Source organism: Somniosus microcephalus, chromosome 4, assembly GCF_052327205.1.
Source record: "Somniosus microcephalus isolate GS21.2 chromosome 4, FLI_Smic_1.0, whole genome shotgun sequence".
NCBI lineage: Eukaryota > Metazoa > Chordata > Chondrichthyes > Squaliformes > Somniosidae > Somniosus > Somniosus microcephalus.
In genome coordinates this window covers 36667274-36739362 of record NC_140990.1, presented here as the reverse complement: position 1 = coordinate 36739362, position 72089 = coordinate 36667274, and the positions used below count along the sequence as shown (strand labels likewise).

The window sequence follows — 72089 nt, the reverse complement described above, 5'->3', positions numbered from 1 at the left end:
GGACACGCACCCTCTTTACCTGGTTCCCTCCAAGGAGGAATCTCGCCCACTTTACCTGGTTCCCCTCCAAGGACGACACTCACCCTCTTCACCTGGTTCATCTCCAAGGACGACATTTGTCCTCTTTACCTGGTTCCCCTCCAAGGAGGACACTCACCCTCGTTACCTGATTCCCCTCCAAGTAGGACACTTGCCCTCATTGCCTTGCTCCCCCCCAAGGAGCAAACACGTCCTCTTTACCTGGTTCCCCTCCAAGGAGGACACTCGCCCTCTTTCCCTGGTTCCCCTCCAAGGAGGACACGCGCCCTCTTTACCTGGTTCCACTCCAAGGACGACACTCGGCATCTTTACCTGGTTCCTCTCCAAGGAGGACACTCACCCTCTTTACCTGGTTCCCCTCCAAGGAGGACACTCGCTCTCTTTACCTGGTTCTCCTCCAAGGAGGACACTCGCCCTCTTTACATTGGTTCCTCTCTAAGGAGGTCACTCGCCCTCTTTACCTGGTTCTGCTCCAAGGAGGGCCCTCGCTCTCTTTACCTGGTTCCTCTCCAAGGAGGACACTCGACCTCTTTACCTGGTTCCTCTCCAAGGAAGACACTCGCGCTCTTTGCCTTTTTCCCCTCCAAGAAGAACACTCTCCCTCTTCGCTGGCTTCCCCCCCCAAGGAGGACATTCGCCCTATTTACCTAGTTCCCCTCCAAGGAGGACAGTTGCCCTCTTTACCTGGCTCCGCTCCAAGGAGGACACTCGCCCTCTTTACCTGGTTCCCATCCAAGGAGTACACTCGCCCGCTTTACCTGGTTCCCCTCCAACGAGGACACTCGCCCTCTTTACCTGGTTCCCCTCCAAGGAGGGCACTCGCCCATTTTACCTGTTTCCCCTCCAAGGAGGACACTCACTCTCCTTGCCTGGTTCCCCTCCAAGGAGGACACTCGCCCTCTTTACCTGGTTACTCACAAGGAGGACACTCACCCTCATTACTTGGTTCCCCTCCAAGGAGGACACTCACTCTTCTTTGCCTGGTTCCCGTCCAAGGAGGACACTCACCCTCTTTAACTGGTTCCCCTCCAAGGAGGACACACGCCCTCTTTGCCTGGTTCCCCTCCAAGGAGGACACTCGCCCTCTTTACCTGGTTCCTCTCCAAGGAGGGCACTCGCCCTCTTTACCTGGTTCCCCTCCAAGGAGGACACTCGCCCTCTTTGCCTGGTTCCCCTCCAATAAGGATACACACCTTTTTTTACCTGGTTCTCTCCAAGGAGGACACTCGCCCTCTTTAGCAGGTTTCCCTCCAAGGAGACACTCGCCCTCTTTACCTGGTTCCTCTCCAAGTAGGATTCTCGCTCTCTTTACCTGCAACCTCTGCAAGGAGGACACTCGCCCTCCTAACCTGGTTCCCCTCCAAGGAGGACAGTCGCCCTCTTTACCTGGTTCACCTCCAAGGAGAACACACATCCTCATTACCTGTTTCCCCTCCAAGGAGGACACTCACCCTCTTTACCTGGTTCCCCTCCAAGGAGGACACTCGCCCTCTTTACCTGGTTCCCTCCATGGAGGAATCTCGCCCACTTTACCTGGTTCCCCTCCAAGGACGACACTCACCCTCTTTACCTGGTTCATCTCCAAGGTCGACATTCGTCCTCTTTACCTGGTTCCTCTCCAAGGAGGATACTCGCCCTCTTGTTCCCCTCCAAGGAGGACACTCACCCTCGTTACCTGGTTCCCCTCCATGGAGGACACTCGTCCCCTTTGCCTGGTCCCCTCCAAGGAGGACACTCGTCATCTTTGCCTGGTTCCACTCCAAGGAGGACACTCACCCTCTTTACCTGGAACCCCTCCAAGGAAGACACTTGACCTCCTTGCATGGTTCCCCTCCAAGGAGGACACTCGCCCTCTTTGCCTGGTGCCCCTCCAAGGAGGACACTCGCCCTCTTTACCTGGTTCCCCTCCAAGGAGGACACTCGCCCTCTTTACCAGGTACCCCTCCAAGGAGGACACTTGCCCTCTTTACCTGGTTCCCCTTCAAGGAGGATAGTCGCTCTCTTTACCTGGTTTCTCTCCAAGGATGGCACTCGCCCTCTTTACCTGTTTCCCCTCCAAGGAGGAAACTCGCCCTCTTTACCTGGCTCCCCTCCAAGGAGGACACGCACCCTCTTTACCTGGTTCCCTCCAAGGAGGAATCTCGCCCACTTTACCTGGTTCCCCTCCAAGGACGACACTCACCCTCTTCACCTGGTTCATCTCCAAGGACGACATTTGTCCTCTTTACCTGGTTCCCCTCCAAGGAGGACACTCACCCTCGTTACCTGATTCCCCTCCAAGTAGGACACTTGCCCTCATTGCCTTGCTCCCCCCCAAGGAGCAAACACGTCCTCTTTACCTGGTTCCCCTCCAAGGAGTACACTCGCCCTCTTTACCTGGTTCCACTCCAACGAGGACACTCGCCCTCTTTACCTGGTTCCCCTCCAAGGAGGGCACTCGCCCATTTTACCTGTTTCCCCTCCAAGGAGGACACTCACTCTCCTTGCCTGGTTCCCCTCCAAGGAGGACACTCGCCCTCTTTACCTGGTTACTCACAAGGAGGACACTCACCCTCACTACTTGGTTCCCCTCCAAGGAGGACACTCACTCTTCTTTGCCTGGTTCCCCTCCAAGGAGGACACTCACCCTCTTTAACTGGTTCCCCTCCAAGGAGGACACACACCCTCTTTGCCTGGTTCCCCTCCAAGGAGGACACTCGCCCTCTTTACCTGTTTCCTCTCCAAGGAGGGCACTCGCCCTCTTTACCTGGTTCCCCTCCAAGGAGGACACTCGCCCTCTTTGCCTGGTTCCCCTCCAATAAGGATACACACCTTTTTTTACCTGGTTCTCTCCAAGGAGGACACTCGCCCTCTTTCGCAGGTTTCCCTCCAAGGAGACACTCGCCCTCTTTACCTGGTTCCTTTCCAAGTAGGATTCTCGCTCTCTTTACCTGCTACCTCTGCAAGGAGGACACTCGCCCTCCTAACCTGGTTCCCCTCCAAGGAGGACAGTCGCCCTCTTTACCTGGTTCACCTCCAAGGAGAACACACATCCTCATTACCTGTTTCCCCTCCAAGGAGGACACTCGCCCTCTTTACCTGGTTCCCCTCCAAGGAGGACACTCGCCCTCTTTACCTGGTTCCCATCCAAGGAGGACACTCGCCCTCTTTAACTGGTTCCTCTCCAAGGAGGACACTCGCCCTCTTTAACTGGTTCCGCTCCAAGGAGGACACTCGCCCTCTTTACCTGGTTCCTCTACAAGGAGGACACTCGCCCTCATTGCCTGGTTCCCCTCCAAGAAGGACACACATCCTCTTTACCTGGTTCCCATCCAAGGAGGACACTCGCCCTCTTTACCTGGTTCCCCTCCAAGGAGGACACTCACACTCTTTACCTGGTTCCCCTCCAAGGAGGACACTCGCCCTCATTGCCTGGTTCCCCTCCAAGGAGGACACTCGCCCTCTTTACCTGTTTCCCCTCCAAGGAGGACACTCGCCCTCTTTACCTGGTTCCCCTGCATGGAGGACACTCGCCCTCTTTACCTGGTTCTCCTCCAAGGAGGACACTCGCCCTATTTACCAGGTCCCTCTCCAAGGAAGACACTCGCCCTGTTTACATAGTTCCCCTCCAAGGAGGACACACGCCCTCTTTACCTGGTTCCTCTCCATGGAGGACACTCGCCCTCTTTTCCTGGTTCCTCTCCAAGGAGGACACTCGCCCTCTTTCGCAGGTTTCCCTCCAAGGAGACACTCGCCCTCTTTACCTGGTTCCTTTCCAAGTAGGATTCTCGCTCTCTTTACCTGCTACCTCTGCAAGGAGGACACTCGCCCTCCTAACCTGGTTCCCCTCCAAGGAGGACAGTCGCCCTCTTTACCTGGTTCACCTCCAAGGAGAACACACATCCTCATTACCTGTTTCCCCTCCAAGGAGGACACTCGCCCTCTTTACCTGGTTCCCCTCCAAGGAGGACACTCGCCCTCTTTACCTGGTTCCCATCCAAGGAGGACACTCGCCCTCTTTAACTGGTTCCTCTCCAAGGAGGACACTCGCCCTCTTTAACTGGTTCCGCTCCAAGGAGGACACTCGCCCTCTTTACCTGGTTCCTCTACAAGGAGGACACTCGCCCTCATTGCCTGGTTCCCCTCCAAGAAGGACACACATCCTCTTTACCTGGTTCCCATCCAAGGAGGACACTCGCCCTCTTTACCTGGTTCCCCTCCAAGGAGGACACTCACACTCTTTACCTGGTTCCCCTCCAAGGAGGACACTCGCCCTCATTGCCTGGTTCCCCTCCAAGGAGGACACTCGCCCTCTTTACCTGTTTCCCCTCCAAGGAGGACACTCGCCCTCTTTACCTGGTTCCCCTGCATGGAGGACACTCGCCCTCTTTACCTGGTTCTCCTCCAAGGAGGACACTCGCCCTATTTACCAGGTCCCTCTCCAAGGAAGACACTCGCCCTGTTTACATAGTTCCCCTCCAAGGAGGACACACGCCCTCTTTACCTGGTTCCTCTCCATGGAGGACACTCGCCCTCTTTTCCTGGTTCCTCTCCAAGGAGGACACTCGCCCTCTTTACCTGGTTCCTCTCCAAGGAGGACACTCGCACTCCTTGCCTTTTTCCTCTACAAGGAGGACACTCGCCCTCTTCGCCTGCTTCCGCCCCAAGGAGGACACTCGCCCTATTTACCTGGTTCCACTCCAAGGAGAACACTCACCCTCTTTACCTGGTTCCCGTCCAAGGAGTACACTCGCCCTCTTTACCTGGTTCCCCTCCAAGGAGGACACTCGCCCTCTTTAGCTGGTGCCCCTCCAAGGAGGACACTCGCCCTTTTTACCTGGTTCCACTCGATGGACGACACTCGCCATCTTTACCTGGTACCTCTCCAAGGAGGACACTCACCATCTTTACCTGGTTCCCCTCCAAGGAGGACATTCGCCCTCTTTATTTGGTTCTCCTCCAAGGAGGACACTCGCCCTCTTTACATTGGTTCCTCTCTAAGGAGGTCACTCGCCCACTGTTCATGGTTCCCCTCCAAGGAGCACACACGCCCTCTTTACCTGGTTCCTCTCCAAAGAGGACACTCGCCCTCTTTACCTGGTTCCTCTCCAAGGAGGACACTCGACCTCTTTACCTGGTTCCTCTCCAAGGAGGACACTCGCGCTCTTTGCCTTTTTCCCCTCCAAGAAGAACACTCTCCCTCTTCGACTGCTTCCCCCACGCAAGGAGGACACTAGCCCTATTTACCTAGTTCCCCTCCAAGGAGGACAGTCGCCCGCTTTACCTGGCTCCGCTCCAAGGAGGACACTCGCCCTCTTTACCTGTTTCCCCTCCAAGGAGTACGCTCGCCCTCTTTACCTGGTTCCCCTCCAACGAGGACACTTGCCCTCTTTATCTGGTTCCCCTCCAAGGAGGGCACTCGCCCATTTTACCTGGTTCCCCTCCAAAGAGGACACTCACTCTCTTTGCCTGGTTCCCCTCCAAGGAGGACACTCGCCCTCTTTACCTGGTTACTCACAAGGAGGACACTCACCCTCATTACTTGGTTCCCCTCCAAGGAGGACACTCACTCCTCTTTGACTGGTTCCCCTCCAAGGAGGACACTCACCTTCTTTAACTGCTTCCCCTCCAAGGAGGACACACACCCTCTTTGCCTGGTTCCCCTCCAAGGAGGACACTCGCCCCCTTTACCTGGTTACTCCCCAAGGAGGGCACTCGCCCTCTTTACCTGGTTCCCCTCCAAGGAGGACACTCGCCCTCTTTACATGCTTCCCCTCCAAGGAGGACACTCGCCCTCTTTGCCTGGTTCCCCTCCAAGGAGGACACTCGCCCTCTTTACCTGTTTCCCCTCCAAGGAGGACACTCGCCCTCTTTACCAGGTTCCCCTCCAAGGAGGACAGTTGCCCTCTTTACCTGGTTCCCCTTCAAGGAGGATAGTCGCCCTCTTTAACTGGTTCCTCTCCAAGGATGACACTCGCCCTCCTTACCTGTTTCCCCTCCAAGGAGGAAACTCGCCCTCTTTACCTGGAACCCCTCCAAGGAGGACACGCGCCCTCTTTACCTGGTTCCCTCCAAGGAGGAATCTCGCCCACTTTACCTGGTTCCCCTCCAAGGACGACACTCACCCTCTTTACCTGGTTCATCTCCAAGGACGACATTCGTCCTCTTTACCTGGTTCCTCTCCAAGGAGAATACTCGCCCTCTTTACCTGGTTCCCCTCCAAGGAGGACACTCACCCTCGTTACCTGATTCACCTCCAAGGAGGACACTTGACCTCATTGCCTTGTTCCCCTCCAAGGAGCAAACACGTCCTCTTTACCTGGTTCCCCTCCAAGGAGGACACTCGCCCTCTTTACCTGGTTCCCCTCCAAGGAGGACACTCGCCCTCTTTACCTGGTTCCCCTCCAAGGAGGACACTCGCCCTCTTTACCTGGTTCCCCTCCAAGGAGGACACTCGCCCTCTTTACCTGATTCCTCTCCAAGGAGGACACTCGCCCTCATTGCCTGGTTCCCCTCCAAGGAGGACACATGTCCTCTTTACTGGTTCCGCTCCAAGGATGACACTCACCCTCTTTACCTGGTTCTCCTCCAAGGAGGACACTAGTCCTCCTTGCCTGGTCCCCTCCAAGGAGGACACTCTTCCTCTTTGCCTGGTTCCTCTTCAAGGAGGACACTCACCCTCTTTACCTGGATCCCCTCCAAGGAAGACACTTGACCTCTTTGCATGGTTCCCCTCCAAGGAGGACACTCGCCCTCTTTGCCTGGTTCCCCTCCAAGGAGGACACTCGCCCTTTTACCTGGTTCCCCTCCAAGGAGGACACTCGCCCTCTTTATCAGGTTCCCCTCCAAGGAGGACACTTGCCCTCTTTACCTGGTTCCCCTTCAAGGAGGACAGTCGCCCTCTTTACCTGGTTCCTCTCCAAGGATGACACTCGCCCTCTTTATCTGTTTCCCCTCCAAGGAGGTCACTCGCCCTCTTTACCTGGTTCCCCTCCAAGGAGGACACCCGCCTTCTTTACCTGGTTCCCTCCATGGAGGAATCTCGCCCACTTTACCTGGTTCCCCTCCAAGGACGACACTCACCCTCTTTACCTGATTCATCGCCAAAGGCCGACATTCATCCTCTTTGCCTGGTTCCTCTCCAAGGAGAATACTCGCCCTCTTGTCCCCCTCCAAGGAGGACACTCACCCTCTTTACCTCGTTCCCCTCCAAGGAGGACACTAGTCCTCTTTGCCTGGTCCCCTCCAAGGAGGACACTCGTCCTCTTTGCCTGGTTCCTCTCCAAGGAGGACACTCACCCTCTTTAACTGGATCCCCTCCAAGGAAGACACTTGACCACTTTGCATGGTTCACCTCCAACGAGGACACTCACCCTCTTTACCTGGTTCCCCTCCAAGGAGGACACTCGCCCTCATTACCAGGTTCCCCTCCAAGGAGGATAGTCGCCCTCTTTACCTGGTTCCTCTCCAAGGATGACACTCGCGCTCTTTACCTGTTTCCCCTCCGAGGAGGAAACTCGCCCTCTTTACCTGGATCCCGACCAAGGAGGACACGCGCCCTCTGTACCTGGTTCCCTCCAAGGAGGAATCTCACCCACTTTACCTGGTTCCCCTCCAAGGAGGACACTCGCCTTCTTTACCTGGTTCCCTCCATGGAGGAATCTCGCCCACTTTACCTGGTTCCCCTCCAAGGACGACACTCACCCTCTTTACCTGATTCATCGCCAAGGTCGACATTCGTCCTCTTTACCTCGTTCCTCTCCAAGGAGGATACTCGCCCTCTTGTTCCCCTCCAAGGAGGACACTCACCCACTTTACCTCGTTCCCCTCCAAGGAGGACACTAGTCCTCTTTGCCTGGTCCCCTCCAAGGAGGACACTCGTCCTCTTTGCCTGGTTCCTCTCCAAGGAGGACACTCACCCTCTTTACCTGGATCCCCTCCAAGGAAGACACTTGACCACTTTGCATGGTTCCCCTCCAAGGAGGACACTCGCCCTCTTTGCCTGGTTCCCCTCCAAGGAGGACACTCGCCCTCTTTACCTGGTTCCCCTCCAAGGAGGACACTCGCCCTCTTTACCAGGTTCCCCTCCAAGGAGGACACTTGCCCTCTTTACCTGGTTCCCCTTCAAGGAGGATAGTCGCCCTCTTTACCTGGTTCCTCTCCAAGGATGACATTCGCGCTTTTTACCTGTTTCCCCTCCAAGGAGGAAACTCGCCCTCTTTACCAGGATCCCCTCCAAGGAGGACATGCGCCCTCTTTACCTGGTTCCCTCCAAGGAGGAATCTCGCCCACTTTACCTAGTTCCCCTCCAAGGACGACACTCACCCTCTTTACCTGGTTCATCTCCAAGGACGACATTCGTCCTCTTTACCTGGTTCCTCTCCAAGGAGGATACTCGCCCTATTTACCTGGTTCCCCTCCAAGAGGACACTCACCCTCGTTACCTGATTCCCCTCCAAGGAGGACATTTGCCCTCATTGCCTTGTTCCCCTCCAAGGAGCAAACACGTCCTCTTTACCTGGTTCCCCTCCAAGGAGGACACTCGCCCTCTTTACCTGGTTCCCCTCCAAGGAGGACACTCGCCCTCTTTACCTGGTTCCACTCCAAGGACGACACTCGCCATCTTTACCTCATTCCTCTCCAAGGAGGACACTCACCCTCTTTACCTGGTTTCCCTCCAACGAGGGCATTCGCCCTCTTTACATGATTCTCCTCCAAGGAGGACACTCACCCTCTTTACATTGGTTCCTCTCTAAGGAGGTCACTCGCCCACTGTTCATGGGTCCCCTCCAAGGAGCACACACGCTCTCTTTACCTGGTTCCTCTCCAAAGAGGACACTCGCCCTCTTTACCTGGTTCCGCTCCAAGGAGGGCCCTCGCCCTCTTTACCTGGTTCCTCTCCAAGGAGGACACTCGACCTCTTTACCTGGTTCCTCTCCAAGGAGGACACTCGCGCTCTTTGCCTTTTTCCCCTCCAAGAAGAACACTCTCCCTCTTCGCCTGCTTCCCCCCCCAAAGGAGGACACTCGCCCTATTTACCTAGTTCCCCTCCAAGGAGGACAGTCGCCCTCTTTACCTGGCGCCGCTCCAAGGAGGACACTCACCCTCTTTACCTGGTTCCCCTCCAAGGAGTACACTCGCCCTCTTTACCTGGTTCCCCTCCAACGAGGGCACGTGCCCTCTTTACCTGGTTCCCCTCCAAGGAGGACACTCGCCCTCTTTACCTGGTTACTCACAAGGAGGACACTCACCCTCATTACTTGGTTCCCCTCCAAGGAGGACACTCACTCCTCTTTGCCTGGTTCCTCTCCAAAGAGGACCCTCGCCCTCTTTTCCTGGTTCCTCTCCAAGGAGGACACTCGCCCTCTTTACCTGGTTCCTCTCCAAGGAGGACACTCGCCCTCTTTGCCTTTTTCCTCTACAAGGAGGACACTCGCCCTCTTCGCCTGCTTCCGCCCCAAGGAGGACACTCGCCCTATTTACCTGGTTCCACTCCAAGGAGAACACTCACCCTCTTTACCTCGTTCCGCTCCAAGGAGTACACTCGCCCTCTTTACCTGGTTTCCCTCCAAGGAGGACACTCACCCTCTTTACCTGGTTCCTCTACAAGGAGGACACTCGCCCTCATTGCCTGGCTCCCCTCCAAGAAGGACACACATCCTCTTTACCTGGTTCCCCTCCAAGGAGGACACTCGCCCTCTTTAGCTGGTTCCCCTCCAAGGAGCAAACACGTCCTCTTTACCTGGTTCCCCTCCAAGGAGGACACTCGCCCTCTTTTCCTGGTTCCCCTCCAAGGAGGACACTCGCCCTCCTTACCTGGTTCCCCTCCAAGGAGGACACTCGCCCTTTTTACCTGGTTCCCCTCCAAGGAGGACACTCGCCCTTTTTACCTGCTTCCCCTCCAAGTAGGACACTCGCCCTCTTTACCTTGTTCCTCTCCAAGGAGGACACTCGCCCTCTTTACCTGGTTCCTCTCCAAGGAGGACACCCGCCCTCATTGCCTGGTTCCCCTCCAAGGAGGACACATGTCCTCTTTACTGGTTCCGCACCAAGGATGACACTCACCCTCTTTACCTGGTTCTCCTCCAAGGAGGACACTAGTCCTCCTTGCCTGGTCCCCTGCAAGCAGGACACTCTTCCTCTTTGCCTGGTTCCTCTTCAAGGAGGACACTCACCCTCTTTACCTGGATCCCCTCCAAGGAAGACACTTGACCTCTTTGCATGGTTCCCCTCCAAGGAGGACACTCGCCCTCTTTGCCTGGTTCCCCTCCAAGGAGGCACTCGCCCTTTTATCTGGTTCCCCTCCAAGGAGAACACTCGCCCTCTTTACCAGGTTCCCCTCCAAGGAGGACACTTGCCCTCTTTACCTGGTTCCCCTTCAAGGAGGACAGTCGCCCTCTTTACCTGGTTACTCCCCAAGGATGACACTCGCCCTCTTTGCCTGGTTCCCCTCCAAGGAGGACACTCGCCCTCTTTACCTGGTTCCCCTCCAAGGAGGACACTCGCACTCTTTACCAGGTTCCCCTCCAAGGAGGACACTTGCCCTATTTACCTGGTTCCCCTTCAAGGAGGATAGTCGCCCTCTTTACCTGGTTCCTCTCCAAGGATGACACTCGCGCTCTTTACCTGTTTCCCCTCCAAGGAGGAAACTCGCCCTCTTTACCTGGATCCCCTCCAAGGAGGACACGCGCCCTCTTTACCTGGTTCCCTCCAAGGAGGAATCTCGCCCACTTTACCTGGTTCCCCTCCAAGGAGGACACTCACCTTCTTTACCTGGTTCCCTCCATGGAGGATTCTCGCCCACTTTACCTGGTTCCCCTCCAAGGACGACACTCACCCTCTTTACCTGATTCATCGCCAAGGTCGACATTCGTCCTCTTTACCTGGTTCCTCTCCAAGGAGGATACTCGCCCTCTTGTTCCCCTCCAAGGAGGACACTCACCCTCTTTACCTCGTTCCCCTCCAAGGAGGACACTAGTCCTCTTTGCCTGGTCCCCTCCAAGGAGGACACTCGTCCTCTTTGCCTGGTTCCTCTCCAAGGAGGACACTCACCCTCTTTACGTGGATCCCCTCCAAGGAAGACACTTGACCACTTTGCATGGTTCCCCTCCAAGGAGGACACTCGCCCTCTTTGCCTGGTTCCCCTCCAAGGAGGACACTCGCCCTCTTTACCTGGTTCCCCTCCAAGGAGGACACTCGCCCTCTTTACCAGGTTCCCCTCCAAGGAGGACACTTGCCCTCTTTACCTGGTTCCCCTTCAAGGAGGATAGTCGCCGTCTTTACCTGGTTCCTCTCCAAGGATGACATTCGCGCTCTTTACCTGTTGCCCCTCCAAGGAGGAAACTGGCCCTCTTTACCTGGATCACCTCCAAGGAGGACACGCGCCCTCTTTACCTCGTTCCCTCCAAGGAGGAATCTCGCCCACTTTACCTAGTTCCCCTCCAAGGACGACACTCACCCTCTTTACCTGGTTCATCTCCAAGGACGACATTCGTCCTCTTTACGTGGTTCCTCTCCAAGGAGGATACTCGCCCTCTTTACCTGGTTCCCCTCCAGGAGGACACTCACCCTCGTTACCTGATTCCCCTCCAAGGAGGACCCTCGCCCTCTTTTCCTGGTTCCCCTCCAAGGAGGACCCTCGCCCTCTTTTCCTGGTTCCTCTCCAAGGAGGACACTCGCCCTCTTTACCTGGTTCCTCTCCAAGGAGGACACTCACCCTCTTCGCCTGCTTCCGCCCCAAGGAGTACACTCGCCCTCTTTACCTGGTTCCCCTCCAAGGAGGACACTCGCCCTCTTTACCTGGTGCCCCTCCAAGGAGGACACTCGCCCTTTTTACCTGGTTCCCCTCCAAGCAGGACACTCACTCTCTTTGCGTGGTTCCCCTCCAAGGAGGACACTCACTCTCTTTGCCTGGTGCCCCACCAAGGAGGACACTCGCCCTCTTTACCTGGTTAATCACAAGGAGGACACTAACCCTCTTTACCTGGTTCCCCTCCAAGGAGGACACTCGCCCTCTTTACCTGGTTCCTCTCCAAGGAGGACACTTGCCCTCATTGCCTGGTTCCCCTCCAAGGAGGACACTCCCCCTCATTACCTGTTTCCCCTCCAAGGAGGACACTCGCCCTCTTTACCTGTTTCCCCTCCAAGGAGGACACTCGCCCTCATTGCCTGGTTCCACTCCAAGGAGGACACTCACTCTCTTTACCTGATTCTCCTCCAAGGAGGACACTCGCCCTCCTTACATGGTTCTCCTCCAAGGAGGAGACTCGCCCTCTTGAGCAGGTCCCTCTCCAAGGTGGACACACGCTCTCTTTACCTGGTTCCCCTCCAAGGAGGACACACGCCCTCTTTACCTGGTTCCTCTCCAAGGAGGACACACGCTCTCTTTACCTGGTTCCCCTCCAAGGAGGACACTCGCTCTCTATACCTGATTCCCCTCCAAGGAGGACACTCGCCCTCTTTGCCTGGTTCCTCTCCCAGGAGGACACTCGCCCTCTTTGCCTGGTTTCCCTCCAAGGAGGACACTCGCCCTCTTTTCCTGATTCCCCTCCAAGGAGGACACACGCCCTCTTTACCTGGTTCCCTTCCAAGGACGACACTCGCCCTCTTTGCCTGGTTCCCCTCCAAGGAGGACACACATCCTCTTTACTTGGTTCCCCTCCAAGGAGAGCCCTCACGCTCTTTCCCTGGTTCCCCTGCAAGGAGGACACTCGTCCTCTTTGGCTGGTTGCCCTCCAAGGAGGTCACACACCCTCTTTACCTGGTTCCCCTCCAAGGAGAACACACGTCCTCATTACCTGGTTCCCATCCAAGGAGGACACTCGCCCTCTTTAACTGGTTCCTCTCCAAGGAGGACACTCGCTCTCCTTAAGTGGTTCCGCTCCAAGGAGGACACTCGCCCTCTTTACCTGGTTCCTCTACAAGGAGGACACTCGCCGTTATTGCCTGGTTCCCCTCCAAGAAGGACACACATCCTCTTTACCTGATTCCCCTCCAAGGAGGACACTCGCCCTCTTTACCTGGTTCCCCTCCAAGGAGGGCACTCACACTCTTTACCTGGTTCCCCTCCAAGGAGGACACTCACCCTCTTTACCTGGTTCCTCTCCAAGGAGGACACTCGCCCTCATTGCCTGGTTCCCCTCCAAGGAGGACACTCGCCCTCTTTACCTGTTTCCCCTCCAAGGAGGACACTCGCCCTCTTTACCTGGTTCCCCTCCAAGGAGGACACTCGCACTCATTGCCTGGTTCCCCTCCAAGGAGGACACTCACCCTCTTTACCTGATTCCCCTGCAAGGAGGACACTCGCCCTCTTTACCTGATTCTCCTCCAAGGAGGACCCTCGCCCTCTTTTCCTGGTTCCTCTCCAAGGAGGACACTCGCCCTCTTTACCTGGTTCCTCTCCAAGGAGGACACTCGCCCTCTTTGCCTTTTTCCTCTACAAGGAGGACACTCGCCCTCTTCGCCTGCTTCCACCCCAAGGAGGAAACTCGCCCTATTTACCTGGTTCCACTCCAAGAAGAACACTCACCCTCTTTACCTGGTTCCCCTCCAAGGAGTACACTCGCCCTCTTTACCTGGTTCCCCTCCAAGGAGGACACTCGCCCTCTTTACCTGGTGCCCCTCCAAGGAGGACACTCGGCCTTTTTACCTGGTTCCCCTCCAAGCAGGACTCTCACTCTCTTTGCGTGGTTCCCCTCCAAGGAGGACACTCACTCTCTTTGCCTGGTGCCCCACCAAGGAGGACACTCGCCCTCTTTACCTGGTTAATCACAAGGAGGACACTAACCCTCTTTACCTGGTTCCCCTCCAAGGAGGACACTCGCCCTCTTTACCTGGGTCCTCTCCAAGTAGGACACTTGCCCTCATTGCCTGGTTCCCCTCCAAGGAGGACACACGCCCTCTTTACCTGGTTCCCTTCCAAGGAGGACACTCGCCCTCTTTGCCTGGTTCCCCTCCAAGGAGGACACACATCCTCTTTACCTGGTTCCCCTCCAAGGAGAGCCCTCACGCTCTTTCCCTGGTTCCCCTGCAAGGAGGACACTCGTCCTCTTTGGCTGGTTGCCCTCCAAGGAGGTCACACACCCTCTTTACCTGGTTCCCCTCCAAGGAGAACACACGTCCTCATTACCTGGTTCCCATCCAAGGAGGACACTCGCCCTCTTTAACTGGTTCCTCTCCAAGGAGGACACTCACTCTCTTTAAGTGGTTCCGCTCCAAGGAGGACACTCGCCCTCTTTACCTGGTTCCTCTACAAGGAGGACACTCGCCCTTATTGCCTGGTTCCCCTCCAAGAAGGACACACATCCTCTTTACCTGATTCCCCTCCAAGGAGGACACTCGCCCTCTTTACCTGGTTCCCCTCCAAGGAGGACACTCGCCCTCATTGCCTGGTTCCCCTCCAAGGAGGACACTCGCCCTCTTTACCTGTTTCCCCTCCAAGGAGGACACTCGCCCTCTTTACCTGGTTCCCCTCCAAGGAGGACACTCACACTCATTGCCTGGTTCCCCTCCAAGGAGGACACTCACCCTCTTTACCTGATTCCCCTGCAAGGAGGACACTCGCCCTCTTTACCTGATTCTCCTCCAAGGAGGACCCTCGCCCTCTTTTCCTGGTTCCTCTCCAAGGAGGACACTCGCCCTCTTTACCTGGTTCCTCTCCAAGGAGGACACTCGCCCTCTTTGCCTTTTTCCTCTACAAGGAGGACACTCGCCCTCTTCGCCTGCTTCCGCCCCAAGGAGGAAACTCGCCCTATTTACCTGGTTCCACTCCAAGAAGAACACTCACCCTCTTTACCTGGTTCCCCTCCAAGGAGTACACTCGCCCTCTTTACCTGGTTCCCCTCCAAGGAGGACACTCGCCCTCTTTACCTGGTGCCCCTCCAAGGAGGACACTCGCCCTTTTTACCTGGTTCCCCTCCAAGCAGGACTCTCACTCTCTTTGCGTGGTTCCCCTCCAAGGAGGACACTCACTCTCTTTGCCTGTTTCCCCTCCAAGGAGGACACTCGCCCTCTTTACCTGTTTCCCCTCCAAGGAGGACACTCGCCCTCTTTACCTGGTGCCCCTCCAAGGAGGACACTCGCCCTTTTTACCTGGTTCCCCTCCAAGCAGGACACTCACTCTCTTTGCGTGGTTCCCCTCCAAGGAGGACACTCACTCTCTTTGCCTGGTGCCCCACCAAGGAGGACACTCGCCCTCTTTACCTGGTTAATCACAAGGAGGACACTAACCCTCTTTACCTGGTTCCCCTCCAAGGAGGACACTCGCCCTCTTTACCTGGTTCCTCTCCAAGGAGGACACTTGCCCTCATTGCCTGGTTCCCCTCCAAGGAGGACACTCCCCCTCTTTACCTGTTTCCCCTCCAAGGAGGACTCTCGCCCTCTTTACCTGTTTCCCCTCCAAGGAGGACTCTCGCCCTCATTGCCTGGTTCCCCTCCAATGAGGAAACTCACTCTCTTTACCTGATTCTCCTCCAAGGAGGACTCTCACCCTCCTTACATGGTTCTCCTCCAAGGAGGACACTCGCCCTCTTTAGCAGGTCCCTCTCCAAGGAGGACACACGCTCTCTTTACCTGGTTCCCCTCCAAGGAGGACACACGCCCTCTTTACCTGGTTCCTCTCCAAGGTGGACACACGCTCTCTTTATCTGGTTCCCCTCCAAGGAGGACACTAGCTCTCTATACCTGATTCCCCTCCAAGGAGGACACTCGCCCTCTTTGCCTGGTTCCTCTCCCAGGAGGACACTCGCCCTCTTTGCCTGGTTTCCCTCCAAGGAGGACACTCGCCCTCTTTTCCTGATTCCCCTCCAAGGATGACACACGCCCTCTTTACCTGGTTCCCCTCCAAGGAGGACACTCGCCCTCTTTGCCTGGTTCCCCTCCAAGGAGGACACACATCCTCTTTACCTGGTTCCCCTCCAAGGAGAACACACGTGCTCTTTACCTGGTTCCCCTCCAAGGAGGACACTCGCCCTCTTTACCTGGTTCCCCGCCAAGGAGGACACGCTTCCTTTTTACCTGGTTCCCCTCCAAGGAGGACACTCGCCCTTTTTACCTGCTTCCCCTCCAAGCAGGACTCTCGCCCTCTTTACCTGGTTCCTCTCCAAGGAGGACACTCGCCCTCTTTACCTGGTTCCTCTCCAAGGAGGACACTCGCCCTCATTGCCTGATTCCCCTCCAAGGAGGACACATGTCCTCTTTACTGGTTCTGCTCCAAGGATGACACTCACCCTCTTTACCTGGTTCTCCTCCAAGGAGGACACTAGTCCTCTTTGCCTGGTCCCCTCCAAGGAGGACACTCGTCCTCTTTGCCTGGTTCCTCTTCAAGGAGGGCACTCACCCTCTTTACCTGGATCCCCTCCAAGGAAGACACTTGACCTCTTTGCATGGTTCCCCTCCAAGGAGGACACTCGCCCTCTTTGCCTGGTTCCCCTCCAAGGATGGCACTCGCCCTTTTACCTGGTTTCCCTCCAAGGAGGACACTCACCCTCTTTACCAGGTTCCCCTCCAAGGAGGACACTTGCCCTCTTTACCTGGTTCCCCTTCAAGGAGGACAGTCGCCCTCTTTACCTGGTTCCTCTCCAAGTAAGACACTCGCCCTCTTTACCTGTTTCCCCTCCAAGGAGGACCCTTGCCCTCTTTACCTGGTTCCCCTCCAAGGAGGACACTCGCCCTCTTTACCTGGTTCCCCTCCAAGGAGGACACTCGCCTTCTTTACCTGGTTCCCTCCATGGAGGAATCTCGCCCACTTTACCTGGTTCCCCTCCAAGGACGACACTCACCCTCTTTACCTGGTTCTTCTCCAAGGTCGACATTCATCCTCTTTACCTGGTTCCTCTCCAAGGAGGATACTCGCACTCTTGTTCCCCTCCAAGGAGGAAACTCACCCTCGTTACCTGGTTCCCCTCCAAGGAGGACACAAGTCCCCTTTGCCTGGTCCCCTCCAAGGAGGACACTCGTCATCTTTGCCTGGTTCCACTCCAAGGAGGACACCCACCCTCTTTACCTGGATCCCCTCCAAGGAAGACACTTGACCTCCTTGCATGGTTCCCCTCCAAGGAGGACACTCGCCCTCTTTGCCTGGTTCCCCTCCAAGGAGGACACTCGCCCTCTTTACCTGGTTCCCCTCCAAGGAGGACACTCGCCCTCTTTACCAGGTTCCCCTCCAAGGAGGACACTTGCCCTCTTTACCTGGTTCCCCTTCAAGGAGGATAGTCGCCCTCTTTACCTGGTTCCTCTCCAAGGATGGCACTCGCCCTCTTTACCTGTTTCCCCTCCAAGGAGGAAACTCGCCCTCTTTACCTGGCTCCCCTCCAAGGAAGACACGCACCCTCTTTACCTGGTTCCCTCCAAGGAGGAATCTCGCCCACTTTACCTGGTTCCCCTCCAAGGACGACACTCACCCTCTTCACCTGGTTCATCTCCAAGGACGACATTCGTTCTCTTTACCTGGTTCCCCTCCAAGGAGGACACTCGCCCTCTTGCCCTGGTTCCCCTCCAAGGAGGACACTCGCCCTCTTTACCTGGTTCCACTCCAAGGACGACACTCGCCATCTTTACCTGGTTCCTCTCCAAGGAGGACACTCACCCTCTTTACCTGGTTCCCCTCCAAGGAGGACACTCGCCCTCTTTACCTGGTTCTCCTCCAAGGAGGACACTCGCCCTCTTTACATTGGTTCCTCTCTAAGGAGGTCACTCGCCCACTGTTCATTGTTCCCTTCCAAGGAGCACACACACCCTCTTTACCTGGTTCCTCTCCAAAGAGGACACTCGCCCTCTTTACCTGGTTCTGCTCCAAGGAGGGCCCTCGCCCTCTTTACCTGGTTCTGCTCCAAGGAGGGCACTCGACCTCTTTACCTGGTTCCTCTCCAAGGAAGACACTCGCGCTCTTTGCCTTTTTCCCCTCCAAGAAGAACACTCTCCCTCTTCGCCTGCTTCCCCCCCCAAGGAGGACACTCGCCCTATTTACCTGGTTCCCCTCCAAGGAGGACAGTTGCCCTCTTTACGTGGCTCCGCTCCAAGGAGGACACTCGCCCTCTTTACCTGGTTCCCATCCAAGGAGCACACTCGCCCTCTTTACCTGGTTCCCCTCCAACTAGGACACTCGCCCTCTTTACCTGGTTCCCCTCCAAGGAGGGCACTCGCCCATTTTACCTGTTTCCCCTCCAAGGAGGACACTCACTCTCCTTGCCTGGTTCCCCTCCAAGGAGGACACTCGCCCTCTTTACCTGGTTACTCACAAGGAGGACACTCACCCTCATTACTTGGTTCCCCTCCAAGGAGGACACTCACTCTTCTTTGCCTGGTTCCCCTCCAAGGAGGACACTCACCCTCTTTAACTGGTTCCCCTCCAAGGAGGACACACACCCTCTTTGCCTGGTTCCCCTCCAAGGAGGACACTCGCCCTCTTTACCTGGTTCCTCTCCAAGGAGGGCACTCGCCCTCTTTACCTGGTTCCCCTCCAAGGAGGACACTCGCCCTCTTTGCCTGGTTCCCCTCCAAGGAGGATACACACCTTTTTTTACCTGGTTCTCTCCAAGGGGGACACTCGCCCTCTTTAGCAGGTTTCCCTCCAAGGAGACACTCGCCCTCTTTACCTGGTTCCTCTCCAAGTAGGATTCTCGCTCTCTTTACCTGGTACCTCTGCAAGGAGGACACTCGCCCTCCTAACCTTGTTCCCCTCCAAGGAGGACAGTCGCCCTCTTTACCTGGTTCCCCTCCAAGAAGAACACACATCCTCTTTCCCTAGTTCCCCTCCAAGGAGGACACTCGCCCTCTTTACCTGGTTCCCCTCCAAGGAGGACACTCACACTCTTTACCTGGTTCCCCTCCAAGGCGGACACTCACCCTCTTTACCTGGTTCCTCTCCAAGGAAGACACTCGCCCTCATTGCCTGGTTCCCCTCCAAGGAGGACACTCGCCCTCTTTACCTGTTTCCCCTCCAAGGAGGCACTCGCCCTCTTTACCTGGTTCCCCTGCAAGGAGGACACACGCCCTCTTTACCTGGTTCTCCTCCAAGGAGGACACTCGCCCTATTTACCAGCTCCCTCTCCAAGGAAGACACTCGCCCTGTTTACATAGTTCCCCTCCAAGGAGGACACACGCCCTCTTTACCTGGTTCCTCTCCATGGAGGACACTCGCCCTCTTTACCTGGTTCCCCTCCAAGGAGGACACTCGCCCTCTTTACCTGGTTCCACTCCAAGGACGACACTCGCCATCTTTACCTGGTTCCTCTCCAAGGAGGACACTCACCCTCTTTACCTGGTTCCCCTCCAAGGAGGACACTCGCCCTCTTTACCTGGTTCTCCTCCAAGGAGGACACTCGCCCTCTTTACATTGGTTCCTCTCTAAGGAGGTCACTCGCCCACTGTTCATTGTTCCCCTCCAAGGAGCACACACACCCTCTTTACCTGGTTCCTCTCCAAAGAGGACAGTCGCCCTCTTTACCTGGTTCTGCTCCAAGGAGGGCCCTCGCCCTCTTTACCTGGTTCTGCTCCAAGGAGGGCACTCGACCTCTTTACCTGGTTCCTCTCCAAGGAAGACACTCGCGCTCTTTGCCTTTTTCCCCTCCAAGAAGAACACTCTCCCTCTTCGCCTGCTTCCCCCCCCAAGGAGGACACTCGCCCTATTTACCTGGTTCCCCTCCAAGGAGGACAGTTGCCCTCTTTACCTGGTTCCCCTCCAACTAGGACACTCGCCCTCTTTACCTGGTTCCCCTCCAAGGAGGGCACTCGCCCATTTTACCTGTTTCCCCTCCAAGGAGGACACTCACTCTCCTTGCCTGGTTCCCCTCCAAGGAGGACACTCGCCCTCTTTACCTGGTTACTCACAAGGAGGACACTCACCCTCATTACTTGGTTCCCCTCCAAGGAGGACACTCACTCTTCTTTGCCTGGTTCCCCTCCAAGGAGGACACTCACCCTCTTTAACTGGTTCCCCTCCAAGGAGGACACACACCCTCTTTGCCTGGTTCCCCTCCAAGGAGGACACTCGCCCTCTTTACCTGGTTCCTCTCAAAGGAGGGCACTCGCCCTCTTTACCTGGTTCCCCTCCAAGGAGGACACTCGCCCTCTTTGCCTGGTTCCCCTCCAAGGAGGATACACACCTTTTTTTACCTGGTTCTCTCCAAGGAGGACACTCGCCCTCTTTAGCAGGTTTCCCTCCAAGGAGACACTCGCCCTCTTTACCTGGTTCCTCTCCAAGTAGGATTCTCGCTCTCTTTACCTGGTACCTCTGCAAGGAGGACACTCACCCTCCTAACCTTGTTCCCCTCCAAGGAGGACAGTCGCCCTCTTTACCTGGTTCCCCTCCAAGGAGAACACACATCCTCATTACCTGTTTCCCCTCCAAGGAGGACACTCACCCTCTTTACCTGGTTCCCCTCCAAGGAGGGCACTCGCCCTCTTTACCTGGTTCCCATCCAAGGAGGACACTCGCCCTCTTTAACTGGTTCATCTCCAAGGAGGACACTCGCCCTCTTTAACTGGTTCCGCTCCAAGGAGGACACTCGCCCTCTTTACCTGGTTCCTCTACAAGGAGGACACTCGCCCTCATTGCCTGGTTCCCCTCCAAGAAGAACACACATCCTCTTTACCTAGTTCCCCTCCAAGGAGGACACTCGCCCTCTTTACCTGGTTCCCCTCCAAGGAGGACACTCACACTCTTTACCTGGTTCCCCTCCAAGGAGGACACTCACCCTCTTTACCTGGTTCCTCTCCAAGGAAGACACTCGCCCTCATTGCCTGGTTCCCCCCCAAGGAGGGCACTCGCCCTCTTTACCTGTTTCCCCTCCAAGGAGGACACTCGCCCTCATTGCCTGGTTCCCCTCCAAGAAGAACACACATCCTCTTTACCTAGTTCCCCTCCAAGGAGGACACTCGCCCTCTTTACCTGGTTCCCCTCCAAGGAGGACACTCACACTGTTTACCTGGTTCCCCTCCAAGGAGGACACTCACCCTCTTTACCTGGTTCCTCTCCAAGGAAGACACTCGCCCTCATTGCCTGGTTCCCCTCCAAGGAGGACACTCGCCCTCTTTACCTGGTTCCCCTCCAAGGAGGACACTCGCCCTCTTTGCCTGGTTCCCCTCCAAGGAGGATACACACCTTTTTTTACCTGGTTCTCTCCAAGGAGGACACTCGCCCTCTTTAGCAGGTTTCCCTCCAAGGAGACACTCGCCCTCTTTACCTGGTTCCTCTCCAAGTAGGATTCTCGCTCTCTTTACCTGGTACCTCTGCAAGGAGGACACTCGCCCTCCTAACCTTGTTCCCCTCCAAGGAGGACAGTCGCCCTCTTTACCTGGTTCCCCTCCAAGGAGAACACACATCCTCATTACCTGTTTCCCCTCCAAGGAGGACACTCGCCCTCTTTACCTGGTTCCCCTCCAAGGAGGAAACTCGCCCTCTTTACCTGGTTCCCATCCAAGGAGGACACTCGCCCTCTTTAACTGGTTCATCTCCAAGGAGGACACTCGCCCTCTTTAACTGGTTCCGCTCCAAGGAGGACACTCGCCCTCTTTACCTGGTTCCTCTACAAGGAGGACACTCGCCCTCATTGCCTGGTTCCCCTCCAAGAAGAACACACATCCTCTTTACCTAGTTCCCCTCCAAGGAGGACACTCGCCCTCTTTACCTAGTTCCCCTCCAAGGAGGACACTCACACTCTTTACCTGGTTCCCCTCCAAGGAGGACACTCACCCTCTTTACCTGGTTCCTCTCCAAGGAAGACACTCGCCCTCATTGCCTGGTTCCCTTCCAAGGAGGACACTCGCCCTCTTTACCTGTTTCCTCTCCAAGGAGGACACTCGCCCTCTTTACCTGGTTCCCCTGCAAGGAGGACACACGCCCTCTTTACCTGGTTCTCCTCCAAAGAGGACACTCGCCCTATTTACCAGCTCCCTCTCCAAGGAAGACACTCGCCCTGTTTACATAGTTCCCCTCCAAGGAGGACACACGCCCTCTTTACCTGGTTCCTCTCCATGGAGGACACTCGCCCTCTTTACCTGGTTCCCCTCCAAGGAGGACCCTCGCCCTCTTTTCCTGGTTCCTCTCCAAGGAGGACACTCGCCCTCTTTACCTGGTTCCTCTCCAAGGAGGACACTCGCCCTCTTTGCCTTTTTCCTCTACAAGGAGGACACTCGCCCTCTTCGCCTGCTTCCGCCCCAAGGAGGACACTCGCCCTATTTACCTGGTTCCACTCCAAGGAGAACACTCACCCTCTTTACCTGGTTCCCCTCAAGGAGTACACTTGCCCTCTTTACCTGGTTCCCCTCCAAGGAGGACACTCGCCCTCTTTACCTGGTGCCCCTCCAAGGAGGACACTCGCCCTTTTTACCTGGTTCCCCTCCAAGCAGGACACTCACTCTCTTTGCCTGGTTCCCCTCCAAGGAGGACACTCACTCTCTTTGCCTGGTGCCCCTCCAAGGAGGACACAAGCCCTCTTTACCTGGTTAATCACAAGGAGGACACTAACCCTGTTTACCTGTTTCCCCTCCAAGGAGGACACTCGCCCTCTTTACCTGGTTCCTCTCCAAGGATGACACTTGCCCTCATTGCCTGGTTCCCCTCCAAGGAGGACACTCCCCCTCTTTACCTGTTTCCCCTCCAAGGAGGACACTCGCCCTCATTGCCTGGTTCCCCTCCAAGGAGGACACTCACTCTCTTTACCTGATTCTCCTCCAAGGAGGACACTCGCCCTCCTTACATGGTTCTCCTCCAAGGAGGACACTCGCCCTCTTTAGCAGGTCCCTCTCCAAGGAAGACACTCGCCCTGTTTACATAGTTCCCCTCCAAGGAGGACACACGCCCTCTTTACCTGGTTCCTCTCCAAGGAGCACCCTCGCCCTCTTTTCCTGGTTGCTCTCCAAGGAGGACACTCACCCTCTTTGCCTGGTTCCTCTCCAAGGAGGACACTCGCCCTCTTTGCCTTTTTCCTCTACAAGGAGGACACTCGCCCTCTTCGCCTGCTTCCGCCCCAAGGAGGACACTCGCCCTATTTACCTGGTTCACCTCCAAGGAGGTCACTCGCCCTCTTTACCTGGTTCCACTCCAAGGAGAACACTCACCCTCTTTACCTGGTTCCCCTCAAAGGAGTACACTCGCCCTCTTTACCTGGTTCCCCTCCAAGGAGGACACTCGCCCTCTTTACCTGGTGCCCCTCCAAGGAGGACACTCGCCCTTTTTACCTGGTTCCCCTCCAAGCAGGTCACTCACTCTCTTTGCCTGGTTCCCCTCCAAGGAGGACACTCACTCTCTTTGCCTGGTGCCCCTCCAAGGAGGATACTCGCCCTCTTTACCTGGTTAATCACAAGGAGGACACTAACCCCCTTTACCTGGTTCCCCTCCAAGGAGGGCACTCACTCTCCTTGCCTTGTTCCCCTCCAACGAGGACACTCACCCTCTTTAACTGGTTCCCCTCCAAGGAAGACACACGCCCTCTTTGCCTGGTTCCCCTCCAAGGAGGACACTCGCCCTCTTTACCTGGTTCCTCTCCAAGGAGGACACTCGCCCCCTTTACCTGGTTCCTCTCCAAGGAGGACACTCGCCCACTTTACATGCTTCCCCTCCAAGGAGGACACATACCCTCTGTACCTGGTTCCCCTCCAAGGAGGACACTCGCCCTCTTTACCTGGTTCCCCTCCAAGGAGGACACTTGCCCTCTTTACCTGGTTCCCCTCCAAGGAGGACACTCGCCCTCTTTACCTGGTTCACCGCCAAGGAGGACACTCGCTCTCTTTTCCTGGTTCCCCTCCAAGGAAGACACACACACTCTTTACCTGGTTCTCTCCAAGGAGGACATTCGCCCTCTTTACCTGATTTCCCTCCAAGGAGGACACTCGCTCTCTTCACCTGGATCCACTCCAAGGAAGACTCTCGCCATCTTTACCTGGTTCCCCTCCAAGGAGGACACTCGCCCTCTTTACCTGGTTCCACTCCAAGGAGGGCACTCACCCTCTTTGCCTGGTTCCCTTGCAAGGAGGACACTCGCCCTCTTTACCTGGATCCCCTCCAAGGAGGACACTCGCCCTCTTTACCTGATTCCCCTCCAAGGAGGACACTCGCCCTCTTTAACTAGTTCCCCTCCAAGGAGGACACTGCCCTCTTTGCCTTGTTCCCCTCCAAGGAGGACACCCACCCTTTATACCTGGTTCCCCTCCAAGGAGAACACACGTACTCTTTACCTGGTTCCCCTCCAAGGAGGACACTCGCCCTCTTTACCTGGTTCCCCTCCAAGGAGGACACTCGCCCTCTTTACTTGGTTCCACTCCAAGGAGGACACTCGCCCTCTTTACCTGCTTCCCCTCCAAGGAGGACACTCGCCCTCTTTACCTGGTTCCTCTCCAAGGAGGAAACTTGCCCTATTTACCTGGTTCCTCTCCAAGGAGGACACTCGCCCTCAATGCCTGGTTCCCCTCCAAAGAGGACACACGTCCTCTTTACCTGGTTCCCCTCCAAGGAGGATACTCACCCTCTTTACCTGGTTCCCCTCCTAGGAGGACACTCACCCTCTTTACCTGGTTCCCCTGCAAGGAGGACACTCGCCCTCTTTACCTGGTTGCTCTCCAAGGAGGACACTTGCCCTCCTTGCCTGGTTCCCCTCCAAGGAGGACACTCGCCCTCTTTAACTGTTTCCCCTCCAAGGAGGACACTCACCCTCATTACCTGGTTCCCCTCCAAGGAGGGCACTCGCCCTCTTTACCTGGTTCCCCTCCAAGGAGGACACTTGCCCTCTTTACCTGGTTCCCCTCCAAGGAGGACACTCACCCTCTTTACCTGGTTCACCTCCAAGGCGGACACTCGCCCTCTTTACCTGGTTCCCCTCCAAGGAGGACACTCGTCCTATTTACCTGGTGCCCCTCCAAGGAGGACACTCGCCCTCTTTGCCTGGTTCCCCTCCAAGGGTACACACGCCTCAGTCCATCTCCACCACTCGCACTGCACATGCTCAGAGCACAGTCCAGTGATGAGGCGGTGCACTAGGATCGGGTTGTCATTGATAGGGCCCATTCTGCCGCATCACAAATTCCAGGTGAAGAATTAAAACCCTGAATTGGTGAAGAGAAAATTCATTTATTATTCGTCAGATTGAGATTGGGCCATTTTTCACCACCTGTAGGGGTGACACTAAGTTTCCCCAGTGACACCAGGCGGGAGCAAAACCCATTAAGACAAGTGCCCCAGTGCCCCACAGATATTAAACAGACAATAACCAGTTACTTGGGTTTATAAACAGAGGAATAGAATGTAAAAGCAAAGAGATGATGCTGGAACTTCATAAATCACAGGTTAGGCCTCAGCTGGAGTGTTGTGGACAATTCTGGGCCCCACACTTGAGGAAAGGTGTAAAGGCCTTAGAAAGGGCCCAGAGGAGGTTTACCAGGATGTTACCCGGGATGAGGGACTTCAGTTATGAGGAGAGGTTGGAAAAGTTCGGACTGTCCTCCTTGTTACAGAAAAGGTTCAGAGGTGACTTAATAGCGGTTTTCAAGATGGTGAGAGATTTTGACAGAATAAATCGGGAAAGAAACATTCCCTCTGGTGAGTGGGTCAATAACTAAAGGTCAAAGATTCAAAAATATTGTCAGAAGATCTAGAGGAGAGATGAGGAGAAATATTTCCACTCAGAGAGTTGTGGGGGTCGGGAACGCTCGACCTGAAAAGATGGTGGAAGCTGATTCCGTTAATAATTGTAAAGCAGAGTTGGACGGGAACTGGAGCAACTGACAGGGTTACGGACAAAAAGTGAGGATGTGGGACTAAACACGACGACTCTTTCAAAGAGCCGGCACAGGCACGACGGGCCGAATGGCCTCCTTCTGTGCTGTAATTTTCTATGAATCTATTCTATGAATAATAACTGTACAATACAGCGACACTCACAAATAATAATTCAATCACAATGTGATTGTGAGGATCGATTATCGCCTCTTTAACCTGAGGTGCCCACCGGTCGAGGAAGGTATCAAGTGAACCGGTGGACACCGCCTGCTCCCCCTCCAGGGCTACCCGGGCAGGGACAAGACCACGGGAGAGAGGCAGGCAGTCAGAGTGACCCCCCAATGGGCCCCGTCCATCCTGGACCTACAAATTGCTGTTTTCACCAGGCCCAAGAGCAGGTCCAGGAGAAGATCCTCTGACTTACCCACCCCCCTCCGCACCGGGCGGACAAAGATTAGGAGCGTGGGGCTAAAGTGTAACCAAGAGTTGAGGAGCAGCCCCTTCAGGTAACTATACAGGGGCTGCAACCTCTCACACTGAATAGATACACGGTCCGTGGACTCCTCTAGGCCGCAAACATCACATGCGACCTTAGAGTCCGGAAAGTAGCTTAAAAACTGTTGCACACAACAGCTCCTTGCAACAGTCTCCACCCCAAATCCCCAATATTGCAGGGAAGGACCCCCGCGTAGAGCGCCCTCCATTGGGAAAACCTGTCTCTGTCAGACAGCAAGAGGAGCTGCCGATCAGGTGGAGATTTTTTTTTAGAATCATTCATGGGATGTGGGCATTGCTGGCAAGACCAGCATTTATTGCCCATCCCTAATTGCCCTTGAGAAGGTGGTGGTAAGCCACCTTCTTGAACCGCTGCAGTTCGTGTGGTGAAGGTGCTCCCACAGTGCTGTTAGGGAGGGAGTTCCAGGATTTTGACCCAGCGACGATGAAGGATCGGCGATATACTTCCAAGTCAGGATGGTGTGTGACTTGGAGGTGGTGGTGTTCCCATGCGCCTGCTGCCCTTGTCCTTCTAGGTGGAAGAGGTCGTGGGTTTGGGAGGTGCTGCCGAAGAAGCCTTGGTGAGTTGCTGCAGTGCATCTTGTAGATGGTAGACACTGCAGCCACGGTACGCTGGTGGTGGAGGGAGTGAATATTTAAGGTAGTGGATGGGGTGCCAATCAAGTGGGCTGCTTTGATGGTGTCGAGCTTCTTGAGTGTTGTTGGAGCTGCACTCATCCAGGCAAGTGGAGAGTATTCTATCACACTCCTTATTTGTGCCTTTTAGATGGCAGAAAGGTTTTGGGGAGTCAGGAGGTGAGACACTCATCACAGAATACGTAGCCTCTGACCTGCTCTTGTTGCCACAGTATTTATGTGGCTGGTCCAGTTCAGTTTCTGGCCAATGGTGACCCCCAGGATGTTGATGGTGGGGGATTCGGTGATGGTAATGCCATTGAATAACAAGGGGCGGTGGTTAGACTCTCGCTTGTTGGAGATAGTCATTGCCTGGCACTTGTGTGGTGCGAATGTTACCTGCCACTTATCAGCCCAAGCCTGAATGTCATCCAGGTCTTGCTGCATGCGGGCATGGACTGCTTCATTATCTGAGGAGTTGCGAATGGAACTGAACACTGTGCAATCATCAGCGAACATCCCCACTTCTGACCTTATGATGGAGGGAAGATCATTGATGAAGTAGCTGAAGATGGTTGGGCCTAGGACACTGCCCTGCAATATTGGGCATTAAACAAAATTAATAAATCAATTATACAGAAACCTTAGTGCCGGGTCCTCAGCCCTGGTGCAAAGGACATTAACCTCCACTTTTCCATTACTAACTCACACCTCAGGCCCCGCCCAGCCTGGTTTAATTGTTGAATGTTTTCTAACAGTGATTTCTAACTCGAGTTCAGGCCTGTCATTCTGACGGAAACATACAAGGCCTCATTTTTTTGTGTGACTTATCTGGGAAGTTTTTAATGGCTTTAATAAACTGGCAAAAAGGTTTTTTTTTAAAGTTGGAAAGAGGTGAAAAATGCAACTAGCGATGCCTCAAAACACACGGGATGGAGAAATCCATCAGAGCCCCTGCCACAGGACTCGATATCCATCCCCTCCACCACTGGGGCACTGTGTCTGTAATATGTACGGTCTACAAGATGACCATGGTCAGGCCGTGTGGAGTCAAAGGTCAGGCCATGTGGAGCCAAGGGCCAGGCAGCAGAATGGATGGAAAGATGGCAACAAACTTCCCTTAACTCCAAACCTCTGATTTCTGTTTTACATAAGAACATAAGAATCAGGAGCAGGAGTGGGCCTTACGGCCCCTCGAGCCTGCTCCACCATTCAATAAGATCATGGCTGATCTTCTACCTCATCTCCACTTTCCTGCCCTATCCACATATCCCTTGATTCCTCTGGAGTCCAAATATCGAACTATCTCAGCCTTGAATATACTCAATGACTGACCATCCACAGCACTTTGGGGCAGAGAATTCCAAAGATTTACAACCCTCTGAGTGAAGACATTTCTCCTGATCTCCATCTTAAAAGGCAAAACCTCTTATCCTGAGACTGTGGCCCCAAGTTCTAGGCTCTGCAGCCAGGGGAAACAGCCTCTCAGCAACTACCCTGTCAATCCCCCTCAGAATCTTGTATGTTTCAATGAGATCACCTCTCATTCTTCTAAACTCCAGAGAGTATAGGCCCATTCTACACAATCTCTCATCATAGGACAGCCCTCTCATCACAGGGATCAATCTAGTGAACCTTTGTTGCACCGTCTCCAAGGCAAGTATATCCTTCCTTAGATAAGGAGACCAGAACTGTGCACAGTACTCCAGGTGTGGTCTCACCAAGGCCCTGTACAATTGTAGCAAGACCTCCTTACTCTTATACTCCAACCCTCTAGCAATTAAGGCCAACATGCCATTTGCCTTCCTAATTGCTTGCTGTACCTGCATGCTAACTCTCTGTGTTTCTTGTACGAGGACACCTAAATCTCTCTGGACAGCAACATTTAATAGTTTATCACCATTTAAAAAGCATTCTATTTTTCTGTTCGTCCTACCAAAGTGAATAACCTCACATTTCCCCACATTATACTCAATCTGCCATCTTTTTGCCCACTCACTTAGTCTATGCATAGCCCTTTGCAGACTCTGCGTCCTCCTCACAGCTTACTGTCCCACCTAGCTTTATCATCAGCAAACTTGGACACATTGCACTTGGTCAATTCATCTAGGTCATTAATATAAGTTGTAAATAGCTGAGGTACTGATCCTTGCGGCGCCCCACTAGTTACAGCCTGCCAATTTGAAAATGACCCATTTATTCCTACTCTCTTTTCTATCTGTTAACCAATCCTCTATCCATATGACTATATTACCCCCAACCCCATGTGTCCTTATCTTGCTTAACAACCTCTTATGTAGCACCTTATCGATGCCTTGCAGAAATCCAAATATACTACATACACTGGTTCCCCTTTATCTACCCTGCTAGTTACATCCTCAAAAAACTCTAATAAATTTGTCAAACACGATTTCCCTTTCATAAAACCATGTTGACTCTGCCTAATCATGTTATGATTTTCTAAGTACCGTGTTACCACTCCGTTAATAATGGATTCCAGCATTTTCCCAACAACTGATGTCAGGCTAACTGGTCTGTAGTCTCTCTCCCTCCTTTCTTGAATAGCGGGGTCACATTTACTACCTTCCAATCTGCTGCGACCATTCCTGAATCTAGGGAATTTTGAAATGTATTGGAAGATCACAACCAATGCATCCATTATCTCCGCAGCCTCCTCTTTTAAAACCCTGTGATGTAGGCCAACAGGTCCAGGGGATTTGTCGGCTTTTAGTCCCATTAGTTTCTCAAGTACTTTTTCTCTACTGGTATTAATGACTTTAAGTTCCTCGCTCTCAGTAGCCCCTTGGTTCCCCACTATTTTTTGTATACTTTTTGTGTCTTCTACTGTGAAGACAGATACAAAAAAGGTGTTTAAAGTCTCTGTCAATTCTTTGTTCCCCAATTTAATTTCTCCTGTCTCAGCCTCTAATGGACCAACACTTGATTTTGTTACTCTTGTCCTTTTTACATACTTGTAGAAGCTCTTACAGTCTGTTTTTATATTTCTTGCTAATTTAGTCTCATTCTATTTTCTCCCTTTTTGTCAATTGTTTGGTTTTGTAGCCATCTTTCGATCCATTCTGCTGCCTGGCCCTTCACTCCACACGGCCTGGCCTTGGTCAACTTGTAGACCGTACAAACTGTTATGGATCGCAAGCTGGTTACAAAACAGAAAACAGAGAGTAGGGGCTAGGAGTGGCTACTCAGACTGACAAAAGGTGGGAAGCGGTGTTCCACAGGGATCGGTGCTGGGACCACTGTTGTTCACCATTTACAGAAACAATTTGGGACTCGGGAATCGGAGGTACAATTTCAAAATTTGTCGATGACACGAAATTGGGAGGTAGAGTTAATACTGAGGAATACTGCGACAAAATGCAAAAAGACATTAATAAATTTGCAGAATGGGCGGTTAATTGGCAAATAAATTTCCGTATAGATTAGTGTGAGGTGGTGTGTTTTGGTAGGAAGAATAGGGAGGCCACACACTACTTGGAAAATAAGAGGTTAAATGGGGTGGAGGAGCAAAGGAATCTCGGGGTCCAGATACACAAATCACAAAATCACAGAATCACAGAAACCCCACAGTGCAGATAGAGGCCATTTCGGCCCATCGAGCCTGCACCGACACATATCCCACCCTATCCCCGCGTGTTTAATCCCCCTAACACTAAGGGTCAATTTATCATAGCCAATCAACCTAACCCGCACATCTTTGGACTGTGGGAGGAAACCGGAGCACCCGGAGGAAACCCACGCAAACACTGGGAGAATGTGCAAACTCCACACAGACAGTCACCCAAGGCCGGATTCGAACCCGGGTCCCTGGCACTGTGAGGCAGCAGTGCTAACCACTATGCCACCATGCTAAAGGTAGCGACACAGGTTAATGAGGCAATAAAAGGAGCAAACAATGGACTGGGGATCATTTCCAGAGGAGCCTTCTGTTCCGGGCCTGGGAGCTCGGGACCATGGTCGAGAGTGGCTGGGACACAGTCCATACACACCTCAAGAAAGAACAAAGTGCTGTTTGCCCCTCTGAGTGTGGCCCTGAAGGACTGTGTCCAGGCTGAATTTCTGTTCCCGCCGTACGACCCTCCCCAAGATTGTCCTTTCTGAGCTCCAGCCAGGTGCTGCTAAACACTCAGGTGGGAAAGACGAAAATCTACAACAATGTGTTTAACACAAAGCTGATTTATTTGACATCTATCCAGAATATTAAACTCCAGCCCAGTTATAGGGGTTAGTAACATCAGCAGAAACAAACCCCAACTGTCAGAATGAACATGGTTCAGTCCTGGATATGATTAACAGCAGCAATCCAACCCCTGCAGTCAGTTGTGAACTCGCTGGTGTGTCAGCAGTGTGGATGAGTGAGTGAATCTCTTCCCACACATGGAGCAGGTGAACGCTTTCTCCCTGGTGTGAACTCTCTGGTGTACAGTGAGTTCAGATGATCGCCTGAACCCAGACCCACAGTGAGAGCACCGGAACGATCTCTCGTTACTGTGAACATGTTGATGGCACGTCAGTTCCCTGGAACTTTTATAGCATTTCCCACAGTCCGGGCATTTAAATGGTCTCTCGTCAGTGTGAACTCACTGGTGATTCAGCAGGGTAGATGACTGAGTGAATCCCTTCCCACACTCAGGGCAGGTGAATGGCCTCTCCCCAGTGTGAACTCGCTGGTGTGTCAGCAGGTGGGATGAACGAGTGAATCCCTTCCTACACTCAGAGCAGGTGAACGGCCTCTCCCCGGTGTGAATTCGCTGGTGTGTTAGAAGATCGGATGAATTAGTGAATATCGTCCCACACTCAGAGCAGGTGAACGGCCTCTCCCCAGTGTGAACTCGCTTGTGTTTCCGCAGGTGGGATGACTGAGTGACTCCCTTCCCACACACGGAGCAGGTGAACGGCCTCTCCCCAGTGTGAGTGCGTTGGTGTACTGTGAGTTCAGATGATCGCTTGAACCCAGTCCTGCAGTGAGAGCACCTGAACGGTCTCTCATCAGTGTGAACACGTTGATGGTATGTCAATTCCCCGGAACTTTTATAGCACTTCCCACATTCTGGGCATTTAAAAGGTCTCACATCAGAGTGAACTCGCTGGTGACTCAGCAGGGTGGATGACTGAGTGAATCCCTTCCCACACACAGAGCAGGTGAACGGCCTCTCCTCAGTGTGAACTCGCTGGTGTGCCAGCAGGTTGGATGACTGAGTGAATCCCTTCCCACACATGGAGCAAGTGAATGATCTCTCCCCAGTGTGAACTCGTTGGTGTCTCAGTAGGTGGGATGAATTAGTGAATCCCTTCCCACACTCCAAGCAGGTGAACGGCCTCTCCCCGGTGTGACTGTGATTATGTCTTGATAGGCCAGATGATTGGCTGAAGCCTCGTCCACAGACAGAACACGTGTACGGTTTCTCCCCACTGTGAACGGTGCTTTTTGCTTCCATATTCAAAGGCTGCTAATATTCAAGTTCCAATGAATCGAGTGACTCTGTCAGATCTTGACGTGCTGTTTGGTTTGAGTTTCCCGTCTGCAGATCCACACCTTCTAATGCCTTGTAAAATTAATTTAAAACAGGGAGCGCGAGAGAGAACCCACTAAAGTTGCAGGCTGTGAAATTGGGTTTAATGAAGCTGGTCATTTGTGGGGCCGGCACCAGAAAAAAGTGACCATGAAAGCTGCCGGATTGTCGTAAAATCTCACTGGTTCACTAATGTCCCTCAGGGAAGGGAATTCGCCACCTGGTCTGGGCCTACACAAGACTCTGACCTCAATGGGAGGAGAGAGAGGTGGGAGTGGGAGGGGGAGGGGTGAAGGAAAGGAATTTTATACATCTGCAACTCAACCAGAACTTTGACAGAACCTCCCAAACCCGCAACCTCCACCTAGAAGGACAAAGGCAGAAGGTGCATGAGAGAACCATCATCTCCAAGTTCCCCAAGTCACACACCAACTTGATTTGGACATATATCGCCGTTGCTACATCATCACTGGGTGAAAATCCAGGAACTCCTTACACAACAGCATTGTGGGAGGACCTTCACCACATGGACTGCAGCCACAGTACGCCGGTAGTGGAGGGAGTGAATGTTTAAGGTGGTGGATGAGGTGCCAATCAAGCAGTCTGCTTTGTCCTGGATGGTGTCGAGCTTCTTGACATGTGGATAGACTGGAGAAGCTGGGGTGGTTCTCCTTAGAGCAGGGAAGGTTGAGAGGAGATTTGATAGAGGAGTTCAAAATCATGAGAGTTCTGGACAGAGTAGATAGAGAGAAACTGTCCCCATTGGCGGAAGGGTCGAGAACCAGAGGACACAGATTTAAGGTGATTGGCAGAAGAACCAAAGGCGACATGAGGAAAAAAAATTTTACGCAGTGAGTGGTTAGGATCTGGAATGCACTGACTGAAAGGGTGGTGGAGGCAGATTCAATCACGGCTTTCAAAAGGGAATTGGATAAGTACCTGAAGTAAAGAAATTTGCAGGACTACGGGGAAAGGGCGGGGGAGTGAATCATAGAATCATAGAAAGTTACAACACGGAAGGAGGCCATTTCGACCCATCGTGTCTCCGCCGGCCAACAAAGAGCTATCCAGCCTAATCCCACTTCCCTGCTCTTGGTCCGTAGCCCTGCAGGTTAGAGCATCCCAAGTGCTCATCCAAGTACTTTTTAAATGTGGTTAGGGTTCCTGCCTCTACCACCCTTTCAGGCAGTGAGTTCTAGACCCCCACATCCCTCTGGGTGAAGAAATTTCCCCTCAAACCTTCCCCCAATTACTTTAAATCTGTAACCCCTGGTTTTTGACCCCTCCGCTAAGGGAAATGGGTCCTTTCTATCCACTTTATCTATGCCCCTCATAATTTTATACACCTCAATAAGGTCTCCCCTCAGCCTCCTCTGTTCCAAGGAAAACAGACCCAGCCTATCCAGTCTTTCCTCAGAGCTAAGATTCTCTACTCCCGGCAACATCCTTGTAAATCTCCTCTGTACCCTCTCTAGTGCAATCACATCCTTCCTGTAATGTGGTGACCAGAACTGCATGCAGTACTCTAGCTGAGGCCTAACTAGTGTTTTATACAGTTGAAGCATAACCCCCCTGCTCTTGTATTCTATGCCACAGCTAATAAAGACAAGCATTCCGTATGCCTTCTTAACCACCTTATCTACCTGGCCTGATACCTTCAGGGATCTGTGGACAGGCACTCCAAGGTCCCTTTGTTCCTGTACACTACTCAGTGTCCTACCATTTATAGTGTATTCCCTTTCCTTCGTAGCCCTCCCCAAATGCATTACCTCACACTTCTCCGGATTGAATTCATTTGCCACTGTTCTGCCCACCTGACCAATTTATTGATATCTTCCTGCAGTCTACAGCTTCCTTCTTCAGTATCAACCACACAGCCGATTTTAGTATCATCTGCAAACTTCTTAATCATACCCCCTATATTCAAGACAAGATCGTTGATATATACCACAAAAAGCAAGGGACCTTGTACTGAGCCCTGCAGAACTCCACTGAAAACAGCCTTCCAGTCACAAAAACACCCAGCAACCATTACCCTCTGCTTCCTGTCTTCGAGCCAGTTTTGAATCCAACTAACACTTTGCCCTGGATCCCATGGGCTTTTAACTTCATGACAGTCTGCCATGTGGAACCTTATCAAAAGCCTTGTTAAAGTCCATATACACTACATCAAATGCACTACCTTCATCTACCTGAGGCACTAGCTGAAGTGATCTTGCAGAGAGCTGGCACGGGCTCGACGGGCCGAATGGCCTCCTTCTGTGCTGTAACCATTCTATGTTTCTATAAAATATTAAAAAGTTTGTTCCACAGAAGCACGGGGTTTATCTGCTTTTATTGATGAATTTAAAAAGTCTCTATTAAAACCTGAGCCAGTGTGTTGTAAGACAAAGAGCCTTGTGTCCAATAAGGGTAATAAAGGCCCACAGCCTCCCCTGGCCCCGGGCCCTGAACAAGGGACTGGAGAAATAACAACAGACAATGCTGGAAAAACTCAGCAGGCCAGGCAACATCCGTGGAGAGAAATTAGAGTTGACGTTTCGGGTCGAAACCCTTTTTCAAAACTGGAAAGGAAATAAAATAGATCGAAGGCAGGGCTGCAATAGAACAAAAGAAGTAAAAGAGACATTAAGAGGTATTCAAAACCAGATGAAATGGTAATAGGACAAGTGGAGACAAAAGACGGCTGAGATTAGGTGTGAAGTGTACTGGCAGGATGAGAGACAGCTGCCATGTGGGAGGGAGAAAAAAAAGGGAAAGGGGGGGAGGGAAAACCCAAAACAAAGGGGTGGAAAAAAATATAAGTAAAAATATAATAGGGGCCGAGGTTATGATCTGAAATTGTTGAACTCGATATTGAGTCCGGAAGGCTGCAAAGTGCTTAATCGAAAGATGAGGTGCTGTTCCTCGAGTTTACATTGAGCTTCCGTGGAACAATGCAAGAGGCCAAGGACGGTGAGGTCCGAGCGGGAATGGAGCGGTGAATTAAAATGACAGGTGACCGTAAGCTCGGGGTCACCCTTACGGACTGAACGGAGGTGTTCCGCAAAGCGGTCACCCAATCTGCATTTGGTCTCCCCAATGTAGAGGAGACTTCCTGACTCTAAACACAGTTGTAAAGGAGCCTTCTGATCCATGCCTAGGAGCTCTGAACCATGGAAGAGAGTGGCTGGGACACATTTCTTACAGGCCTCAAGATAAACCCGCAAGTCAACCATGCTGTCAGTGAAGAGAGACCAGAAAGACCAAAGTGCCGTTTGCCCCTCTCAGTGTGGCCCTGTAGGACTGTGTCCAGGCTGAAGTTCTGTTCCTGCCGTACGATCCTCCCCCAGATTGTCCTTTCTGAGCTCCAGCCAGGTGATGCTAAACATCCAGGTGGGAAAGGCAAAAATCTACACGAATGCAATGAAAACAAAGCTGATTTATTTGACAGATATCCAGAATATTAATCTCCAGCCCAGTTATACGGGTCATTAACCTCAGCAGAAACAACCCGCAACTGTCAGAATGAACATGGTTCAGTCCTGGATGTGATTAACAACAGCAATAACAGCAGAACCATGGAGTCACTTGTGAAGTCGCTGGTGTCTCAGCAGGTTGGATGACTGAGTGAACCCCTTGCCACACTCTAAGCAGGTGTACAGCCTCTCCCAGTGTGAACTCACTGGTGTATCAGCAGATCCTTTGTGCTTTTAAAGCTGTTCTAACAGTCAGAACATTTAAAAGGTCTTTTATCTGTGTGAACAAGTTGATGTTCAGTGAGGTGCGATGGCCGAGTGAAGCCCTTCCCACACTCAGAGCAGGTGAATGGCTCTCCCCAGTGTGAACTCGCTGGTGTGTCAGAACATTGGATGAATTAGTGAATCCCTTCTCACACACGGAACAGATGAATGGCCTCTCCCCAGTGTGAATGTGCTGGTGTGTCAGAAGTTTGGATGGTCGATTAAATCCCTTCCCACATGTGGAGCAGATGAACGGCCTCTCTCCAATGTGAATGCGCTGGTATCTCAGAAGCTTGGATGAAAGAATAAATCTGTTCTTACACACGGAGCAGGTGAACAGGCTCTCTCTAGTGTGAATGTGCTGGTGTTTCACAAGCTCAGATGAACGAGTGAATCTCTTCCCACACACGGAGCAGGTTAATGGCCTCTCCCCAGTGTGAACTCGCTGGTGTATCAGCAAGCTGGATCTCTGAGTGAATCCCTTCCCACACACGGAGCAGGTGAATATCCTCTCCCCAGTGTGAACTCGCTGGTGTCTCAGAATGTTGGATCTCTGAGTGAATCCCTTCTCACACACGGAGCAGGTTAATGGCCTCTCCCCAGTGTGACTGCATCGATGAGTTTCCAGCTTCGATGGGGAACTGAATCCCTTCCCACAATCCCCACATTTCCATGGTTTCTCCATGGTGCGGGTGTCCTTGTGTCTCTCCAGGTTGGAAGATCAGTTGAAGCCTCGTCCACACACAGAACACGTGTACGGTTTCTCCCCACTGTGAATGGTGCGATGTTTTTTCAGGCTGTGTAACTGGTTAAAGCTCTTTCCACAGTCAGTGCACTGGAACACTCTCACTCGGGTGTGTGTGTCTCGGTGCTTTTTCAGTCACACTGATGTTTGAAACCTTTTCCCACAGACAAATATTTCTCCTTCTATATTACAAGGCCGATAATATTCAGGGCCTGATGAATCATGTCATTCTGTCAGATCTTGACGCGATGTTTGGTTTGAATTTCTTGTCTGCACATCATCCTCTTCTAATACCCTGTAAAAGCAGTTTACAAAAGTCATCACTGTAAATACAGGATAGGAATTCGGATTTTTCTCCCTTTCTCTCCTCAAGGTGCTGCGTGATGGTGGGGTTGGGCCCCAGTCACTCATTGCCCTCCAGTACCTCGCCAAGTGGCAATTCTGGGCTTGTGGGCCTATACGGCGAGCTGCCAGCATTTTGACCATGGGGAGCAGCACAGCCGCCGGCCCTGGCTGATTCTGTCTGGAAAAGCTGAGGCCAGTGGTAGCACACCAACAACAACTTGCATTTACATAGCGCCTTTAACGTTATAAAAAGTTCCAAGGTGCTTCACAAGATCGGAATCAGGCAAAAATTGACCTTAGGGCCGAGGCAACTGAAGGCACGGCCACCAATGGTGGAGCGAAGGAAGTGGGGGATGCACAACAGGCCAGAATTGGAGGAATGCAGAGTTCATAGAATCAGAGAATGGTACAGCCCTTCGGCCCATTGTCCCAGAGCCAGCTCTTTGAATTTAGTCCCACTCCTCTGCTTTATCCCACAGACCCGCAATTTCTTTCCAATTGAAGTAGTTCTCCAATTCCCCTTTGAAAGTTGCCATTGAATCTGCTTCCACCATCACTTCAGGCAGTGCCTTCCAGGTCATAACAACTAGCTGCTTAAATTCTTTCCACATGTCGCCACTGGTTCTTTTGACAATGACCTTAAATCTGAGTCCTCTGGTTACCGACCCTTCTGACACTGGAGTCAGTTTCTCCTTATTAAGAGGGTTGTAAACACCTGGTCCACTTGGCACTGAAGTGCCTGAAACTCATAATAGGAACTCCAGGAAAACAAAATACAAACAAATGTTAAACTGTTCTGTTGACAAATGAAATCTCAATTTAAGTTTTAAAAGATAAATTGTTTAACGGGTTCACACTGGCTCACCCGACTCAGGTTCAGCCCCTCAAACACCGTGATTGGTTGCCAAACTCGCTGCTCCCTTGGCCCTCCGGCCTCTGAACTCTCTTCCTATTGGTTCCCAGGGCCATCAATCACCACTCGCCAACATTACGCTGCCAGATGAGGTTCAGGGGCTCAGAGCAAGAAAATAAATGAGGCCATGAATCTGAGTTGGGAAATACAATGAGAGAAACATGATTCAATTGGTGAACTAATCTATTTAAAATCAACTCAAATGAATTGTTGCCATTAATATATTCTTTTTGCGCCAAGTGGGAAACAAGTGATGTTTTCCCACACACGGAGCAGGTGAACGGTCTCTCCCCGGTGTGACTGCATCGATGAATTTCCAGCTTGGATGGGTTATTAAATCCCTTCCCATGGTCCCCACATTTCCACTGTTTCTCCATGGTGCGGGTGTCCTTGTGTTTCTCCAGGTTGGACGATCGCTTAAAGCCTCGTCCACACACAGAACACGTGTATGGTTTCTCCTCGCTGTGAATGGTGTGATGTTTTTTCAGGCTGTGTAACTGGTTAAAGCTCTTTCCACAGTCAGTGCACTGGAACACTCTCACTCGGGTGTGTGTGTCTCGGAGCATTTCCAGTCACACTGATGTTTGAAATCTTTTCCCACAGACAGAACAGACAAACATTTCTCCTTCCACATTCAAAGGCCGATGATATTCGGGTCCTGATGAATGCAGTGACTCTGTCAGATCTTGATGTGATGTTTGGTTTGAGTTTGTGGCCTGTAAATGCTGCCCTTCTCACAGCCTGTAAAAGGAGTTTACAAAAGCCATCACTGTGAGTCCAGGATAGAAATTGACAAGATTCTCTCCTCCTGGTTCCTGGCCAAGGGGGCCGCGCATGCGCCCTGCTGCCCCCTGAGCCTCTCAAGATGGTGGCCGTTACCCCGGGCCTGTCACCGGGAGAAAGTCCTGCAGCTGCCACCCTGCTTGGGGCAAACGCCCAGCCCGGAGGCTCTTGTTCGGGGCCTGAGGCCCACCCCGGGTGTTTGTGAAGCAGATAATGTTGAGTGTTTTAATAATGGGGCCTGGGGCCACACCCGGGGTGTGAGCAGCCCGCGTCCCCCTGGGGTTCATTAACCCGCTCCCTCCACCAACTTTATAAACCCTGCGGCGCGGCCTACCCGCAGTTTATTTATTTGTTTTTTTTCTTTTTAAGGACAGCCCTGCCAAAAGCCATGCAAGAAACTGGACAGGCTTGGGCTGAACTATTACCTGCTATCCTGATGAGGCAAAGGGCAACCTCTAACCGTTCGTCATGAGTGGAGGTCGAGGGCCCATGCACGACAATGTCATCCAGGTAGATGGCCACCCCAGGAATGCCCGCGAGCACAGAGGAAATCACCTTTTGGAAGCAGCTGGGTGCAGAGCTCAGTCCAAATGGCATCCTGGTGTACCGAAAGACGCCGGCATGTGTCACAAAAGCAGTGAGGTCCCTGCTGCTGGGGTGGAGGGGAACCTGTAGATAGCCCTGTCGAAGGTCCAGTTTCGAGAACAGGATGGAACCATAGAACTGCACTGTGAGTTCCTCTGACGTGGGCAGTGGATATTTGTCAGGGATTATGGCCTTATTCACTGCTCGAAGATCAACACAGACACGTAGACCACCTGACTTTTTTGTTGCGATCACCAGGTTGGAGACCCATGGGGAGGCATCAACTGGTTCGATGATGCCAGCTTCCAGTAGCTGCTTTAGTTCAGCTGTGACCCCATCACGGAGAGCAAGCGGGATGCGGCGCAGTGGCTGAATGACGGGGGTAATGGTGGAGTCAACCATTGGCTGGTGGGTGAAGGCAGTCAGGCAGCCCAGACCCTCGAAGAGTGCTGGCCATGTTTGGCGCCACGGTGAGGCAACGTGCAGAATCGCAGACCCGCCGGTGTCCAAGAGAGAAAAACCCAGGTCAGTGAAAAGATCCAGTCCCATCAGGTTAGCTCCTTGGCGTGCCACATGAAAACAAAAATCTGGCAAAACTTTTGTTCCATAGCATACAGTGAGGTTGACTGAGCCCACTAGTCCAATTTTTGAATTACCATACCCACAAAGGGCAGTGGAGGGCGCAGAGAGTGGCAGGGAGCTGAAAAAGCGTTTGAATGTGTCCACATTCAGCAGTGAGACACTGGCACCGGTATCCAACAACAGCGGAATGCACACATCATTCAGGTTAATTGTGCATGACTTGAAAGCCACTACTGGCCCAGAGCTCACGTTGTGAATTATAGTGCTTGAGGACTGAGAGTGTTCATTTGTAGCAACCGGGGTAGAGTGGCAGACATTGGCAAAGTGATTTTGTTTTCCACAATTGTGACAGGCTTGGCCACGCGTGGGGCAATTCTGTGCTCTGGTAGCATGTGAATGAAATCCGCAGTTTCCACACTGTTGCCGCGGTAGCGCGCGTTGCTGCTGTCACGCGAGCATTACCGTGTCAGAGCTGTCGGGGCCGAGGGCGCTGTCACTGGGTGTGTGTGCTAGTTTCACTGCACATTCGGCTGCAGACTCCACTTGAAAGGCAATGTTGACTGCCTGTGACAACGACAGATCGTCGGACTCGAGTAACAGTCTTTCACGCACTCTCATGTTGTTTGTGTGCTCTATTAGTTGATCACGCACCATCTCATCTTGTAGTGCACTGAACTTGCATGAGCTAACTAACCCCCTCAAATTAGCCACGTATTGATGCACAGACTCGCCGGGGAGTTGGTGACGCTGTCTAAAAATGAATCGCCGCAGGAGGGCACTTTGTGGGGCAGAGAAGTGTGTGCATAACAGAGCTACAGCCTCATCATATGTTTGAATTGAGTCTGCTGTGCATAATGTCCCAAGAACACGCTGGCCCTCCTCTCCCAAGCAATGGGATAACAGTGCCTTTTTCCGTGATGTACTCACATTTTCTAGTCCAAGAGCAATGAGATAGGTTTCAGAGGACAGTAACCAGCGAACCCATGGGATCAGCGGCTCACCAGGTAGTGCAAGGAAGGGAGGAGGTGGTGGAAGAGAGATTTCAGCCATCCTTGTCGCCAAATGTTGTGTTTGCAAAGATAATCCAGAGGTCGTAAGCAGAGTTCAGCTCATGCTGGTTTTTAATGACTGCTCCACACACACACTCCCAGGCAAAAGCAATCGAATACCTATACACAATACAATGATAACAGCACTATCAAACTCCATGTGCTCAGGCCAAGGCAACCGAGTACCTATCACCAATGTCAGACATAACACCGGGCCAAGATGGCGGCGCCTAACCCGGGCCTGTCACCGAGAAAAAGCCTCACCACTGCTGTCCAGTGGAAAACATTCGGCCGCTGGATCTCATTCGGGCCTGAGGCCGTTCTCCAACTTTATAAACCCTGCGGCGCAGCCTACCTGCAGTTTATTAATCTCCTGACCCCGCTCTCGCTGACCTGCAGCTCTGCCCGGGGAGGGACACCTGACCCGGGCCCATGGCCTGATTGACGGGAGCTTCCGACCAATAGGGAGCGAGTGGGGCGGGGCTGGAGGAGCACGCTGGCGGTGGGTTCTCCAACCAATCGGGGAGCCCGAGGGGCGGGACTAGCGCCGGCTGATTGTCTGATCCGCAGTGCAGTGAGTTTCTCCAGTACCTGGTTCAGGGCCCGGGGCCAGGGGAGGCTGTGGGCCTTTATTCCCCTTATTGGACACAAGGCTCTTTGTCTCACAACACACTGGCTCAGGTTTTAACAATTGGTTTACAGGGAATAGTGAATTGAAAATTGCAAAACTGAAATTGTTAGTTTTACACAGGATTACACAGGATATACGGCACAGAAACAGGCCATTCGTCCCAACCAGTCCATGCTGGTGTTTCTGCTCCACACATAGAAACATAGAAGATAGCACGGTGGCATAGTGGTTAGCACTGTTGCCTCACAGCGCCAGGGACCCGGGTTCAAATCCGGCCTCGGGTGACTGTCTGTGTGGAGTTTGCACATTCTCCCCGTGTTTGCGTGGGTTTCCTCTGGGTGCTCCGGTTTCCTCCCACAGTCCAAAGATGTGCAGGTTAGGTTGATTGGCTATGATAAAAAAAATTGACCCTTAGTGTTAGGGAGATTAAATACGTGGGGTTACGGGGATAGGGTGGGATATGTGTTGGTGTAGGGGTTATGGGGATCAGGTGGGATATGTGTCGGTGCAGGCTCGATGGGCCGAAATGGCCTCTATCTGCACGGTGGGGTTTCTGTGTTCTGTGTGTGGTAGGAGCAGGAGTAGGCCATTCGGCCCCTCGAGCCTGCTCCGCCATTTATTGAGATCATGGCTGATCATCCAAACTCAGTACCCTGTCCCTGACTTCTCCCCATATCCCTTGATCCCTTTAGCCTTAAGAAATATATCCAACTCCTTCTGGAATATATTTAATGAATTGGCCGCAACTGCCTTCTGTGGTTGCCTCACACGAGCCTCCTCCTGTCTTTCCTCATCTAAATCTATCAGCATAACCCTCTATTCCCTTCTCCCTCATCTGCTTGTCCAGCCTCCCCTTAAATGCATCGATATTATTCGCTTCAACCACCCCCTGTGGTAGCGAGTTCCACATTCTCACCACTCGCTGGGTAAAGAAGTTTCTTCTGAATTCCCTATTGGATTTCTTGGTGACTTATCTTATATTGATGGCCTCTAGTTATGCTCTTCCCCCACAAGTGGAAACATTCTCTCTGTATCCACTCTATCAAAAAATTTTCATAATTTTAAGGACCTCTATTAGGTCACCCCTCAGCCTTCTTTCAAGAGAACAGAGACCCAGCCTATTCATCCTTTCCTGATATGTATACCCTCGCATTTCTGGTATCATCCTTTTAAATCTTCTCTGCCCTCTCCAGTGCCTCTATATCCTTTTTATAATATGGTGACCAGAACTGTACGCAGTTCTCTAAGGGCTGAATTTTGCCGGCACTCAGAGTGTGGGTTTGGAGGCGGGTCTGCTGTCAAAACCACAAAAACTGACAGTGGGTCGGTATCCCACTCTGAACCGCCTCCTTGTGAGTTTCCTAAGTGTCGGGTCTGTCATCCCTGAACAGACCCGACACCAAGTGGCAGGTCAGTCAATTTAGATACTTTAAAGCTTGTTAAAAGGTAGTTAAGCACCATTTTCCCATGTACTTACCATTTTACCAGGTTTTTAACAAGGTTCCCGGAGAGCGACTATCACGTCAGGTAAGTATGTCGGGTTCGCAATGACTGTGGATTGCTGTGAATAGGTGAAAGCTGCAGAAGTGGTCTAAAACCTACCATTTCACAGCTGTTCACTTCCCAATCTTAGAAGCTGGAGCATTAATGATTTGGAACCCACTTTGGAGCTTTATGCAAACACGATTTCCCTTTTATAAAACCATGTTGACTCTGCCTAATCATATCATCATTTTCTAAGTGCCCTGTTCCACTTCCTTAATAATGGATTCCAGCATTTTCCCGAGGACTGATGTCAGGCTAACTGGCCTGTAGATCCCTGTTTTCTCTCTCCCTCCTTTCTTGAATAGCGGTGTTACATTTGCTACCTTCCATTCCACGAGGACCTTTCCAGAATCTAGTGAATTTTGGAAGATCACGACCAATGCATCCACTATCTCTGCAGCCACCTCTTTTAGAACCCTCGGATGTAGGCCGTCAGGTCCAGGGGATTTGTCGGCTTTTAGTCCCGTTAGTTTCTCAAGTACTTTTTCTCGACTGATATGAATTACTTTAAGTTCCTCACTCTCATTAGCCCCTTGGTTCCCCACTATTTCTGGAATCTCAACCTTCTCCAGTGTAGCTCACGCAGCTCCAGCTCGCGCAGCCTAAGCCCAGCTGTCCGCAGTGCAGCCGTAACATGCCCGTAGACTTGTACGAGTGGTCGGGACCTCTCGCCCTGACCGAGGTGGACGAGAAGCCTGCGAAGCCCCTCCGTGTCAAGTATGACAATGTGGGCAAAGATGTGCTGGGTAAAGTGTTGAGCCCGGCCCAGGTACTGACTGCAGCTGAGAGCTGAACACACAGGAACCGCTCCAGTGCCTGGAGCCAGCAACAAGAGGCAACAAAAGCAAGGAAGGCACAGAGTCCAAAAGCAAGGAAGTTATGATGAACCTTAATAAAACACTGGTTCGGCCTCAACTGGAGTATTGTGTCCAATTCTGGGCACCGCACTTTATGAAGGATGTGAAGACCTTAGAGAGGGTGCAGAAAAGATTTACAAGAATGATTCCAAGAATGAGGGACTTCAGTTACATGGATAGACTGGAGAAGCTGGAGTTGTTCTCCTTATAACAGAGAAGGTTGAGAGGAGATTTGATAGAGGTGTTCAAAATCATGAGGGTTCTGGACAGAGTAGATAGAGAGAAACTGTTCCCATTGGCAGAAGGGTTGAGAACCAGAGGACACAGATTTAAGGTGATTGGCAAAAGAACCAAAGGCGACATGAGGAAAAGCTTTTTTCCACAGCGAGTGGTTAGGATCTGGAATGCACTGCCTGAAACGGTGGTGGAGGCAGATTCAATCGTGTCTTTCAAAAGGGAATTGGATAAGTACCTGAAGTAAAGAAATTTGCAGGGCTACGGGGAAAGGGCGGGGCAGTGGGACTAGCTGAAGTGGTCTTGCAGAGAGCTGGCACAGGCTCGATGGGTCGAATGGCCTCCTTTTGTGCTGTAATCATTCTATGATTCTAAGCTTATATTGTGGTTAATAACAGACAAATTCTGTTCTTTCCTCTGATCTGATTACAGATTTCAACCAGTAGATTCAGTGAATGGAATGTCTTATCAGTGTTGCCATGGCGACCTGTCTGCAGTGAAACGCCTGTTTGAGTTTCTAACTCAGACTAAACTTCTCTTTCCCATAATACACATTATATCAGACATTTGATGTCAAGGTATTTCAACCATGTTATGTTAATATCTCTAAAATCTACAGGGAGATCAGATGCACAAATCTTTAAAAATTGGAAGACAAGTTTATAAAGTGGTTTAAAAAAGTTACCCGAGGTTTTTTATAAATGGGGCATAGAAAACAAAACCATTGGTTCGGCTGCATTTAGAATAAGTTTTGGGCATCTTACACTAGGAAGGATGTCAGGGCCACAGAGAGGCTGCAGAATAAATTCACTGAGGTTATACCATGGATGAGAGGCTTTAGTTATCAGAGAATCAGAGAATGATACAGCACAAAATGTGGCCATTCGGCCCATCATGCTTGTGCCAGCTCTTTGGGAGAGCTATCCAATTAGTCCCACTCCCTTGCTCTTTCCCCATATCCCAGTAAATGTTTTCCCTTCAAATATTTATCTAATTCCCTTTTGAAAGTTACTCTTGAATCTGCTTCCTCAACCCTTTCAGGTGTGCATTTCAGATCATAATAACTCGCTGGGTAAAGAAATGTTTCCTCATGATGGCCTGTCTGCAGTGAAGCGCCTGTTTGAGTTTCTAACTGAGGTGAACTTTTCTTTCCCAGGAGGAGAGACGAGAGAAACTGGGGCACTTCTCATTAGAACAAAGCAGGGTGAGAGGAGATGTGAGCGAGGTGTTTAAACTTGATCAACGACACCGACCAAAATTTCAGAGACACTCCCTGTCCCTCAGGACCTGTGTCCAGGGGAGAAGCTGATGGGTTTATCAGATCATCTTTGGGTTAAATGTTGTGCTCGTGGAGCTGAGCCCCTAGTGTCAGCTTCAAACACTCTCCAGTCAGGTACAGCACGGGTTAGATACAGAGTAAACCCATCAGCCGCTCCCCGACACAGATACCGAGGGACAGGGAGTGTCCGGGGCAATGACATTTCTCACTCAATAAGGTATAAATTGATCCTGTACCTCTCCCCATTAATCCTGGGCTCCACACGGGGCGAATCCTGCTCCTGTTTCCCTTCCTGTAACAGCACTGAGCTAAACCCAGCCCATAATGAGCTGGGCTCAGGGAGGCTGGTCGCTAGGCACTACAGTGATGTCATAAAGCAAGGCCATTCAGCCCAGCTGGTCGTCTCCTTGTCCCTTTAAAGGTGGAGAGCTGGGACACCCTGTCTCCAAACACATCCCACCTGTTCATACTGAGAATCCCCGGGGAAGGCCCAAGGCCCAGAGTGTGGAACACAACCAAGGGGGAAAGAGGAGGGGAGAAGGGGAGGTAAATCAAGGAGTCGGGACTGAGGGACACCAAGCTTCAGTTTTAGAGCCTGTAGACTTCAGGAGGGGAAGAGTGAGTTCAGTAGTTTTAGGATCCAGGGAGAGAACAAGGAGCAGATGGGGAGACTGGTGTGGATTCCAGCAAAGTGAGGATGTAGGGGGAGGGAGATTGTGTCGGGCCATGTATTAGGGGTGTAGGAGGGACAAGAGAGGAAAGGTCAGAGGAGCAATTACTGCAGCAGTGCCCATAAATAGTGAGAGAGAGAGAAGGTGGGGGTTCGAGTGGACCTGGGACAGTCTGTTAAACTCTCGGTTTGCTGTGACCAGTTTTCCTTCGGTTAAAAATGGCCTCCTGTAGCCCAGTGACACAAACAGCCCATTAAACTCCACCAATGGCCTTTGGTCTGGTGAGGTCTCCCTTTGTGAAACATCGGCTGTTGTTAAAGCTTTTCATTCTGACACGCTCACACTGAGAAATGAGCTGCAGAACTGCCAACACCATCAGCTTTAAGGAGACGTTTCCCTTTGGAGATCGGATTGCCCATTGAGTTTGATTAAATTGATGTTAAAGTAACAATGCTGCTTTGCCCCGTGACAATAACAAATTATCAGAATATTTCCCATAGGTTAAAATCACTGGCCTGGAGGGTTGAAGTGGACCCTGTGATATAATAGAATTTTCTGTCCTGTCAGACCTGGACATCTTGTAGATCCATCTTTTAACAAGTTGTGGGATCTCCGTTCTCAGATGGATTCCACTCAGTTTGTAACAAGTCCTCAATCAGCTCGTCTTATTGTCGAGACATCAAGGACCCAACACACTGCGTGTGTGGGAAACAAAGCTCATTTATTTGACATTGTTACATATTAAACTCCAGCCCAGTTATAGGGGTTACTAACATCAGCTGAAACAAACCCCAACTGTCAGAATGAACATGGTTCGGTCCTGGATGTGATTAACAGCAGCAATAACAGCAGAATCCAACCCCCGCAGTCACATGTGCACACGTTGGTGTTTCTGCAGGTTGGATGAACGAGCGAATCCCTTCCCACACACAGAGCAGGTGAACGGTCTCTCTCCAGTGTGCAGGCATCGATGAATTTCCAGCTCACAGGGGTAATTGAATCCCTTCCCACAGTCCCCACATTTCCAGGGTTTCTCCGTGGTGCTGGTGTCCTTGTGTCTCTCCAGGTTGGACGATCACACACAGAACACGTGTACAGCTTCTCCCCGCTGTGAACAGTGCGATGTTTTTTCAGGCTGTGTAACTGGTTAAAGCTCTTTCCACAGTCAGTGCACTGGAACACTCTCACTCGGGTGTGTGTGTGTCTCGGTGCTTTTCCAGTCACACTGATGTTTGAAATCTTTTCCCACAGACAGAACAGACAAACATTTCCCCTTCCACATTCAAAGGCCGATGCTATTCAGGTCCTGATGAATCGACTGACTGTCAGATCTTGACATGATGTTGGGTTTGAGCTTCCCATCTGCCAGTCCACCCCTTTTAACACCCTGTAAAAGGAGTTTACTAAAGTCATCATTCCACGTACAGAATTGAAATTCATGACAGACAATTCTAGTTCTAATGGAACATTATCTCGTCACTGCTTCTCTGAAAGCAGTAAATCCCCATCCCACACACTCCCCACACACTCCCCACACACTCTCCACACACTCCCCACACACTCTCCACACACTCCCCACACACTCCCCACACACTCTCCACACACTCCCCACACACTCCCCACACACGCCCCACACACTCTCCCTCCTCCCTGTGCTGAAATTCAAACCCATCATAGAAACATAGAAACATAGAAGATAGGAGCATGAGTAGGCCCTTCGAGCCTGCTCCGCCATTCAATGAGAGCATGGCTGATCATCCAATTTCAGTACCCTGTCCCTGCTTTCTCCCCATACCCCTTGACCCCTTTAGCCTTAAGAAATATATCCAACTCATTCTTGAATATATTTAATGAACTGGCCTCCACCCCCCTCTATGGCAGAGAATTCCACAGGTTCACCACTCTCTGGGTGAAGAAATTCCTCCTCATTTCAGTCCTAAATGGCTTACCCCTTATCCTTAGACTATGACCCCTGGTTCTGGACTCCCCGGCCATCAGAAACATCCTTCCTGCATCTAGTCTGTCCAGGCCTGACAGAATTTTATAGGTTTCGATGAGATCCCCTCTCAATCTTCTAAACTCCAGTGAGTATAAGCCCAATCGACACAATCTCTCCTCATACGTCATTCCTGCCATCCCAGGTATCAGCCTGGTGAATCTTCGCTGCACTCCTTCCATGGCACGAACGTCCTTCCTCAGGTAAGGCGACCAAAACTGCACACAATACTCAAGGTGTGGTCTCACCAAGGCCCTGTACAACTGTAGCAAGACATCCTTGTTCCTGTACTCGAACCCTCTTGCTACGAAGGCCAACATACCATTTGCCTTCTTAACCGCCTGCTGCACCTGCATGCTTACCTTCAGCGACTGGTGCACAAGGATACCCAGGTCTCGTTGCACTTCCCTGTAGTGTATGTACCTTTAAGAGTAGAACTGCTTTTACAGCTCCTGTATACTGTAGTACTGGCAGTGACCACACCTGTATAGGGATCTGTACTGTTAGTTTTTAGAATACCCTCACCCAGTAAACACCTGCTGATTGTTCATCTGCAGTCTCCGTCTATTTATTGAAGAACACCATACCTTAAGATTCACGGATTTAACAGTGGAGATGAGGCCGATTCGAACCTACCTGCAACTCTGCATTTCCTCCCAGGGATTCGCTCCTGCAGGACAGTGGAAGAAAGTCGAGACCAAAAGCATGGGCGTCGATGATGAGCAACTGCCCAGTCGTCCAGCAGAGAGTGAGCATCGCAGGGGAGGCTGTTGAGAGCTGGGCTTGGTTCTCCACTCACGACAATCCAGCGCAACAGGCTGGCAACAGGTATGGTGCAGACCCTTCCTGGACAGCGGCGGCTGGAGCCGACCGATGGCACAGAAAAGGCCGAGCAGCATCGACGGGTTAAGAGAGAGGGTAAAGCGCACAGGGCGCAGCCGAGGATTGAAGACCGAGCGGCGTCGACGGAAAACAAAAAGAGAGAGAGGGTAAAGCACAGCCGGGGTTCAGGACCGAGCGGCAGCAACGAGAGAGGTGCACAGGAAAACGCGCAGAGCGCAGCCAGTGCTCAAGGGCTGAGCAGCAGCCACAGGGGAAGAAAGGAAGCGCAGGAGACGCCATTTGAGCCACGGAGAAGAAGGGAGAGCGCGGGAGATGCCATTTTTGAAGCCGCAGCAGAGAAGAAGGGCGAGCGCGGGAAGAAAGGGAAGTGCGGGAGATGCCATTTTGAGCCAGCGGAGAAGAAGGGAGAGCATGGGAGACGCCATTTTAGCCAGTCTAACCACACCCAGGGATGCCGAAGAGTGGCAGTGTCACAGCGTTCAACAATGAAGTTGAAGATTGGGCGACATATGTGGAACGCATTGAAGTGTACTGCAAGGTGAATGAAGTGCCAGATGCCAGGAAAGCACTGGTATTGTTGAATTCCATGGGTGCAAAAACGTGTGGCTTACTGCGAAACCTAGTAACCCCAGAGAAGCCAGTGGATAAGGATTTCGAAAGCATGGTGGCAATCTTACAGGACCACTTAAACCCCACACCGCTGCTGATAGCAGAAAGATTTAAGTTTCACAAAAGGAACCAACATAAAGATGAAAGTAATGCTGAGTATTTAACGGAACTGCGCAAGCTATCGAAACACTGCCAGCTTGGAAAGGGACTAGCAGATACGTTAAGGGACAAGTTTGTGTGTGGGCTTCAAAGTGAAGGAACCCAGAAACGGCTTCTATCAGAAAAGGATCTTACGCTGGACAAGGCTTTCAGCATGGCAGTATCACACGAAGCAGCCGCACGGGGCGCTGCAGAGATACAACGGAGACCGCAAGAATATGGCACCAATGAAATGTCATATGGAGCAGTGAAGTTTTATCGCTGCGGCAGAACAACACACGGCCAGAAGGATTGTTGGTTCAAGGACCAAGTGTGCAGACAGTGTGGAAAAGCAGGACACATAGCAAGAGTCTGCAGGTTGGGAAAGAAAACCAGCAGCAAGAAATCTCCACAGGAGAAGTACAGAAAGGTACGTAAGGTGATGGAGAGTAGTTCGGACGAACAGAAAAGTGATACAGACTCCGGAAGCAAGGAGCTGGGTTGTCTAAAACTACATAATGTAATCAAAATGGAGGATCACCAAACTATCTGGGTCATGCTCAAGATAGACGGAGTCCAAGTGAAAATGGAATTGGACACAGGATCAGCCCTAACAGTCATAAACCGAAGGGACTACAAGCGGCTATTCTCACATATACTCTTGAGAGATACAGAGATTGTCTTGAAGACGTACACGGGGCAAAAAGTCTACCCCAAAGGAAAAGTAAGGGTGAACGTGATATACAACGGCAAGGAAACACAAAAAATGGACCTATATGTATTGCCAGATGGAGGACCACCACTACTAGGACGTGAATGGATCCGAAAGATACAGTTAGATTGGCATTCCATACAGGCACTGATGGTAGAGGCCAAAAAGGATGACAATGTCACACCTGGACGACTGTCAAAAATGCTAACTGATGCACAAGAAGTGTTCCAGGAGGGACTCGGAACACTAAAAGGCATAACAGCGACGATCAAAATAGAGGAAAATGCAAGCCCAAAGTTTTTTAAGGGCAGACCGGTGCCTTATGCGATCCGCCCAGCCATTGAAGCAGAGCTGGAAGGTTTGGAACGTTCAGGAGTACTGTCCAAAGTGGACTGGAGTGAGTGGGCTACACCCATCGTTCCTGTAATGAAGAGGTCGTTGAGTAATATGCCTGGGGAACCAAAGAAGGTTCGCATCTGTGGGGACTTTAAGGTGGCAGTGAACCCAGTCCTTCACACGGTACAATATCCGCTTCCACGGATTGAATATATTTTCGCCTCGCTATCTGGAGGAAAACGCTTCACTAAGATTGATCTGGCCCAGGCGTACCTGCAAATGGAGGTAGAAGAAGCCTCGAAACAATATCTCACGATCAACACTCACAAAGGTCTCTACCAATACAACCGGCTGGTGTTCGGGGTAGCATCAGCTCCGGCTATTTGGCAAATGGCAATGGATCAAGTCCTGCAAGGGATTCCAGGGACCCAGTGTTATTTGGACGACATCCTGGTCACGGGCGAAAATGACAGTGATCACCTCGCCAACCTGGAGCAGGTGTTCACTAGATTGAAGGAATATGGGCTATGAGCTAATCGCCACAAATGCGAGTTTTTCCAGAAGCAGATCTCGTATTGTGGCCACGTTATTGATGAAGAGGGGTTACATAAGTCCCCTGAAAAGATTGAGGCAGTAGTCAAGGCTCCAGCACCGGAAAATGTGTCACAACTGAGGTCGTTCCTCGGGCTGGTGAACTACTACCATAAGTTCTTACCAAATTTGTCTACAGTATTACACCCACTGAACACCCTACTGCAAACAGGGGTACCATGGAAGTGGAATGACGAATGTAAACGAGCTTTCCAGAAGTGCAAAGAATTGAACACATCAAAAGAGGTGTTGGCTCATTTCAACCCAGCACTACCAATTCGGTTGGCGTGTGATGCATCACCCTATGGTATTGGAGCGGTGCTGTGGCACAAATTCCCAGACGGGTTGGAGAGGCCAGTAGCCTTTGCATCTCGGTCACTAACCTCAGCAGAGCGCAAATACGCCCAGATTGACAGGGAGGCCCTCAGCCTAGTATGGGGAGTGAAAAAGTTCAACTACTATCTGCACGGGCAGAAGTTCACCTTGCTGACTGACCACCAACCACTTGTCTCCATCTTTAATCCAAAGAAGGGCGTTCCGGTGGTGACTGCGCAACGGCTACAAAGATGGTCCCTTTTTCTAGGGGCGAACAAATATGAAATCGAGTATAAGGGCACGAAACAGCATGGAAATGCTGATGGGCTATCACGCCTGCCACTGCCTACTGCGGAGGAAGTACCAGCAGTGGACACTGTCGAAATATTTTATTCAACTATAATTGAACGCTTGCCAGTAACTAATGCGGATATAGAGAAGGAGACCCAAAATGATCCGACACTGTTTCGGGTATATGATTTGACGGTGAAGGGATGGCCAACACATGGCGACTCACTGTTGCCAGCATTCTCATCCAGAAGAGAACAGCTGTCAGTATGCCAGGGGACATTGATGTGTGGATCCCGAGTGGTAATTCCACCCAAGTTAAGGGAGAGAGTGCTCAATGAGCTTCACGAAGGCCATCTGGGAGGGGTGAAAATGAAAAGCCTTGCTAGGGCTTATGTGTGGTGGCCGGGAATCAATCAAGGACCTAACAAAGAGCTGCTCAGGATGCCAGAAGGTCCAAAATGCACCACCACATGCCACTCTACACCCATGGGAGTGGCCCTCCTCTCCATAGCAATGGGTGCATATTAATTTTGCTGGTCCATTCATGGACTCAATGTTCTTAATAGCAGTGGATGCGCACTCAAAATGGCCTGAGGTGATCAAAATGCCCTCCATCACTACGGAGAAAACGATTGCAGTCCTACGGACCATTTTTGCCAGGAACGGCTTGCCGGAACAGATTTGCTCTGATAACGGACCACAGTTTGTGCCCGAAGAGTTTCGGAAATTTATGAGAAGGAATGGGGTAAGGCATTACACATCCGCCCCGTATCATCCAGCCACAAATGGATTGGCTGAGACGTTCGTACAAACCTTTAAAAAGGCAGTAAGGGCCATGTGCGATGACAACATTCCACTGCAGCATAAGGTGGACAATTTCCTGTTAGCCTACAGAAATGCGACACATGCAGTTACCAACCAGACCCCGGCCATGATGGTCTTTAACCGAAGGTTGAGATCTCGTCTGGAATTGCTCAGACCAAATGTACGAATAAATGTTGAGAATAAGCAATTCCAGCACATCAATGAGAAGCCGACAAGGTGCTTCAATGTAGGACAACCAGTCTTGGACCGCGACTAACGAACAGAGAAATGGCAACCAGGGACGATATGCACATGGCAGGGGCCACTAATGAACACAGTGGATGTTGGGGAGAACATTGTGAGACGCCATGTCGACCAGATCCTAGCATCACAGGAACGAGTCAACCCCATGTCTCGCGTACCTGGTGATGAACCCGACATACTGGTAGCATCTACCCCAGAAACAGTAGCATCGGAAGCTGATGAACTAACCAACGACAGGGGGCCAGAATCGCCTCCGCACCAAGAACAAGACACTCAGGAAAGGCGCTATCCAGAAAGGATCAGGAAGCCGCCCCAAAGACTGAATCTATAAATGGACTATTTCAGTTAATGTGCATGTTAAAAGTGTTAACTGTTATTTGAATGTTATGGTACTGTTAATCTAAAAGGGGAGGAATTGAAGTGTATGTACCTTTAAGAGGAGAACTACTTTTACAGCTCCTGTATACTGTAGTACCGGCAGTGACCACACCTGTATATAAACCCTGAGTAGGGATCTGTACTGTTAGTTTTTAGAATACCCTCATCCAGTAAACACCTGTTGATTGTTCATCTGCAGTCTCCGTCTATTTATTGAAGAACACCATACCTTAAGATTCACGGATTTAACATTCCCCTTCTCCCATCGCACCATCTCCAACGTTTTTCCTTTAGGTTGACTTTTCTCCCTCCCCTGAAGGCGCTGACCCTGGCTGAGTTCAGTTCTACACTCACTGGATCCCCTCCTTCCTCCCCTGAAGGTGCTGACTCTGGTTGGGTTCAGTTCTACACTCACTGGTTCCACTCCCTCTCCTCCCCTGAAGGTGCTGACTCTGGCTGAGTTCAGTTCTACTCTCACTGGTTCCCCTCCCTCTCCTCCCCTGAAGGTGCTGACTCTGGCTGGGTTCAGTTCTACACTCACTGGTTCCCCTCCCTCTCCTCCCCAAAGGTGCTGACTCTGGCTGGGTTCAGTTCTACACTCACTGGTTCCCCTCCCTCTCCTCCCCAAAGGTGCTGACTCTGGCTGGGTTCAGTTGCACACTCACTGGTTCCACTCCCTCTCCTCCCCTGAAGGTGCTGACTCTGACTGGGTTCAGTTCTACACTCACTGGTTCCCCTCCCTCTCCTCCCCTGAAGGTGCTGACTCTGGCTGGGTTCAGTTCTACACTCACTGGTTCCTCTCCCTCTCCTCCCCTGAAGGTGCTGACTCTGGCTGGGTTGAGGTCTACACTATCTGGTTCCCCTCCCTCTCCTCCCCTGAAGGTGCTGACTCTCGCTGGGTTCAGTTCTACACTCACTGGTTCCCATAAGAACATAAGAACATAAGAAATAGGAGCAGGAGTAGGCCAATCGACCACTCGAGCCTGCTCCACCATTCAATAAGATCATTGCTGATCTGATCCTAACCACCAATCTACGATCACAGAACCATCTCCTGAATCTAACAGAATTAGACACACGAAATAGGAGCAGGATCAGGCTACACGGCCCCTGGGCCCGCTCCGCTACCCACAGAGCCATGTCCGATCTGAACCTAGACTCATGTCCAAATTCCTGCCCGCTCCCCGTAACCCTTAATTCCCTTTACTTCTAGGAAACTGTCTATTTCTGCTTTAAATTTATGCAATGATGTAGATTCTACAGCTTTTTGGGGCAGCATATTCCATGGACCTACCACCCTCTGAGTGAAGTAGTTCCTCCTCATCACAGTTTTGAAAGAGCAGCCCCTTATTCTAAGATTATGCCCCCTAGTTCTAGTTTCACCCATCATCGGGAACATCCTCCCCGCATCCATCCGATCCAACCCCTTCACAATCTTATATGTTTCAATAAGATCGCCTCTCATTCTTCTGAACTCCAATGAGTAGAGTCCCAACCTACTCAACCTCTCCTCATATGTCCATCCCCTCATCCCCGGGATTAACCGAGTGAACATTCTTTGTACTGACTCGAGAGCAAGTATGTCTTTTCTTAAGTATGGACACCAAAACTGCATGCAGTATTCCAGGTGCGGTCTCACCAATACCTTGTACAACTGAAGCAATACCTCCCTATTTTTATATTCTATCCCCCTAGCAATGAAAGCCAACATTCCATTGGCCTTCGTAATCACTTGCTGCACCTGCATACTAACCTTTTGAGTTTCGTGCACCAGGACCCCCAGATCCCTTTGTACTTCAGTACTTTCCAGTTTCTTGCCATTAAGATAATAACTTGCTCTACGATTTTTCCTGCCAAAGTGCATAACCTCACACTTTCCAGTATTGTATTCCATCTGCCAAATCTCTGCCCACTTACTTAGCCTGTCTATGTCCCCTTGCAGGTTTTATATGTCCTCCTCACTCACTACTTTCCCTCCCATCTTAGTTTCATCTGCAAACATTGATATGTTACACTCGGTCCCCTCCTCCAAATCATTAATATAGATTGTAAAGAGTTGGGGACCCAGCACTGATCCCTGCGGAACACCACTAGTTACTGATTGCCAGTCTGAGAATGAACCATTTATCCCAACTCTCTGCCTTCTGTTAGATAGCCAATCCTCTATCCATGCCAGAATATTACCCCCAATCCTGTGATTTTTTATCTTAAGCTATAATCTTTTGTGTGGCACCTTGTCAAATGCCTTTTGGAAGTCTAAATACACTACGTCCACTGGTTCCCCTTTATCCACCCTATATGTTACTTCCTCAAAGAACTCCAGCAAATTTGTCAAACATGACTTCCCCTTCTTAAAACCATGCTGACTTGGTCCTATTAAATTATGATCCCCTCCCTCTTTTCCACTGAAGGTGCTGATTCTGGCTAGGTTCAGTTCTACATTTACTGGTTCCTCTCCCTCTCCTCCCCTGAAGGTGCTGACTCTGGCTGGGTTCAGTTTTACACTCACTGGTTCCCCTCCCTCTCCTCCCCTGAAGGTGCTGACTCTGGCTGGGTTCAGTTCTACACTCACTGATTGCTTCCCCTTCTCGCAATTTAGTACACTGTATTCGCTGCTCACGATATGGTCGCCTCTACATTGGGGAGACCAAACGCAGATTGGGTGACCGCTTTGCAGAACACCTCTGTTCAGTCCGTAAGGGGGACCCCGAGCTTCCGGTCGCCTGTCACTTTAATTCACCGCTCCATCCCCACTCAGACCTCACCGTCCTTGGCCTCTTGCATTGTTCCACGGAAGCTCAATGTAAACTCGAGGAACAGCACCACATCTTTCGATTAGGCACTTTACAGCCTTCCGGACTCAACATAGAGTTCAACAATTTCAGATCAGAACCTCGGCCCCTGTGATATATATATATATATATTTTTATCCACACTTTTTGTCTGTGTCCTTTTTTCTTCTCCCCCACATGGCAGCTGTCTTTCATTCTGCCAGCACAATTCACACTTCATCTAGAGCCATCCTTTATTTCTTAACCTGTCCCATTACCATCTCCTTTTGCCCTGAATATCTCTTAATGTCTCTTAATCTCTTCCGCTGTCCATCCTATCACAGACCTTCCCTTTTGTTCTTTCATCCACTCCCCCTTTCCCAGCGTCTTCACTTGCTTAAAAATCTGTTCCATTTTCTGCTTTTTTCCAATTCTGACGAAAGGTCATCGACCTGAAATGTTAACTCTGTTTCTCTCTTCACAGATGCTGCCTGACCTGCTGAGTATCGCCAGCATTTTCTGTTTTTATTTCTCCAGTCCCTTGTTCAGGGCCCGGGGCCAGGGGAGACTGTGGGCCTTTATTCCCCTTATTGGACACAAGGCCCTTTGTCTCACAACACACTGGCTCAGGTTTTAATGTAGACTTTTTAAATTCATGAATAAAAGCAAATAAAACCCGTGCTTCTGTGACACAAACTTCCTGATATTTTACAGAATCATAGAATGGTTATAGCACAGAAGGAGGCCATTCAGCCTGTCGAGCCTGTGCCGGGTCTCTGCAAGACCACTTCAGCTAGTCCCACTCCCCGCCCTTTGCCTGTAACCCTGCACATTTCTTTACTTCAGGTACTTATCCAATTCCCTTTTGAAAGCCATGATTGAATCGGCCTCCATCACCCTTTCAGGCAGTGCATTCCAGATCCAAACCACTGGCTGCGTAAAAATGTTTTTCCGCATGTCGCCTTTGGTTCTTCTGCCAATCACCTTAAATCTGTGTCATCTGGTTCTCGACCCTTCCGCCAATGGGAACAGTTTCTCTCTATCTACTCTGTCCAGACCCCTCGTGATTTTGAACACCTCTATCAAATCTCCTCTCAACCTTCCCTGCTTGAAGGAGAACCACCCCAGTTTCTCCAGTCTATCCACGTAACTGAAGTCCCTCATCCCTGGAACCATTCTTGTAAATCTTTTCTGCACCATCTCTAAGGTCGTCACATCCTTCATAAAGTGCAGTGCCCAGAATTGGACACAATACTCCAGTTGAGGCCGAACCAGTGCTTTATAAAGCTTCATCATAACTTCCTTGCTTTTGTACTCTATGCCTCTATTTATAAAGCCCAGCATCCTGTTTGCTTTTTAATCACTTTCTCAACCTGCCCTGCCACCTTCAAAGATTTGTGCACACATACCCCCAGGTCTTTCTGTTCACGCATCACCTTTAGAATTCTACCCTTTAGTTTATATTGCTTCTCCTCGTTCTTCCTACCAAAATGTATAATTTTGCACTTTTCTGCATTAAATTTCATCTCCCACGTGTCCGCCCATTCCACCAGCCTGTGTATGTCCTCTTGAAACCTATCACTATCCTCCCCACTGTTCACTGTACTTCTAAGTTTTGTATCATCTGCAAATTTTGAAATTGTGCCCTGTACACCCAAGTCTAAGTCATTAATATATATCAAGAAAAGCAGTGGTCCTAGTACCGACCCCTGGGGAACACCACTGTGTACCTTCCTCCAGTCTGAAAAACAACCGTTCACCACTACTCTCTGTTTCCTGTCACTTCACCAATTTCTTATCCATGCTGCTACTGTCCCTTTGGGAGTAAAAATGCTACTTTTTCCCTCTGTGGAATTTATTGTTAGTTTCAGACAACAACAACAACTTCTATTTATATAGCGCCTTTAACAAATTAAAACGACCCAATGCATTTCACAGTAGCATTATAAAGCAAAATTTGACAGCGTGTCCCATAAGGAGATATTAGGGCACATTACCAAAAGCTTGGTCAAAGCGATTGGTTTTAAGGAGCATCTTAAAGCAGGACAGAGAGGTTTAGGGGGGGAATCCCAGAGCTTAGGGCCTCTGCAGCTGAAGGCACGGCCACCAATGGTGGAACGATTAAAATCAGAGATGCTCAAGAGGCCGGAATTAGAGGAGCGCAGATATCTCGGAGGGTTGTAGGGGCTGGAGGAGATTATAGAGATTGGCAGGGGCGAGGCCATGGAGAGATTTGAAAGCAAGGCTGAGGATTTTAAGGATGAGACACTTAAGGAAAAGCATGGAGTGGGGGAGGGTAAAGCCCTTAAAGGAACAGGGTCTCCAATTCTGTTCTGCTACAGGTCCTGGGACAGATTGTATCTCCCCTCTCCTTTGGGGGAAACAAGAGAGGAAAGAATGTCCCATAGACACTTGAACTCAGAGTCTCAGAATGAAGGGTCGGCCATTTTGGATTGAGATGAGGAGAAATTTCTTCACTCAAGGGTTGTGAATCTTTGGAATTCTCTACCCCAAAGGGCTGTGGCTGCTCAGTCATTGAGTATATTCAAGACAGGGATCGACAGATTTTAGGATACTAAGGGAATCGAGGGATATGGGGATAGTGCGGGAAGGTGGAGTTGAGGTAGAAGATCAGCCATGATCATATTAAATGGCCCACTCCTGCTCCTATTTCTTATGTTCTTAATTGTCTATTTTGTATTTCTATCTTGTGCTTACAGTGATCACTTTTGTAAACTCCTTTTACAGGGTATTAGAAGGGGAGGATTTACAGAGGGGAAACTCAAACCAAACATCACCTCAAGATTTGACAGAGTCACTTGATTCACCAGGACCTGAATATCATTGGATTTTCAACATGGAAGGAAAAAGCACCAATCACAGTGGGCAGAAAGCATACACGTGCTCGGTGTTTGGACGAGGCTTCAAACAATCATCGGGCCTGTCAAGACACAAATGCAGTCACTCCAGGGAGAAACTGTGTAAATGTGGGGACTGTGGGAAGGGATTCGGTTCCCCATCCCAGCTGGAAACTCATTGGCGCTGTCACACTGGAGAGAGGCCGTTCACCTGCTCCGTGTATGGGAAAGGATTCAAAGAATCATCCAACCTGCTGAGACACCAGCACATTCACACCGCGGGGAGGTCATTCAACTGCTCCATGTGTGGGAAGGGATTCAATAATTCAGCTGGCCTGCAGAAGCACATGATAGTTCACACTGACGAGAGACCATTCGAGTGCTCTCACTGTGGCAAGAGGTTTAGGCGCTCGTGCCACCTGCGGGCACACCAACGCAGTCACACCGGGGAGAGGCCATTCACCTGCCCCGTGTGTGGCAAGGGATTCACTCAGTCTGCTAACCTGGTGGAACACCAGTGGATTCACAAGGGGGAGAAACCAGTTAAATGTCCCGTGTGTGGGAAGGGATTCACTCAGTCCTCCCGCTTGATGGTGCATCAGCGAGTTCACACTGGGGAGAGGTCATTCACCTGCTCCGTGTGTGGGAAGGGATTCACTCGGTCATCCACCCTGGTGACACACCAACAAGATCAGATGTGACTTCCAGCATTGGATTCTGCTGTTATTGCTGCTGTTAATCACATCCAGGACTGAAACATGTTCATTCTGACAGTTGGGGTTTGTTTCTGCTGATGTCAGTAACCCCTATAACTGGGCTGGAGTTTAATATTCTGGTTATATGTCAAATAAGTCAGCTTTGTTTTCAACACATTGTTGTAGATTTCTCGTCTTTCTTCACTGACAGCAAAGTCCCCATGCACGTTAATCTTGAGGTGTGTAAGAAATATGTCCCAGCCGCTCTCTTCCATGGTTCAGAGCTCCTAGGCATGGAACAGAAGGCTCCTTTACAACTGTGTTTAGTGTCCATCTGGTATCAAGAAACGGCTGAGCGCACTGGATACAGCAAAGGCTATGGGCCCCAACAACATCCTGGCTGTCGTGCTGAAGACTTGTGCTCCAGAACTAGCCCCACCTCTAGCTAAACTGTTCTAGTACAGCTACAACACTGGCATCTATCTGACAATGTGGAAAACTGCCCAGATATGTCCTGTCCACAAAACGCAGGACAAATCCAATCCAGCCAATTACCGCCCCATCAGTCTACACTCAATCATCAGCAAAGTGATGCAAGGTGTCATTGACAGTGCTATCAAGCAGCACTTACTCACCAATAACCTACTCACTGATGCCCAGTTTGGGTTCCGCCAGGACCACTCAGCTCCAGACCTCATTACAGCCTTGGTCCAAACATGGACAATGGAGCTGAATTCCAGAGGTGAGGTGAGAGTGACTGCCCTTGACATCAAGGCAGCATTTGACTCAGTGTGGCATCAGGGAGCCCTAGTAAAACTGGAGCCAATGGGAATCGGGGGGCGGGGGGGGGCGGAAACTCTCCACTGGGTGGAGTCATACCTAGCACAAAGGAAGATTGTTGTGGTGGTTGCAGGTTAATCATCACAGCTCCAGGACATCGCTGCAGGACTTCCTCAGGGCAGTGTCCTAGGCCCAACCATCTTCAGCTGCTTCATCAGTGACCTTCCCTCCAAAATAAGGTCAGAAATGGGGATGTTCGCTGATGACTGCACAGTGTTCAGTGCCATTCACAACTCCTCAGATAATGAAGCAGTCCATGCCCGCATGCAACGAAACCTGGACGACGTTCAGGCTTGGGCTGATAAGTGGCAGGTAACAGTCACGCCACAGAAGTGGCAGGTAATGACTATCTCCAACAAGCGAGAATCTAACCAGCTCCCCTTGGCATTCAACAGCATTATCATTGCCAAATCCCCCACTATCAACATCCTGGGGGTCACCATTGACCAGAAACTGAACTGGACCAGCTACATAAATACTGTGGCAACAAGAGCATGTCACAGGCTGGGTATTCTGCAGCGAGTGTCTCACCTCCTGACTCCCGAAAGTCTTTCTACCATCTTCAAGGCACAAGTAGGGAGTGTAATGGAATACTCTCCACTTGCCTGGATGAGTGCAGCTCCAACAACACTCAAGAAGCTTGACACCATCCAAGACAAAGCAGCCCGCTTGATTGGCCCCACATCCACCACCTTAGATATTCACTCCCTCCACCACCAGCTTACCGTGGCTGCAGTGTGTACCATCTACAAGATGCACTGCAGCAACTCGCCAAGGCTTCTTCAGCAGCACCTCCCAAACCCGCGACCTCTTCCACCTAGAAAGACAAGGACAGCAGACGCATGGGAACACCACCACCTCCAAGTTCCCCTCCAAGTCACACACCATCCTGACTTAGAAGTATACCACCGATCCTTCATTGTCGCTGGGTCCCTCCCTAACAGCACTGTGGGAGTACCTTCACCACACAGACTGCAGTGGTTCAAGAAGGCAGCACCCTGCCACCTTCTCAAGGGCAATTAGGGATGGGCAATAAATGCTGGCCTTACCAGCGACACCCAGATCCCATGAATGAATTTTTAAAAGTTACACCAGACTGGGCGGCCAGCGTACTTCAACAACAACAACAACTTGCATTTATATGGCACCTTTAACGTAATAAAACATCCCATGGTGCTGCACAGGAGTATTTTAAGATAAAAAAAATTGACACCGATCCACATAAGGATAAATTAGGTCAGGTGACCAAAAGCTTGGTGAAAGAGTTAGGTTTTAAGGAGCATCTTAAAGGAGGAAAGACAGGTAGTGAGGTGGACAGGTTTAGGCAGGGAATTCCAGCGCTTAGGGCCTAGGAAACGAAAGGCACGGCCAACAAAGGCTGAGCGATTATAATCAGTAATGCTCACAGCAGCAGAATTAGAGGAGCGCAGATATCTCAGGGGGTTGTGGGGCTGAAGGAGATTACAGAGATAGGGAGGGGCGAGGCGATGGAGGGATTTGAAAACAAGGATGAGAATTTTGAAATTGAGGCGCCGCTTAACCGGGAGCCAATGTAGGTCAGCGAGCACATGGGTGATGGGTGAACGGGACTTGGAGCGAGTTAGGACACGGGCAGCCAATTTTCGGATGACCTCAAGTTTAGGTCGGGTGGAATGTGGGAGACCAGTCAGGAGTTCATTGGAATAATCAAATCTAGAGGTAACAAAGACATGGGTGAGCATTTCAGCAGCGGATGAGCTGAGGCAAGGACGGAGACGGGCGATGTTATGGAGGCGGAAGTAGGCGTTCTTTGTTATGCTGTGGATATGTGGTCGGAAGCTCATTTCAGGGTCGCATGATGGCTTTTTAAAAATTAATTTTGTTTATTGCCCCTCCGGCCTCAATCTCGAGGGGGGGGGGGGAATGATAAAAAAAAGTTCTTTGCACCAATTGCAGCTTTCAATGGCGGTGCGTTTACCCAGAATCCCCCGCACAACAGAATGTGCCCTATCTATGACTACAGGAGCCCACTGCGCAAGCGTAGGATCGGGAGAGCTCTGAGCATGCGCAGTGTGAGTGGTCTCGATGGGTTTGAATCGGAAGACACGCTCCCGGGAAGCGGTAGGAGATTGTGGGCTCAGGGAGGAATTGGAGCCGCGGGTGGGCTGGGAAGCTTCATAAACACCCGGTGTAGGCCTCAGGCCCTGAATAAGAGCCCACAGGCCCCGTGTTTGTCCCGCGGTGACAGGCCCAGCTGCCTGGGTTTTGCACACTTTGTGCAAAAATAATAAATTGCAGGACAACGGAGTATTACAGTTTAAACTCTTTTAATGAAGCATCAGGTCTGTAAGCTTTCTCAATCAATACAGCACCATGTGGACAAGATGGAGTCAGGACCCTGGGTCCTCCAAAACAAAAGCAGTCCTTACAGATGCCTGCAGGCCAATGACAACTCAGCATGTGATCACGTGAATATAATAGGTATTCCTTACAGATGCCTGCGGGCCAATGATAAATCAATATGCAAATGTTACATCCTCTTTCTTTTAAAAGAAAAATGTTATGCATTACTTTTGAACGTTTCTTCTACATAAGGTTCTCAGTAGCATCAACATATAAGTAAACTCAACATTTAACTAGCACTGAAAACATCTCAATGTTTCAATAACGATGTACAGTTTTTGTTAGGGCAGCGATCCGCCTACACCCTTTGGCAGTTCACAAGTCAAGGATAACTCTAGGCTTGAGCTCTCGTCGGAATGACGGTGTTGTTCCTTGGTGTTCAGGAGGTGCCTGCGATTGCGGCAGTACACCTGTCCTTCTGGGGTGCCGACGTGATACGATCGCTCAGTGTCAGCTGGCTGGATGACGACTGCTGGCTTCCAGTAGTCATGTTCCTGGATTCTGACAGATTCTCCATTGTGCAGCGGCGGCAGTAGTCTAGCTGACCTGTCATAGTATCTCTTTTGGTGTTGCTGTCTCTGTACACGTTTTGCATGCACTTGCTTGTGGCTGATGACCTGCCAGGGCCTGTCTGGGATACGGTGAGGTATCATGGGCTCTTTGACATTTGATGGGCGGCGTTCTAGACAAATGGAACATTTTCCGACAATGCCCTCAATGTGTTTGCACATTCTGGGCCAAAACATAATGTCACGTGCTCTTTGTTTGCATTTTTCCATGCCCATATGTCCAGCATGAATTTTTGTCAACATCTCTTCTCTGAGACTGGTAGGAATGATGATTTTCTCCCCTTTGAAGACGATTCTGTTGATTTGTGAGAGTTCGTCTCTGTGGTTCCAGAATTCAGATATGCTCTGAGGGCATTTCCTCCTTTCCTCAGGCCATCCTTCATGTATGACTTTGCTCAGCAGTGTGAGTTGTGCATCTTTCTCTGTTTCTGCTCGGATCTCCTTCAGTTTTGAGTCACTCACAGGTAAGCTGTTGTATACCATGTGCACCTGCACATCCATGCCTTCACTGAGGCTGCTGTCCTGGTAGCTAAGAGGCTTTCTGGAGAGCGTGTCTGCGATGGGAATGTCTTTGCCTGGACGGTGAATGATTGTGAAGTCATACTTCTGTAGCTGAAGGATCATTCTCTGTAGCCTTGGTGGGGCTGTGGCTAGTGGTTTCCTCATGATTGACTCGAGGGGCTTGTGGTCGGATTCCACAATGACTTGTCGGTCATAGACGTATTGGTGGAAATGCTTACATCCAAACAGAATTGCATATAGCTCTTTCTCGATTTGAGCAAAGTTGATTTCACTGTCTGTGAGAGATCTGGAAGCGTAGCCGATTGGCTTTCCTTCTTGCAGTAATACTGCACCTAGTCCGTACTTTGACGCGTCCACTTGTAGTCTGAGCTCTTTGTTGGGGTCGAAGTAGACAAGAACTGGTCCTGGTTCTCTGGTAATTAGGTCTTTCATTTTCTGAAATGCTGTGTCATGTTGTTTGTCCCACAGGAACTCATTGGATTGTTTGAGCAACTGACGCATGGGTGCATTGATTTTGGAGAGGCTCGGGGCAAACTTGGCTAAGTAGTTAACCATGCCTAGTACTGTCTCTAGCTCTGCGCGGTTCTTCGGTGGCTCCATCATTTTCATGGCGGAGATTTTCTCTGGATCCGGCTTAATGCCATCAGTTGAGAGGCGATGCCCGAAATAACTGATCTCAGTGGATCCGATTATGCTTTTCTCAGGGTTGAGCCGGATACCTTTCTCCCGTGATCTTTGTAGCATCGCACGGAGGTTCCTGTCATGTTCCTCTCTATTCCTGCCATAGATGATGATGTCATCTACGATTGCGACTACTCCATCGAGGCCTTCATAGGTTTCGTCGATCTTCCACTGGAATTCATCCTGAGCTGAGATAAGACCAAATGCAGAATATAGAAATCATCATCCGGGAAATAGAACCGACAGAGTGGGTCAACGCATTAGTAGTGGTTGAGAAACCACGTACAGGCAAGCTCAGAGTCTGTCTCGACCCCAGAGATTTGAACAAGGCTATCAAACGCCCTCACTACCCTCTACCAACGCTAGATGACATCACACCCAAGCTAGTGGGAGCACGTTACTCCAGTGTAATGGACGCATGATCAGGATACTGGAATATCAAGCTCACGGAAGAATCATCTAAGCTAACAACGTTCAACACACCATTTGGACGCTACCCCAGCGGGGTCACCGGCCACCATCTTGGACAGTGCGGGGTCACGGCACATGCACGGCCATCTTATGCAGGAACAGGGAGTGGGCGGGGCTTCAGGGTCCCAGTGACCAGGAGAGACAATCATTGACTCCTTGATTTTATTCTCACTCTGCACACAGCGGGTGTAGACCTGAACCCAACCAGAGTAGAGGGAGGGGGGAAACTGGGAGTGGAGGAAAGAAATGCCGGAGATGGTGCGATGGGTTTGGATTTCAGCACAGGGAGGAGGAAGAGTGTGTGGGACGGGGATTTACAGCTTTGGAGGAACAAGAGAGGAAAGAATGTTCCATAGAAACTAGAATTGTCTGTTCTGAATTTCTATCCTGCACTTACAGTGATGACTTTTGTAAACTCCTTTTACAGGGTATTAGAAGGGGAGGATTTACAGATGGGAAACTCAAACCAAACATCACGTCAACATCTGACAGAGTCACTCCATTCATCAGGACCTGAATATCATCGGCCTTTGAATGTGGAAGGAGAAATGTTTGTCTCTTCTGTCTGTGGGAAAAGATTTCAAACATCAGTGTGACTGGAAAAGCACCGATACACACACACACCCGAGTGAGAGTGTTCCAGTGCACTGACTGTGGAAAGAGCTTTAACCAGTTACACAGCCTGAAAAAAACATCGCACCGTTCACAGCGGGGAGAAACCGTACACGTGTTCTGTGTGTGGACGAGGCTTTAACTGATCGTCCAACCTGGAGAGACACAAGGACACCCACACCATGGAGAAACAGTGGAAATGTGGTGACTGTGGGAAGGGATTCAATTACCCATCCCAACTGGAAATTCATCAATGCAGTCACACCGGGGAGAGGATGTTCACCTGCTTCGTGTGTGGGAAAGGATTCAATTACCCGTCTGAGCTGAAAAATCATCATCGATGTCACACCGGGGAGAGGCCGTTCACCTGCTCCGAGTGTGGGAAGGGATTCACTCACCCGTGCATTCTACAGACACATCTGCGAGTTCACACTGACGAGAGGCCATTCAGCTGCACTCACTGTGGGAAGAGGTTCAAGCAGTCATCCCACCTCATTCTACACCAGCGAGTTCACACTGGGGAGAGGCTGTTCACCTGCTCAGTGTGTGGGAAGCGATTCACTCAGACATCCCTCCTGCTGAAACACCAGTGAGTTCGCACTGGGGAGAGGCCGCTCACCTACTCAGTGTGTGGGAACGGATTCATTCAGTCATCTCAGTGCTGACACACCGGCGAGTTCACACTGGAGAGATGACGTTCACCTGCTCCATGTGTGGGAAGGGATTCACTCACTCATCCAATCTCCAGACACACCAGCGTGTTCACACTGGGGCGAGGCCATTCACCTGCTCCATGTGTGGGAAGGGATTCACTCGTTCATCCGGTGTTCGGGCACGCCAGGGAGTTCACACTGGGGATAGGTCGTTCACCTGCTCTGTGTGTGGGAAGGGATCCACTCAGTCATCCAACCTGCTGAGACACCAGCAGGTTCACACTGGGCAGAGGCCATTCACCTGCTCCGTGTGTGGGAAGGGATTCACTCAGTCATCCAACCTGCTGAGACACCAGCGAGTTCACAAGTGACTGCAGGAATTGGAATCTGCTGTTGTTGCTGCTGTTAATCTGAGGTTGGCGATGGCATTAAATGGGAAATTAGAGATGTGTGCAATAATGGCACAGCAGTTATCATGGGTGACTTTAATCTACATATAGATTGGGCTAACCAAATTAGTAACAATACTGTGGAGGAGGGGTTCCTAGAGTGTATATGGGATGGTTTCCTGGACCAATATGTCGAGGAACCAACTAGAGATCAGGCCATCTTAGACTGGGTATTATGTAATGAGAAAGGATTAACTAGCAATCTTGTTGTGCAAGGCCCCATGGGGAGGAGCGATCATAACATGATAGAATTCTTCATTAAAATGGAGAGTGAAGTAGTTGACTCAGAGACTAGGGTCCTGAATTTAAATAAAGGAAACTACGATGGTATGAGGCACGAGTTGGCTAGGATGGATTGGGGAATGTTACTTAAAGGTTTGATGGTGGATAGGCAAAGGCAAACATTTAAAGATCGCATGGATGAACTACAGAATTTGTTCATCCCTGTTTGACATAAAAATAAAACAAAAAAGGTGACTCAACCGTGGCTAACAAGGGAAATTAGGGATAGCATAAGATCCAAGGAGAGGACATATAATTTGGCCAGAAAAAGCAGCAAACCTGAGGCTTGGGAGCAGTTTAGGATTCAGCAAAGGAGGACAAAAGGATTAATTAAGAGGGGGGAAATAGATTACGAGAGCAAGCTTGCAGGGAACATAAAAACTGACTGTAAAAGCTTTTATAGATATGTGAAGAGTAAAAAGATTGGTGAAGTCAAGCGTAGGTCCCTTGCAGTCAGAATCAGGGGAATTTATAATGGGGAACAAAGAAATGGTAGGCCAATTAAATACATATTTTGGTTCTGTCTTCACAAAGGAGGACACAAATAACCTCCCAGAGATGTCGGGGAACATAGGGTCTAATGAGAGGGAGGAATTGAATGAAATCAGTACTTGTAGGGGAATGGTGTTAGGGAAATTGATGGGATTGAAGGCCGATAAATCCCCAGGAGCTGATAATCTACACCCAAGAGTAATTAAGGAAGTGGCCCTAGAAATAGTAGCCGCATTGCTGGTCATCTTCCAAAATTCTATAGACTCTGGAACACTTCCAATGGAGGATAGCTAATGTAACCGCACTATTTAAGAAGGGTGGCAGAGAGAAAACGGGGAATTATAGACTAGTAAGCCTGACATCGGTAGTGGGGAAAATGCTAGAGTCCATTATAAAAGATGTAATAGCAACACATTTGGAAAACAGTGACAGGATCGGACAAAGTCAACATGGATTTACAAAAGGTAAATCATGCTTGACTAATCTACTGGGATTTTTTGAGGATGTAACTGGTAGAATAGATAAGGGAGAACCAGTGGATGTGGTGTATTTGGACTTTCAGAAGGCTTTCTATAATGTCCTGCATAAGAGATTAGCATGTAATGTTAAAGCACATGGGATTGGGGGTAAGTTACTGTCTTGGATATGAACTGGTTGGCAGACAGGAAGCAAAGAGTTGGAATAAATGGGTCTTTTTCCGAGTGGCAGACAGTGACTAGTGGGGTACTGCAGGGATCGGTGCTAGGACCGCAGCTACTCACAATATATATAAATGATCTAGACGAGGGAACCCTGAAGAGGTGCCTAGGGTTTTTCTCCTATTACACCCAGTGGGTCCCCTACTATGCGGACAAGGCCCGTCCGCTGATCAAGTCCACCTCTTTTCCCCTGACGGCAGAGGCCCGCTTAGCCTTCCACCGTATCAAGGAAGACATTGCCAAAGCCACCATGGACGCAGTAGATGAATCCATCCCCTTCCAGGTGGAAAGCGACGCGTCCGACTTTGCCCTGGCCGACAGCGACTGTTGGAGCAGAGTGACCTCGACCTCAACAAGGCCTCTGAACATGCACTATCATTGGACGCAGCCTACCGGGGCATGGATGCCTACTCCTCTGCACCGTGGACGCCGCGGGGAACGACAGCCTGGGACACGGTAGGACCGTCTCATAGCGCCGTGCCACCCCAGCCACATCCCAGCGACGGCCCAACTACCGCAGCAGTGTCCCAAGGCCAGTAATGCTACTTCTGTGGCCAGGCCAAACACCCCAGAGCGCGCTGCCCGGTGAAAAATGCGATCTGCTCGGGCTGCGGGAAGAAGGGACACTACGCCAGCGTCTGCAGGGCCAAAGCCACCTCGAACCCCAGCAGCGCCGCATGTGGGCCGCCATCTTGGGCCTCCCCAGCCATGTGCGAACCACCGGAACAGCAGCCATTTTGGACGCCTCCAGCCACATGGGGATCATGGACGCCGCCATCTTGGACGCCAGCCGCCATCTTGGCCCCCAACACCGCCTCATCTGATACCCGCAATGACACACCGACCCCTACGCTGGCCTCCGTTATGCTGGACCAAGCGAGACCGCACCAACTGGCCCGGTGCACAATGGACATTAAGGTAAATGGTCACGAAACAATCTGCCTTTTTGACTCTGGGAGCACGGAGAGCTTCATCCACCCCGACACGGTGCGGCATTGCTCTCTCCCAGTCCTGCCTGCGCACCAGCGGATTTCTATGGCCTCCGAGTCCCAGTCGGCGGACATTGGCGGCTACTGCGTGGTGACACTCTTAGTAGACGGGGCTGTGTACGATAATTTTAAACTTCTGGTCCTGCCCCACCTCTGCGTTGCCGTTCTACTGGGGTTAATTTTCAGTGCCACCTTAAAAGTGTTACGATGGCGTACGGTGGACACCTCCCCCCACTCACAGTCCGCAGCCAGCAGCTTCCAAATTGCCCGCCGCGCACCAGGTGCAACCTCTCCACACTCAGAGTCACCCCCCCCCCACTGTTTGCTAACCTCACCCCCGACTGTAAGCCCATCGCCACAAAGAGCAGGCGATACAGTGCCGGGGACAGGGTTTTCATTAAAACCGAAGTGGAGCGGCTCCTGAAGGAGGGGATTATTGAGGGCAACACCAGCCCCTGACGAGCCCAGGTTGTGGTCGTTAAGACCGGCGAGAAGCAGCGCCTGGTCATCGACTACAGCCAGACAATAAATCGCCACACCCTGCTGGACGCTTACCCACTCCCCCGCATAGCTGATATGGTCAACCAGATTGCGCAGTACCGCGTCTTCTCGACCATTGACCTGAAATCAGCGTACCACCAGCTCCCTATTCGCCCCGAGGACCGCCAGTATACTGCCTTTGAGGCAAACGGCCACCTCTATCACTTCCTTAGGGTTCCCTTTGGCATCACCAAAGGGGTCTCTGTCTTCCAAAGGGAGATGGACCGGATGGTCGATCAAAATGCGTTGCAGGCCACTTTCCCATACCTGGACAATGTGACCATCTGCGGCCATGACTTGCAGGACCATGAGGCAAACCTCAAAAAATTCCTCTGCACCGCCCAACTCCTGAACCTGACGTATAACAAGGAGAAGTGCATATTCCGCACAACCCGCCTCGCCATCCTTGGCTGTGTTGTGGAACACGGAGACATCGGTCCTGACCCCGACCGGATGCGTCCCCTTATGGAACTCCCACTGCCCCACTGCCTCAAGGCCCTGAAGAGGTGCCTAGGGTTTTTCTCCTATTACGCCCAGTGGGTCCCCTACTATGCGGACAAGGCCCGTCCGCTGATCAAGTCCACCTCTTTTCCCCTGATGGCAGAGGCCCGCTTAGCCTTCCACCGTATCAAGGAAGACATTGCCAAAGCCACCATGCACGCAGTGGACGAATCCATCCCCTTCCAGGTGGAAAGCGATGCGTCCGACTTTGCCCTGGCCGCTACCCTTAATCAGGCGGGGAGACCCGTGGCCTTCTTTTCATGAACCCTCCAGGGCCCGGAGAACAGACACTCCGCTGTTGAGAAGGAGGCCCAGGCAATAGTGGAGGTTGTGAGCCATTGGAGGCACTACCTGGCCGGAAAACGATTTACCCTGCTCACTGACCAGCGTTCAGTTGCTTTTATGTTTAACAACAAGCAGAGGGGCAAAATCAAAAATGACATGATCTTGAGGTGGAGAATCGAACTTCCCACCTACAATTACGAGATCTTGTACCGGCCCGGGAAGCTCAATGAACCCCCGGATGCTCTATCGCATGGCACCTGCGCCAGTGCGCAGATCGATAGACTGCGGGCCCTCCACAATGACCTCTGCCACCCGGGGGTCACCAGGTTCTTCCACTTCATCAAGACCCGCAACCTGCCTTACTCCATTGAGGTCAGGACCATGACCAGGAACTGCCAAGTTTGCGCTGAGTGCAAACTGCACTTTTATAGACCAGACAGGGCTCACCTGATAAAAGCCACTCGCCCCTTCGAGCGCCTGAGCGTAGATTTTAAAGGGCCTCTCCCCTCCTCCGACCGCAATGTGTACTTCCTCAACATTATTGATGAGTACTCCCGTTTCCCGTTCGCCATCCCCTGCCCGGACATGAACAGTGCCACGGTCATTAAATGTCTGAACGGCCTCTTCACCCTGTTCGGTTTCCCCAGCTATATCCATAGCGACCGGGGCTCATCGTTTATAAGCGACGATCTCCACCAGTACCTGCTCGCTAGGGGTATTGCCACAAGCAGGACCACCAGTTACAACCCCCGGGGGAACGGACAGGTGGAAAGAGAGAATGCGACAGTTTGGAAGGCCGCCCTGCTAGCCTTAAAGTCCAGGGGCCTTCCGACCTCCCGCTGGCAGGATGTGCTCCCCGATGCACTCCACTGTATTCGGTCACTGCTCTGCACTGCCACTAACACCACCCCTCATGAGAAAATGTTTGTCTTCCCAAGGAAGTCCACATCGGGGACATCGCTACCACCATGGCTGACGTCCCCAGGGCCGGTCCTACTGAGAAGACACGTGAGGACCCATAAAATGGACCCCCTGGTCGAGAGGGTCGACCTCCTCCACGCCAACCCCCAGTATGCTTACATTGCGTACCCGGACGGGCGGGAGGACACAGTCTCCATACGAGACCTCGCACCCTCGGGGGCCCCAGTAACCTACCACCCACTACCACCCCCCCTCACGATCCAATATCC

The 72089-nt window shown here is 51.3% G+C and overlaps 1 protein-coding gene and 1 pseudogene across 1 annotated transcript; one reads left to right on the top strand and one right to left on the bottom strand.

Moving 5' to 3' along the window:
• Positions 1-35724: 35724 nt before the first annotated feature.
• Positions 35725-36714, bottom strand: LOC147118635 (uncharacterized; the record flags this gene model as incomplete). Its single annotated transcript, XM_085987031.1, has 1 exon — positions 35725-36714. A coding segment is annotated over one exon (651 nt), but the record flags the coding sequence as incomplete, so codon positions are not given.
• A 22508-nt stretch (positions 36715-59222) lies between these two features.
• LOC147118634 (uncharacterized) lies at positions 59223-66507 on the top strand (annotated as a pseudogene).
• Positions 66508-72089: the final 5582 nt, after the last annotated feature.